This window comes from Ictalurus furcatus, chromosome 18 (assembly GCF_023375685.1).
Source record: "Ictalurus furcatus strain D&B chromosome 18, Billie_1.0, whole genome shotgun sequence".
In the NCBI taxonomy this organism is placed as follows: domain Eukaryota; kingdom Metazoa; phylum Chordata; class Actinopteri; order Siluriformes; family Ictaluridae; genus Ictalurus; species Ictalurus furcatus.
The window spans coordinates 24,841,665-24,898,448 of NC_071272.1; the positions used below are offsets into that span (position 1 = coordinate 24,841,665).

Consider the following 56,784-nt stretch of genomic DNA (forward strand, 5'->3'; position numbering starts at 1 on the left):
GGGTTTTTATAGTGTTTTCCAGGGTTTCCGGGAGCAGAGAGGTAGCGTTCAATTTAAAGTCAAAACTAAACAAAACAACTAAGTCCAAAGCAGCAGAAATCTAAATACAGATATGGATATTTGGAAGAATAAAGAGATACAGATACAGATAGTACCACTGTATTATACACCCCTAGTGTGTACATTATATGTGCATTATGCGTACATTCTTAAGTATGAATTAGGAAAAATTTAAATAACACAGGAATGGAATAGGATTTATTGCATTTACATAATCAGCTGTTTCTTGACGCATCAACTCGGAAGTGAAACGTAATCCATAATGACATCATGTGACCTTGGTGTTATAAGCTTTAGATTGAATAGCAGGTAAAACCTTATAGTCTGCACTGGATGAGTCTATATTTCATGCTGAACAATGAGGGAAACACAACAGAGTGATCAAAATGTGCTCGGGTTTGGTATTACCCAATACTGTTCAGCAAGCATTTAATATGTTTACAAAAGAAAACTCTGACCGTTTGTGCTAGTGGAAAATGGAGCAAATGTTATCTCGCTGCTGCATGTCTTGAATATAACGTATAAAAATAAATAAAGAGAGTAGAACGCGGTGTAAGCACTTTCTTAATGTAAGCTTATTTCTACAGGGTTCAGATCTCATGTTCAACCAGGACACACTACATGTCATCTGTAAAGGCACCGGGTCAGGGCAACAGGAAACATGCTTTTATGCAACAGGTAAACACTCTTAGGAAATTAATTGGACAAATGTATTTTTTTCCCAGAATGCTCTCAGATCTGCAGATAATAGTTCTCTGTGTGTCTGCTTCATGGTCAGAAACGTGCTTTGCTGCAACTCTTGGAAAAGGAATAAGAGGAGAAATGACAAGCAGATAGATCACTTGTCCTCTTCACTCGAGCCTGGGCGGTTAATAGATAAACCCAGAGCCCATCTGATTAGAGGAACGTCCTGTCATTATATCATGGCTTATACAGAGAACTGCTGATTTGTTCTGTCCCTGTAACCCCTAATGAGGGAAGAACGACGGCCCGGCTGCAGGAACATAGCTAGAACAGCGATAAGAAAGCTGAACTTTGACTTTGAGTAAACGGAACTATGGATTAACACACTTGAGTAAACAGCAGGCGTGCTCGGTCTCGGTTTTACAAACATCCTCTGAGCCATACGTCGGCTTCCTGATTCCTTACACAACATATGAGATACGGCGAGATAACGTCTGAGGGACTGTCAAGTTCGGATACACTTCGAGCCGTGTCATTTTCAGTGGTATAAAGAGAAGAAAACACACTGATAGGAGTAAAAGTAAAAGGAGTGATCGGTATATCATCTGGTGAAAAACTACTTGAGTAATTACTTTATTAATTACTTATTATTTTTTAAATGTCTACGTCTGGAAATGTTCCATATCTGAGGGATAATTTTTGAACAATGATGTAAACTAACAGTGAGCTATACTGAAGTAAACACCTCCGTTATCAACAGTATGTAAAGAAATGTAGCTTACATCCGCTGGCTGTCGCAAATGCTGTTGCGGTTTCAGTAGCTTGCTAAAATTGTTAGCTAGCCAGCTAGCTCACATGTTTCTAGCTACATAGTTAGCTCTCTAGCAAAAAAACACCTCTTGCTCATTACCCTGAACGTTACCTACAGGCTGTAGCATCTCTTAGATATGTTTGACACAACAGACAGTCGCTACTGAACATGGAAGTGATATTTTAAGTTTAATACAGAGCCTTCATACTATAAAACATCTAAAGATCTGGCTAGCTAACTCGGCTAGCTCACTCAGCTAGCTAACCGTAAATGTAAATGTACTTGTAAATGTTTCCGCAGGTTGGATGTTAAGCTGTGATCTCCATTGCTGAGATCTCTACGGGTTTTGGCTCGTTTAATATGATTATCAGATGGTTATCATACTGAAGCTTTTAAAACTAAAGATATCTGATAAATTGGGTCAGGGATGCTCTTCACTGTGTCAGACATTGCTGCTGCTGAATTAACATTTGTTGTCTGATGTGTAGAAGTTTCTGCAGGTTTTATTTTGTATTTTTAAGTACAGTCTTCTGGGGTTAGATGCATTATTATTTTTACTTTGTAACAGTGATCAGAAACAAATGAAATAGTGAATTTTTTAAAAATTATTTTTAAACTCAGATAAAAGTTAAAATTATATGATTTACCTCTACTCACAGCTCGCACTGGAAGTTGTGGTGATGCGGAGACTTCTGAACTAGTGTGGTAAAAGTGGAGATAGTTTTTGGCACCTTGGCGTTAAGAGATATTTGTCATGCCACACTCCAGCTATAGATGACTGCCTAGAGTAGATCTGTTTGTGTGAGTTCCTTTGAGTTTGAATTTAGCCCGTCTGTATCGCTGAACATCTGAACATCTTCACAGTTCACACTAAAGACAGTTTATGTGAAAAACACAGCTTGGCTCTTACTCAAGCTTTTCAATGAAAAAGGCTTCATGGGTTTAGCAAGATGACTCCATGAACAAAACTTGCACTTAAGTACTAAAGACACTTTTCTTTCTTTCTTCTTCTTTTTTTTTTTGAAATAGAATTGAGTTCAAACGTGCAGTGATTTATTAATACAGAATACAAGGACCAATAAAGTTCACGAATTTCAATACAGACTATTGAACTTACACCAGCTGCAACTCAAACAGATGACTGAAAATAAACATTTGGCTGGAAGTAGTGACCTGGTTTAAATCCTGTCTGTTCTGGACGTTTCACTGTAAGGATGTGGAGGGTCACAGAGCTCTGCTTACAACAGGCATCACTCAACACTAACTCAGCCAGCCAGGAGCATCGGATATTGGATTAGAGTGTTAATCTCTCCCTCTCTCTTTTCTCACGTTTTTTTTTCTCTTCCTCCTCCTTCCCTCTGACCAGCTTTGTTCACCGGTCAAAGCTATAATTGTAATAAATAAATAAAATTAACCTGTTAAATGTACAATAAATTACTGGCAGCATACAGTAAATATTTACAGTAATATATTTCATGTCATTTTTATAATATGTTTATAAAAAAGTGAGACTTTTATCCGAAGTGCCTTACAGTCGAGGCAGGACACTCGAAGGCGCTGAGCAATCGAAGGTTAAAGGTCTCGAGGGCTCAAGGACCCAACCGTGGAAACCTGAAATCACAACCTTCCTGATTTGTAGCTCAAAGCCTTAACCACTAACCACTTCCCTGATCCGCTCCCATCCACCGCTCAATTAACTCGCACCAAAAGACGAATTTCAGTGTTTTACTAAACCGAAGATTTTACTAGCATATAAACTTAAACTCAAAGAGGATTTGTGTTAATGTTGCTATAGTAACGGCTCATTCACGGTGGACGCTTCACATAATCGAAGAGATATAATGAACAAAATTTTTAAAGTGTTGTTTTTTTGTTTGTTTGTTTGTTTTATATTTATGGAAGGAGTCTCCAGTGTCAGCGCTCAGTAACAGTCAGTAAGTTCCCACATGGAAAAAGCTTCAGGACAGAGACGTTTCTTGGTAACACGACAAGCTGCACCTTTTTGACATTAACTTCAAGTAAGAGAGAGGAAAAAGAGAGGATGGTGAGGGAACGGCACGGTGCTTTGTATGTTGCTGATTTTTGGTACGCTAAGGTTTCTTTATACATTATACGGTGTTAGTGGTAGTTGGGTAAAGAAGAACGGTCACGGGTCATTATATCAAAAACTTTAGAGTTGCTCGGGAGCCGAAAGAATCGTCTCTTATTGGTGAACTGAGCCAAATGAAAAGGGCCGGAATTCCCATCACTGGTATCTACCCTCCAACCCACTTACCCCTCAGGGGGGCAGGACACTAAAGTCTTCTGGAGCATGGAAAGGAAGAAGGGGGGTAGTTAGAAAGCACCTGCTAGGCAGTGGCAGCTACCAGACAAAGGCACCTCTGTCCACTGCAAGTAACAGTGGCTAGAGCCCTTTCCTCCAGCCATGCCAGGCCCACAGTAAGCCTTTCTTACAGTCTTTAGTCTTCATCTTGCTGCACAATGGCTGACTGTTATTCCCAGGGACCCCTGCAAGACGCTAACGCTAAATAATATGGCCCTACAGGACCAACATTTTATGGGCAAAATGGTCCACTATGGTGTTGCACTGTTCTAATTATATAATGGGAAAAGGGCGCTGCTACACTCATTACTGACCGCGCTGTCGTTCTCTCTTGTTTCGTCTAGACTAATCAGTTCCACAGAAAGCATGCAAGAAGCAGTTTGTGGAAGCCATCTTGGAGGCACCTATCCATAAAACCTGTGAAGGAATTTCAATTACCTTCAGATCCGACTCTTTCTTTACCTCATGTGTTTCTCCCCTCCCCAAACAAGTGCCTGCCTTTCATTATGTCAAACTGTTCTGAAATGCAAGTGCTGTCTTCAGACCATCATTACCTCTTTAAAAAGGAAATTTAACATCCTATCAAAACACACACACACACACACACACGGAGGAGAAAAGCATATCTCAGATAACTCTCTACTCTGGAGGAGTGTGTGTATGTGTGTGTGCCTCCCACCCCAGTGCATTAGTGAATCTACATTAATCTTGGCTGACACAGGCCAGGAAGGGCCTCTAAGGGAGCTGGGGCTGTACGCGCTCACACTGCCTGCTCAAATATTTATCCAGGATGTTTTTTTTCTCCGGTGAAGAAGAGGCAGGTCGTAGGTTAACTAGATCAAAATTAAAAACTCATTTAGCAAAAAGCAGAGACACACATTCTGCTCCGAGTAGAACATTTACAGCGTGGTACAAAAGTCTGAGACCACACTGAACATCTGGGAATTTGTTCTCATTTAAAACTGGACATAAACAGAAGGTTTTAGAATCTGGAAAATATTCAAGTTCTGGGTCACTGTGTAAACCGAAGCAAACGTTTGATAGTGATCATGCTCTTTGTACAAAAGGTCAGATTTTGCTCAAGTCTCATCTCTTCCATTGAAGCGCGTGTTCAGACGATGGATTGGATCTGACAAAGAGCATCAGGTTTTTGTACAGACTTGTGGAGTCGAGTGCACGCGGTCATTAAAGGAAAAGGAGGATGGAGACATTTAATACCGTTTCGTTTTGTTTTGTTGTTTTTTTAATTGTAAGAACTTATTTTAAAGGTGGACGCTGAGTTGTGGAAGTTCTCGGAATGCTATAAACTAACTTGACTAAAAAATTCACACAATTTTTTTTTTGTCTTTACAATCTGATTCCAGTCAGCCTCAACCGGCCACTACGACACTTCGCTGGCCTACAAACCACAGACCGAGCCAATTACACTCACCTACCTGGCAGGTACAAATGCTTCCAAAATAGCCCCCTTATATCTCTCTGCTCATCAGAAGAGCATTAGAAGTGCAGCTGCCCAGGAACAAGGCAGTGAAGAAACAACTTCCTATGACCAATTTATTTCCAAGAGCTTCTTCTCCTGACAGGAAGGAGAGTGGTGTGAAATTACTCAAGGGCACATCAAGGACTGACACTCACTTTGCCCTTCACTTCTGCACATTCGCCTCTTCTAGCATTCTTCATAGGAGCTGCAGTGTGCACCCTGTACTGAAAAATCACAATGGGAAGAAGTACAGACTGAGCTGTCATGCAGAGACTAAAACTTTACACTCCCCAAACAACGTTCATCAAGTGCTCAATCAAGTGCTACACTTAGGAAATCCTCCACATCATCATCTGAGGTGGGTTGGACTTCTTTAATCTTATGTTATTAAATATTTCCTGTTTCTAGTTACTGGTTCTCTTGGTCTCTCCTCCATACAGCAGGAACTCCGGAGCAGCAGGAAACTTCATGGCTAAGGATTTGGCAGTGCAGCTCAAATTATCTTCCATTCTTTTGAATCACATATTTCAGTGCATGCTCTACACGGCAGACCCGCTGGAGCCAGGCGTATCAAATGCACCATGTCAGCAGTAGCGTACTAGCCAGAACTATAGTTTCATGCAACAGTGAAAAAAATAACACACCACTTAGGTTTTGCTCATTTCTACCGTAAGTTCATCAGAAATGTTATGTGCAGTGCTGTGAAAAAGTATTTGCTCCCATGCTGATTTCTTCTGGTTTTGTATATATCTCATACTAAACAGTTTTAGATCTTCAAGCGAAATACAACATAAATCAAAGGCAACCTGAGTAAACACACTATACAGTTTTTATTTATTATTTTTTTTATGCAACACCTATCACCCGTGTGAAAAACTAATCGCCCCCTTTAAACTTAAAATCTGGTTGTGCCACCTTTAGCAGCAATAACTGCAACCAAACTCTTCCGATAACTGGAGATCAGTCTCTCACTCACTTCTAGGACCAGGACTTACTCCTACGCTTTGGATCGTCGTCTTGCTGCAGAATCCAGTTGTGCTTGAGTTTTAACTTACGGACTGAAGACCGGACATTCTCCTTTAGGATTTTCTGGTAGAGAGCAGAATTCATGCTTCCCTCAATTACTGCACGTTTCCCAGACCCTGACGCAGCAAAGCATCCCCACACCATCACACTGCCTCCACCATGCTTGACCGTAGGTATGATGTTCTTTTTGTGGAATTCTGTGTTTGGTTTACGCCAGATGTAACGGGACTCGTCTTCCAAACAGTTCCACTTTCAGCTCATCAGTCCACAGAGCATTCTCCCAAAAGGTTTGAGGGTCATCAAGGTGTGTCTTCTGGGTTAGCAGTGGTTTTCACCTCGCCACACTTCCATGGAGCCGTTTTCCCTCAGTGTCTCTCTGATAGTGGAGTCATGAACAGTGAGCTTTATTGATGCAAGAGAGGCCTGTAGTTCCTTCGATGTTCTCCTTGGCTCTTTTGTGACTTCCTGGATGAGTCGTCGCTGTGCTCTTGGAGGAATTTTGGAAGGTCGGATACTTCTGGGAAGGTTCACTACTGTGCTGAGTTTTTCCCTTTGGAGATGACGGTTCTCACTGTGGTTCTCTGGAGTCCCAGAGCCTTTGAAATAGCTTTGTAACCCTTCCCAAACGGATGTATTTCAATCACCTTCTTCCTCATCATTTCTGGAATCTCTTTCAGCTTTGCCAGTGTGTTACTGCGTAAGATCTTTTAACCAACTTCCTGCTGTTGAGAAAGTTCTATGTAAGTGTAGATGTGATGGAACAGGGTTTGCAGTAATCAGGTCTGGTTGTGTCTCGTCCAGCTGAACCCTGTTATCAATGCACTTTCATAGATTTGGGGAATTAGTAACTACGGGGGCAAATACATTTTCACACGGGACCAGTTAGTATTGGATAACGTTTTTGCTTTGAGAAATAACATTATCATTTAAAGACTGTATTTTGTGTTTACTCAGATCGCCTTTGTTTTAATTTCTGAACTATTTAGTATGAGATCTACACAAACACAGAAGAACTCAGGATGGGACAAATACATGCAGTCACATAAGGTTTTAAGCTCATGCAGTTGCCTTTACCACAGTGACCGGCTTGCTCTAAAACATGCTATCTAACTTCATTAAGTACTCTGTCTGCTGCAATTGTCTCCTTGAGGACATCATTACAGATCAATGTCCTGTGTCCAGAGTATTCTTGGAAAAACTCAGAATCACAGAATCACTTCCAGGATACTTCTCATTACTTTCCTTGCTTCACTTCCTTGTTTCTTAGCTCCACCCCCTGTGGAAGCAAGGAAAGGTAACAAATTGTGGACAGGTGTACCGTACTTACGAAATAAGACGTCCTTGCTCACTGAAGCTTCACTTTATGATGTTACTTTATTTAATTCACTTTGTTTTACAGTGATTAATTCAACACACCGGATTAACCGTAATTAAAATATTATTGCTCATCAGTGCATCATGATAAAATAAAAATAAAAAATCAAAGATGCACTCATCATGTGACTTCTCATATTGTAAATAATTTGCATCCAGTCATTTTATTTGTACACATTGGGGTTTTTTTTTTAACTGTCCGGTTTCATCGTGAGCATCACTATTTATTTACAGTTCTGTTCAGTTGGGCTCACGTTTAGCCATCATTTAATCACAATGTAGAAAAGGATGTACAGTGTAAATGGGATGCTGTAGAAGAAGAGGAAGCCTTTATCAGTCACATATACATTACAGTGAAATTCTATTCTTCACAAATCCCAGCATGTCAGGAAGTTGGGTTCAGAGCGCAGGGTCAGCCATGATACAGCGCCCCCTGGAGCAGAGAGGGTTAAGGGCCTTGCTCAAGGGCCCAACAGTGGCAGCTTGGCAGTTAAAGCTGGGGCTTGAACCAACAACCTCCTGCTCAGTAACCCAGAGCGTTAACCATTGAGCCACCTACGATGAAACACTGGCACATGGCACAGTGATGGAAGGCAGAATAACTAAACAGAGCTCAGAAATGCAAAGGCAAACAACAGCAGAACATTGCAATGTGAGTGTAATTAGAGCTTGTGTATATAGTCTTCCTAATGAGAGTCATAAATGAGCAACAGCTGAATAGTAATCTGGCGATTGGGAGCAAAGTGATAGATTTGTGTTTTGGGTGTAACGAGGCTCTGGATGTGACGGACGCACCGTCATGGCAAAGCATCCGAACTCTTTCATATGATGAATATGTGATGTATTTCAAGTTTTTTTTTAATTTCACATTATTTAGTACAGAAAAAGTACACAAGGAGAATAACCCATGTACTGTTTTTAATTTTTTTAAAAATATTTATCACAATCCATGGACTCGCAGGTTCAAAACCATTGGCTATTTATCGGTTTTACACAACTGTGTAAATATGTTGATTAAACACTTACAGTACCGAGCTGATAATTATAAACAGTTATCCGAGTAAAATTTGACATAAGTGGCAAAAAATCTTCTTTTTTTTCATTTACAGGGAGCAATGCACAAAAATTCTTTAGCTTTAAAAAGAATCTTAAAGAAGTGAGTATTTGTGACTGAGGCTTCTCACACTGTTAAGATCAGAGATAAAATAACATCACTAAATATTAAATAAAGCCAACAGATTCATAAAAATTTACCCATTTACCAAAAATGCAGGTTTGTAATACTAACTTCAATAAGATAAACAAGACATACTGTAGGATCTGAGTAAAACAGCTAGCTATTTTTGGTTTGTAGGTAAAGTTGCTTAGAAAATTGTAGCAGCCACTTGTTAACTCTACTGTACGTAATTTTCAGAAAGGTCCAGAACAAAGCAATTAACCGGATTAGGTAAACCAGGATTATATAACTGTATGATTCAGTTCCACTTAGCATCCAAACAGCCACATTAATCTCCGTAACTGGCAATTAAACTTACGGCTTATCTGCCAGATTTAGTCACGAAAGGAGTCCACCTCTTCCCATCAGCAGGGTTGCCAGGTCTCAGCTTTAACTGCATCTCAGAAAACAAACACACAAACCTGAAACTTTTGAAAGTTGGAAAAGAGAGATGAATTTTTTCCACCCCTTTTTGGAAATAACTTCAGCATAGTGTGCATGAACCTTTGATTTTCAGTATCTGGAAAAGAAAAAGAAAAAAACATGACCCTGGCAACTCTGTCCACCAGTTCCATACCATCTATTCAAATATCTCTCTTATATGCACATCCAAAGTGGAACGGTATCATGGGGTACAATCATTATCCACAAAGTCCCAATGTGTACAGGATATCGTTTCACACTTACACACCTGATTCCACAGTTAAACCCTTATCCATGCCATCCTGAACCTGTAGAAGTAGTTAGATATATAAGTGTAATCCTCATCCAAGCACATGAAACTCCATTAATGTTGTTCTTTTTTTATTTAGCTAACTAGATCATGTACATTATAATGTTTGCGAGGATAAGAAATTATACAAGTTACACTGGAACTTCCGAATTAAAACAAATGCAGCTCAAGCATTATTGTGTGCTGAACTCTCGGTGACATTTTAGAAAGTTTTTGAACTGGTTTCGGCCACAAACTATTCTACAAAAGATCAGTCAACTACAACTTAAATGACTTTAATTAGACGACTACTACTACTTTAAAAGTAATTGGTGGGTTTGTATTGCCAGCAATAATTACTCGTACAAGTCCCAGAGGAGTTTTGTTCAGAGTTTTAGTGATCTCTATCAGGATGTAAAAGCAGTTTATCTGAACTGTTCTTAAACATTTATTTAAGATGTTTTCGGTGAAACTAGTCGCATTCATATATTTCAGAGATTCACTGTAACACGAACAAAAACACAAAATGGATCGCTTGACAAACAGTTTGCATTAGTACTTGATAAACAGAGGGCTCCGTTTAGCTTTAGAGTCCTCCTCAAGCCCACAAGAATGTTGGGAACTTAACAGCTACAGAATAGTGAGCTCCAGGTAGCAGCTGGATTATATGAGACGATACTGAAGTGAGACACTGGATTATCCGTTTAGGGCTGGTATTATGTGACATTCTGAACTACCCTTCTGTTTTCATTTGTCAACTCCATATAAGCATTTAACCTAGTGATTCTTTTCAGTTTGCCCATTTTGGCCTGATTCTTTCCCCCCTTTCTTCTTCGAAAGTGAGGGAGGGTGAGTGAGCAAGGGGAAGGAGCTCAGCGGTTAAAGAACGTGATTGTGTTTATTTGTGGGCTGTGTGTGGGACACAGGAAGCCTCAGGGGCCTAGCCCCTCGCTGTTTGTTATGGAGTGAGGAGGAAGCTGTTAGCGGTCTTTGTCCTCTATAACTGCCAGGGATGCAGTCCTCATGGAGCCGGCTCTGCTTTTCCTTAAATTATTTTCTTTAAAAAAAAAAAAAAGAAGAAGAAGAAGACATCTGCCGTCTTTCAGACATGTGCATACGTACACAAGCCAATTGAGAGCTCCTCTTGACCTATTTGGCCTGTTCATAATGTATTACAGATGAGTAAACACCAATCTAATTGATTGAACTGAAGCTTTTAATTCATGACATTCCAGCAGAGCATCTCCATTCCTTCTATACACACTCCATTTTGAGGCACAGCTCAGAAAAGCATGTTATGAAACAAATATGGCTTTCCTTTTCTATTTCTTTTCCAGTTCACCCTGAGGTTTCCCCCTCCGTTTCCGTAATTTGACTTATTCACCACATCCAGTTGAGTTTCTAGCTGGTGTCTTGGCTTGCAGTGGCCAGGCTTTTTCTGGAACATTCTACCCCCTGCTAGCTCTCTCTTGTGTGGTTTTCCTCTAAAGCACATGGCTTGTGTCCCAGAGGAGGATAGAACGGCTTGTGGATTGGGGCAAACACGGTCAGGCCTCTCTCACATGGGCATAAACATCAACCCCGCTAAACAAGAGGCCAAGAGACTGCTTCATTGAGCAATTTGTTCTGTTTCCAAATCTTTTTTTTTTTTTTTTTTGCCTGTGCCTTTTATTGTAAAATGAAGGGAGAAGGAAGGAAAAAGAAAAGAAAAACTCTGTCACTGTTGACCAACCCTCCTTCCAGTGGAGGAAAAACACACATTTTAATGCTCTGCGAGTGACTAATGTCCCAAAGCCAGGACAAGAAATAGTATTTCTTTGTTAATGAATAATTTCCTCAGTCACATCCGGCCCTTGTAGATGTTATACTTTCGCCACAAAATGCTGTATGTGGACCCAGGCTTAAGGAAAATTATACTTTGAGCAGCACCGAAAATCGGAAACGGACTTTCAGCTGTAAGATTCAAAAATAGAAACAGAGGCTTGAAGTTAGTTTAGTTTTGAAGCCGAGTCTAAATTACAAAAAGGCTTGATTGTGGTCTATTTCTGTTGCAGGAAAATTGGTTATAAACCCACACAAAACTGAGGCATGCGTCGAAGAAAAATATTTTTGGCTTAAGAGAGAGACTTAAAATATAGGTCCTAATTTAGAGTGGCAGAGAAACCTACGAGCACAATTTCCCATTATATAAGACACAACACAGCGTTGTTGATTTCTCCTTTACATCAGCAGTATATAACGATCATTTTACCACCTTCACAATCAAACGCAGGACGTCAGCAGTTCAGTCTTTAGAGTGCGTTAAAATTAATACAAAATGTACCCACAAAATGATACACGCCGCAGAGCAATGCTTTCTAAGCCATTATGTTTCTATCATAAAATTTCTAACTTTCTGAACTTTTTAAAGGTTCTACTCTTTTCCTTACTCTTGGTACCAAGGCAGCAGGGGGTCTGGTTTAGTCGACAGCTCTTGCAGGGGAGCAGACAGCATTATTTAACACTTTATGGGTCATACCTCCTGTAAACATTTTTTGGCCCTGGCTGAGCGGTACTTGCCAACACCACCCAGCGATCACCGGTCGCCAGTGGAGGCTACCCTCTGCACCTCACTACTTCTTTATCAGACTTTTAGCACAAGGAATGATTGTAAATAAGTCACAGGTGACCCTTGCTCCCAGGCTGGAAGAGAGCGAGAGAGAGAGGCAAAATTAAGGAAAATAATTAACCTAATCCGGGACCCGGACGGCTAGTTTACGGTCACCTAATAAAGCCAGCGGGATGTCTGGCTCCAGAGTGGTGTAGAAGTGTATACTGCGATATTAGAGCTTATCTGTTTACTGCTGGTTTACGTGGGCATTTGGTTGTTCCCCCCTAGTTGTCTAGGTGATGTGGGTTTAGTGTGCGTTTGAGAAGCAACTCTCAGGTAACATGGCTGTTCCATTCCCTTTCGTTGTGTTTTTTTTTCCAGACTGAGAGTTAGTTACGATGAGTGAAGTGGTGAATGCTGTTTTCGAGGCCGGAAACAGTCCAGAAAATCAACACCAGGTCCTCTAGAAAATGGTGGTCTGGGGTTTCCTTCAACTGAACCGTGGTGCAGTCTGCATTGTGTGTGAAAGAGATCACTGAGCACTGGCAATGCATGCAGAGTAACGTGATTGCTTCACCTTTCACCTGTTTATATTTTTGTGATGCCGGGGAAAGGGTTGTTAGTGTTATTGATGAGAAGAAAAAAAAAATGAAACCAAAATAAATCATGTCAGAATGATTGATTTATCCACACTCAATGTGAAACTACAGCGCACAATAGCCTGGTTGCATAAGTACACATTATGCATTGTGGTATATTAAACATGAATTGGGTCACATTTCTGCAATGTGGGCTTCACTGAATCTTTTATCCTGGAGACAATCCTAACCCTGGAGACAATGCTTTTGCAATCAGTACCACGTCCCAGAAGACAAGGATCTGAGATCTCGCGTTCACAAGGGTAAAGAAAACATCCCGAGTGATATCAGGAGAATGGAAAATACTTACAATTACACCTGGTGGAAAAGTATCCACACTCAAATATGAAATTATTTAAAAGTAAAAAGTATATATTATTTTAACAGAAATAAGAAATAAGGGAACATTTTTTAAACATAATTCCATGCTGACAAATTCCTAACAGTTTGCATGTGTCCTTGCAGGAAGACTGTTCACTGTGTTATCCGTACAGTTGTATGGGTTTGAATGGATGTTTTAAATAAAGTTACATGAACAAAAATGCAGCTGATCTACATTCTTAGAATTATTCTTTGACTATAATCTTTGTAAGGACTAAAAAGTATTTTCATGGAAATGCAATTAATGTACAAATACAAATGCTCAATTGTACTCAGATCAATAAATGTAAATCTCTTAAATACTTGGGTGTAGTTGTATGTAGGACAATTACATAACTACTTTCCCACAAGGAATCATCTTTTCTCATAAACACCCTTTGACTGGCGGATAAAATCGTATGGAATCATAACGCCGTATGTCATCATGTGGATTTCTTCAGGAGAACGCAGCTTTAAAACCTACAAGGAAACATCTGGCTGTGGCCTGACCCGACCTGCAGGCTTTTGAATCAGCGGTACAGATCCACACTGGTATAGCAGAAGATTTCAGATGATTTCAAACAATGAGCAGGGCTGATTCTACCGCCTTATTTTCTAACCCATACGGCAGAAAGTCAGAATGATGGCAGCTTCATTTGCAAGAGAGAAATCCTCACTGACTTTAGAGTATAAGACCCTTCCTCCAGGATAAAGAAAATATCAGAGGAAAACCCTTTTAGCAAAGGTGAGGCTGCCATAATGCTCACTCCACCCATCAGACCTTACACCAACAAACCCTCTGTTTGTTTTCCTTTGCTTGACAGGATCGTTTCAGGATTAAGAAGTGCACACACTGAAAGCGTCCGGTGTACAAATGGCAGCACAGTCAGGCAACTGCTCTTACACACACACACACACACACACACACACACACACACACACACACACACAGACACACACACAGGCAGACCCTTCCTGGAACACTAACACAGCTCTGTATATGGTCACAGGTTTCCAATAATGCTCCAAGTATGTGTACCACTTCCCTTTGGCCTGGATTTTCACAGAGACGCAGTACCATTTTTCAAACCATGATTTACAATGCAAATTACATCGATCTAAATATCACTGTTATTCCAGGCTTCGGGCTCACCAGATTGTATAATACAACTACGGAGATTGTTAGGACTCAGAAGCAGGGTGAGGATCCATGTGCAGAAGGCAGTTATTAACAAAATCCAGGCATACAGGGCAAATAAACACAAATCCAAATCTCAAAGGAGTAGAGCAGACAGGGGTCAAACACAATAAGGCAGGCGTGATTCAACAAACTGGGAGAATAATCCAAAAGGACAGTCAAAAGAAACGGCTCTAAAGACATGGTAATAACAAGCAGAATATACACAGAACACACATCTGACCCGAGTGTAGCTGAGGATTAGAACCTTGGTCATCTCACTTCTTCTCCTCCACTCATTTATAGCAGAGATCTCAGGCAGTTCTCCAGACTAGGGGAATAGTGCGGGTAGAGACCCCAAAATACACTGGAAAGAATTCTTCTGATTTCCTGGTTCAAGTGTTCTACCTGAGCCTTTGATTGTAGGTGATATCCCACACTCTAAACATTGCTGGGTTTTTTTTTCTACCCAAATGCCGGGTTGAAACTTTTGGGTCATTTAATTGGGTTATTTTCTCAGTCTTGGGTAGTTTTTTGAGTAGTTTTGTGTAACCCAACCGCTGGATTAGTGACTGGGTCATTTTTACTGACAGGTTGAATCAATGCCCCCCTCCCCCACCCCGACGCATCAACCCAGCTCTTTGGGTCAAATCAACTCAGTTTGTATTCGCCGCAGGTGGAGGTAGCGGCTTTCACACGGACATAAAAGCATTACTGTACACTAGAAAAAGCTAAAATGTGCGATAACAGTCCAGTTTACATGACACTAAGCGCGCCGCTCTCTTCGTTAGCTTTGGCGAACTTGTTTGTGACGCCCCTAGATCATAAGTCGGTCACTCAGTTTTTTGGATGTTTAAAATGTCTCCTTTGATCAAAATCTGACGTTTCCGTCTCAAATATAGGACTTATTCGAGTCATTTACTTCAAAGTCTATATATAAACACCACTTTATCAGCTCCAGCAATACATTTCTCAACACCTTCTTATGCATAAATAAAGGAGACGCCATGGTGACGTATTTGTTTATCATGTGGTATATTTGACATTTCCCAACCCATTTATGAAATAAAATTAAGCCAGCGTTTTCTGTAAAAAATTAAACTATCTCGTGGGTTGAAAAACAACCCGTTTGCTGGGTTAAAGTGAACAACCCGACTGACCCGTTTGCTGGGTTAAAGTGAACAACCCGACTGAGAAGTGGCTCTAGAGAACATGTTCACATGTTTGCTCTGGACCAGTGGTGTCCAATCTTATCTGCAAACGGCCGGTGTGGGAGCAGGTTTTTATTCCAATCAAGCAGGAGCCGCATCTGATTCCACCTGTTTAATCAGTTGATCTTGGTTTTCAATAGGCTCAGGTGTGGCTTCTGCTTGAGAACGTATTGAATGAGCTGTTCTCATGTGGTTTGAGGGACAAATGTCTTGTCAGATGGATGCCCTGGAGCTGTGGGTTTGTCATTCTGAGTCCTAGTGATATTCATGATTTTCCAGAAACCTCTGCAGTTCTTTGACAGTTTGACACCTGGATTCTGTAGTAGTTTTGTGTGATCTTGGCATACATGATTCACATGCTCTTGTTCTGAAGAGAAGAAAAGAAGATCATCTGTATAAATAATTACAAAATGGTTCAAGAAGCAGAAGTCGTCCATACGACATGACCAGATATTCCTAATGCTTGGAAGTGGTAATAAAGGCTGTTTTGAATTCATCCTTCTCTCTGAGCTGTATGAGACTGTAGGTGCTATGGAAATCTAGGTTGGCAGGAGAGGAATGAATGTAACCCAAAGTTAATACCTCCTTTCCATATTCTTTCATCGCCTGTGTTGCTGGGACTGATGGATGGACTGTGATGCTGGGTGAGGTGTCAGGAAACCAGTCAGTGGCGCAGTCCTACAGGCCATGGAGATGTAGTTCTGATGCTTTTGTTTGAAAGAAAACCTCAGCAAGGTCCTGATAAGGTTCTGGTATCTGGACATTTTTGTTTCTTTCTAGGGTTTCCATCTGTGTTGTACAACATGGAATGTAAATACAGTCCCCTCCAAAAATATTGGAACAGCAAAGCCAATTCTTTTACTTTTGCTATACACTGAAGACGTTTCAGACCAAAAGATGTATATGAGACATTAGATCAGAATTTCAGCTTTCCAGTGAATCAGGTGGTCTAATGTCTCTGGTTCTTGGTCTGCAGCACAGATGGTAACATCTTCACCAAGCATTTATTCCGTTTGCGTGGCGTGGACACATTCAGGTCTGTGCTGAAACATCCTCTCTGAGATTTATTGAATTGACCCAGAATCCCTGTGTGGAGCTCCACGGAAAGTGTCACGAGTATACACTTCGGAAAGTTTATGAAAACCACAAAATACACAAATGCCGCTACTCAAAACCAGAGCACCTCTTATATACAGTAAAGTGAAAAAATAAGTACACCCCGTGTAAATTATTGGCTTTTTTTAAAAAACATATTTGGACGAGCAAACATTTGATCATCTTTGAAACAGCGCCTATTAATGAAGTTGATGTATTTGAACAAAACAACAAGGAAAATGAGCTTTTTCAATCATTTATTCCACAGAGAGATCAATAGATCAATAGATGTGATATTCTTCTGTGCAAAAAGTAAGTACACCCTTGGCCCCAGAAGCTAGTATTGCCACCTTTAGTGAAAATAAGTTCTTGTAGGTGTTTTGCATAATTGTCCACCAGGCTCGCTGGAATTCTTGACCACCCTTCCATGTAATATTCTTTCAGCTGCAAGATGTTTGAGGGTTTTCTTGCATGTTCTGCCTGTTTCACATCCCCCCACAACATCTCAATGGGATTCAAATCCGGGCTTTGACTCGGCCATTCCATAACCCTCCATTTCTTCTTTCTGAGCCGTTCCTTGGTGGATTTGCTCGTGTGTGTAGGATCATCATCCTGTTGAAAGGTCCACTTTCAGTTCAACTTCAACTTTCGGACAGATGGCCTCATGTTATCTTCAAGCACTCTTTGATATGATGCAGAATTCACAGATGAATCTGTGAGTACAAGCAGTCCGGTCCCCGAGGCAGCGAAGCAACCGCAAACCATAACATTTCCACCACCGTGCCTCACAGTTGGTATGAGGTGCTTCTCCTGAAAAGCTGTCTTTGGTCTGCACCAAACATGTCTGCTGTTACTGTGACCAAACAACTCTACCTCTGATTCGTCTGTCCAGAGCACATTTTTCCAAAAGGTCTGGTCTTTGCCTGTATTCTCATTGGAAAACTGTAGTCTTCCAAAGGCTTTTTCCTGACACGCCTCACATGCAGGTCAAATGTGTGCAATCTCTTTCTGATTGTAGAAGCATGCGCTTTCACACCAACAGCTGCAAGACTTACTGCAGATCCTGTGTAGCCCAACGGCTGTGTAAATATAGGACAGAACATATTTTGGTTTAAACTAACCCGTCAAGTCAGGTTGTTCATTTTAACCCAGCAAACGGGTTGTTTTTCAACCCACAGGATAGTTTCATTTTTACAGAAAACGCTGGGTTAATTTTATTTCATAAATGGGTTAATATTTTCAGGGTTATTTTTACCCTTGGGAAATGTCAAATATACTACATGATAAACAAATACGTCACCATGGCGTCTCCTTTATTTATACACAAGAAGGTGTTGAGAAATGTATTGCTAGAGTTGATAAAGTGGTGTTTATATATAGACTTTGAAGTAAATGACTCAAATAAGTCCTATATTTAAACAGGAAACGTCAGATTTTGATCAAACTGAGAAACCAACTTCGCCTACTAACGAAGACAGCGGTGCGTTTAGTGTCATGTAAACTGGACTGTTATCGCACATTTTTGCTTTTTCTAGTGTACAGTAATGCTTTTATGGATAAATATATTGAAACGCACCTCGTTTCTCCAAATAAATCGAACAGTCTGTCTGTGTGAAAACCGCTACCTCCATCCGAGGCGAATTCAAACAGTCGCGCTGAGTTGATTTGACCCAAGGAGCTGGGTTGATGCGTCGGGATGGGGGAGGGGTGCACTGATTCAACCGTCAGTAAAAATGACAGCGGTTGGGTTACACAAAACTACCCAAAAAACTACCCAAGACTGAGATAAAATAACCCAATTAAATGACCCAAAAGGCTCAACCCAGCATTTGGGTAGAAAAAAAAAACCAGCATTTTTTAGAGTGTGTAAAGTCCATATCTGACAATATATTGCATTTTAAAGAAGAAGCCATGTTTAGGGTCACTGAAAGACTGTACAAGGAGAAGACTTTTGTCCTCTACCTCCAACCTAGTGGAATAGAAATGTGCTAGAGGATAGATTTTGAACAACGACAGAATTGTGACCCACTAAAAGGACGACAATCAGTCACCTGGTCGTTTTCACGCCATGTCAGTACAGGGAGAAGAAAGAAAAGACAGAGAGAGGAAGTTTATACAGCCAACTTTGGAGGACTGCTGCAAGAGTATGGCTATTTATAAAACTAGCAATCCTTTGCTAAAATTAATAAATATGCACAATTGAAGGCATCCTGTTATTTTGTGGCCAGGACTGAGGAAGTTATTTTGTGGTACACTGATAATTTTGGTTAGAACACCAAGCTATAAATACTGTCAGCACTGCTACTGCTCCCTCCCAAGTACCAAATGAAAATCCGGTGTTTGGGAAAACAACTGCGAGGGGTGGGGGTACAGCCGGACTTTTTTCACAATCTCAGCAAGATTGTGTATCGTTCCGTCAGAGTCATTGTCGCAAACTGTGAGTAGAACTGTGAGTAAAAAAAACACAGTGGTCACTGAGCAAATACTGCCAGGAAATAGTTTCAAAAGAGCATTAATATTCCAGATGCTTCCACATATAAACAACTTGGGAACAGCTCTGTGGAAATTCGATTTGCTATGTGGCGCAACACCGTAATATATCTATTGCTTAAACATATCTCTGTCTGCCACCTGGAGCATGAACTGGAATTGGTTGGTGTGACTCCAAACTACAGTCCTGCAGTGTCCTGGAAGAACGTAGCCGGGGGAGAGGTCAGGGAAGTTAGTGTTGGTTAATCTGAGCGCACACTATACGACCGCTCACAGATCAGCTCACAGATCAGCTCACAGATCATCTCATAGATGAGATTACGGATCAGCTCACAGATCAGCTCACACACAGCGTTCACTACACAAGCCGTCACTGTGGAAGCCACAAAATGAGTTGGCAACAAGGAAATCGGGTCTAAAATCATGTAGTGTGCACTAAGCTTTAGGTAGGAGAAACTTCAGATCAAACTCTAATCAGCTGCACACCCCCAGCCTTCCTCACATCCTCCTCCACTGGCCGTCTGTCTCCAGACAGCCAGAAAAGCATGCTGCTGCCCTTCTCAGAGTTCATGTGTTCCCAAGGGAAACTCAAGTGGCATTTCCTACTGGGGGCAGTACCATTACACACAGGCAAAGGGTAGAAAGCTAGAAATGGCTTTTATGGCTTAATGGAAATTGTTTTACAATCACCTCCGCCAAAAAGCCTGCATGTCTCATGACGAGATCCGCATCTTAACAGTAGCACATCTGTGCACGTTATTATTTATATCACTGTTTTAATATGAACAACATTATCAAAATGCATAAAATGTATTACTAGTAAATTTACACTATAACATGACGATCAAAAGTAAGAAATAATGGCACCCTTCCAATCTTTTCTTCAGTACAAATGCACATGACTTCTCATCAATCAAATAAAATCAAAAAGCAAATCACTAATCCCTGTACCAGTTTGCATTCGAGTTTGCATTCAAATCCTTGGCATTCCATTTGATGGCTAAACATAAACCGAGCCCTAATCAATTCCGGTGGGTTCTTCCATGTCGTCACCATGTCCAGGCCTCCAGCGGAGCTAGCCGGCAGCAGAGGCCACCGTGACCCTGGCCCGTTGCCGTGGGATATGAGCTGGAGCCAGCTTGGCTTGTTTAAGCCTTGTTTATGGCCTCTGAAAGGCAGGAAGTGCCGCTAGGGATTCCTGTTGGACTTGTCTTGTAGTTAATTTTACAGCCACATTTTATTTACTGATGCTTATGTCAGGGCCCTTGTCATTCACAAGCAAACAAGCGAGGTCTGAGCTCGTTATTGCCGCCCCCTCCCCTCTTTGCATTCCTTGAAACCCCTTGTCCTCTAGTTTTCTGTCGACAGCAAGAGCAGAGACCCCCGTTCCTGTACAATGCTATCTCTGCACTCTGCACTCAGGTAGTGAGTGGTCTTTGGTCTGAAGAAGCATTTTGTTTATTCCTCTCATAATGTAATTCTGCGGAGGTCTGGTTTTGATTGGAGCTTGGAAAGGAGAGGATCTAAGTTGCCCTGAAATCCTTATGATCCAGCTGAAACAAGTTGTGTGGTACATGCTCCTCGTTAAGTATTCCACAATCAGTGATATCTTTATTTCATTGGCTGTTGATGGTGTGGTACACTGTTACCCATCAGGCAGTATTAATGAGAACCATGTATTCACATCCAGCAAATATGAACTTTATTTTAACTTTATGTAGCTTATTATGTGAGTCTTTTTTTTTCCAGTGGAGGGACAATGCAGCTCCATTCATGTGGCAGCTGGCTCTATCCCAGGGCGATGTTTATGTGGCTGCACAGCCCTCATGTGACAGATAAAGGCAAGCAGAGCAAACAGGAGCTGAGATAGCACACTGATAGAGTGTTCCTGGGCTTCCGGTACTGCATATTTGCCATCTGAACAAGTGGGTTATAAGTGGTGTGGGTAGCTGACGGTGGGAGGGAGAGATTTTGTATATGCATGGGTCCCGAGAAACCTTGCAGGCTGTGGCTGGGGCCTGCCCTAACCTGAAGTAAAAATATTGTTGAATACACATCAAAGAGCATGCCAAGAGTCAAACTGTGACATTCGTGCCCTCCCTTTTTCTACTTTTCTAGAGGCAACACAATTTCCACATCTAGTGTGACCATCAATCAGCACTATGACCACTGATCCTGGATCTGCTGCCCACCCATCACACAGGAAAAGTTAATTAAGTTCCTTGGGTTGAACTGTGGGCTAAAATGCTGGGCCTCCATTGAATAAGCATTAGGGAACACATTTAAAGGAGTATATGTAGAGGAAAGAGAGGGGGGGGGAGAGGGAGGGGGAGGGGGAGAGAGAGGGGGGGGGGAGACAGAGAGAGAGAGAGGGGGGGAGACAGAGAGAGAGAGAGGGAGAGGGAGGGAGGGAGAGAGAGAGGGAGAGGGAGAGAGGGAGAGAGAGGGAGAGAGAGAGGGAGAGAGAGGGGGAGAGAGAGAGAGAGAGGGAGAGAGAGAGGGAGAGAGAGAGAGAGAGAGAGAGAGGGAGAGAGAGAGAGAGAGAGAGAGAGAGAGGGAGAGAGAGAGAGGGAGAGGGAGAGAGAGAGAGAGAGAGAGAGGGAGAGAGAGAGAGAGAGAGAGAGAGAGAGGGAGAGAGAGAGAGGGAGAGGGAGAGAGAGGGAGAGAGAGAGAGGGAGAGAGAGAGAGAGAGAGAGAGGGAGAGAGAGAGGGAGAGAGAGAGGGAGAGAGAGAGGGAGAGAGAGAGAGAGAGGGAGAGAGAGGGAGAGAGAGAGGGAGAGAGATAGAGATAGAGAGGGAGAGAGAGAGAGAGAGAGAGAGAGATGGACAGTCACAGACAGAGGCCTCATTCAAGGATTGAGTTACCTCACTCAAGGGAGGAAGCTGTCCTCTATCTATCCAAAATTCCACATTAGTCATTCACTTTACACCTTGTGGATTGGAAAAGGATGATAATGACAGCCTCTATTTAGTACGGTCCCTTACTTCAACATCTCTCAAACACTTCTGAAAAATCTGCTACAGTTAAACTTACCTTTACCTTTTCTACCTTTACCTTTTCCCGTAATTCTCTGCAGAGCGAAAGCCATGTTGGTTATCATGAATAAGAATTTCCAGCTTCATGTTCAATACAATGACATTATCGAACTCTCAGATCAACTGCTGAACTAGCAACACTGAAACGGAGACAGGAATAGCTTTTTGCGCACAGCTCTAAAATAAAAGGGACAGAGAGGGGTTCTTCACAAAGAACCACCAGCACCTCCATCATCATAGCTTTCCATTCTTCCACATTCCATCCATCCTCACCGGTGCGTGACGACCAAGGCATGACAAAGAGGCACAAAGCAATAACAACACGACTGGTTTCACAGCAGAGAGAAGCCGAGAGAAGCATTTGTCTCCCACTGCAATGAGACCGCTCTGTTCTGTTCTGTAAAACCTTTAAACTTCAGAGAACTTGATGGACCTTGATGGAACATGGAGATTTTGGAGATGCATTAGTAGTTAGCTTAATAGCAAACAGGAATGGTTTAGCCTGTTGGACATGTTTATTGTGTTTCACTTAAGGTTCAAGGCAAACTTCTCAATGTATTATTCTAATACTGATTTCTTTCTCCTCATCTTCCTTAGGTCCTAAAAAGATTTCAGGAGCCCACAAAGGCGCTTTTTTTAAAGTGGATAAAACTGGAAGGACTAGGAGAAACCAAGACAAATATGTATTTATTCCTCTTTCCACCACACGTGTGCTTTTTAGGCTGCAACACTAATACAGTGTGTCTGTGAAAGAGCCATGAGATCTTGTCCGGAGCTGAGACGAGTCCAACGGAAAGGTCTCATTTGAGTGTGGGAAATTGGGAATGTTCTGCATGCCAGATTAGAGGAAATCTCCTTCCCCCTCCAATGAACTGTGTAATTTTTCTCAAGAATGAAACAATGGACTCTGCAAGAGCAAGCTGCAGACCATTTAGAAGAACGTTTGTAAGGAATTACAGCAATATAAAATGTATCTGTCCTTTTGAGGTGCACAGCTTCTTACAATAAGAGGTCTTGCAGCCTGTAATGAGATTAGCCCAAATATCATTACCTCATGTTAATGCCTAATTGTTTAACTGGATGTTTTTTTTTTTTTAATTGTCAATATCCACTACAGGAATGATGTTTTTTTTAAGGATGAAGATCTTCAATATGGCAACCTGAACGTCAGCGAGTCAGCAGAGATGACTGACAACACTGCTGAAGGGGTTAAATCCATTATTCATTCTTTCATTTAAAAAAAAAAAAAAGGCAGGGTAGATGGAAGGAGGGGGAGACAAAGAAGTAGGCACAGCTCAGCCACCTGCCACATTCTCCGACAAGGATCGAGTCAGCGGAAGGAGCCATTTCTGCAGGAAGCCACGCCGGCTCAGGAGACTCTCTTAGTCCTTGTTGTGCCTGCTTCTCTGTCTCGTAAACCCATTACAGGCGTGAGAGCCAGCACGCTTGACTAGAGCGTTTCAAAGCAGGAAGGAGATTCAGCCTTGCCCATTCAGGAGAGGGGGATAAAGAGAGAGAGAAAGCCAGAGAGAGAGAGAGAGAGAGAGAGAGAGAGAGAGAGCGAGAGAGAGAGAGAGAGGGAGAGAGAGAGAGAGAGAGAGAGAGAGAGGGAGAGAGAGAGAGTTGAATGGATTAAATAACAGGCATTACCACCAGCAGCATGCTTCCTTACACCTGACTTCACCGAAAGATAGGAGTCAGAGCTTAGAATGGAAGCCATTCACTGGCAGAGAGAGAGAGAGAAAGAGAAACAGAGGCAGTTAAATGTTAGCAGAAAGCATAGCCAGAATGTTAAAACTGGAAATGGCTTTCATAATCAAAATGGCTTCAGCGTTATGCATTTAACAGTCTATTACTCTGTTCCAAACACATTCTGCACCATTTACGTGCCATTCAGGCGTGCGTTTTGCACGTTGAGGAATTGCATTCATTAAGCTACGCTGAAAGGGAGCAACTACTTTATGATGTGTATCCAGCTGAGGCCCTCACACTCAGACTCGTCAAGAACGTCAATCTCCAGGATCACATCTCAGGGGCCCACTCGCAGTGCCGGCCTAAAGTAAGATACGGAGGCCAAACATCTCAAAAATCAACACAAGCAAAGGGAAGTGGCTGAACTTTCCAAGAATGCTGTAAAAACACACCGCTCTATCCAGATCGAGAGACCCTCTTTTCCTCCGTCTGTTGTCCTCACTACCAGTCGTTCAAACGGAGCGTACACTACACCCCTTTCGAAATCTCAGCATCGCTGACCCATTTACACTGTACCGCTTTACCCGGTTGTGATCAGTTGTTTTGTGGATCGCTGACAGACGAGACTCACACACTACACTACACATCTTTCAACTGGAGAGAAGCGTGGCTGATCCCCAAGTCCTGCTTTCTCAAAAAATAATTGCAAGTGCGCTGTCTTTCATATCGCTATTTTGTTCAGGAAATAAGAGAAAAATGTGGAGGAAGTGTGTATGTGGAGGTGTGAGCAGAGAGGACTGTCTGTTCTGCAAAGAGAACTGGAGGTATAGTGAAAAGAAACATAGCTGGTTTTATACTTTGTGTTTACATTTTGTCCTTGGCCTCCGACACAAATAAATGGGTGATGAACCGGATTCAGGGATCTGCTGCGCATGACAGGACATGAATTTAATTTCCTCTCAGTCTCTCAATGGCCGTCTCTCAGCAGTTATACTCGTCACAGAGGGGTTCACACGACATGATTCATCACTGAGAAAAGCAAACATCCTTGAAAATATCGGAGGCTCTGTGACCTTGAAAATCATGTTGCTGAACTGTTCATACTACACGAGTACACGCTGTGGGAGCTCACGGAGAGTAGCAGTATGAGTAATATGAGTTGGTGAAATCAGGGTTAAAATCACGTAATGTGCACTCAGCTTACCGAAAAACTCATGCTTAAACGCTCCCGTTTGTTGAATCCTTCCATCAGGAGGGGTTGTAGGAAAGACTTGCTATCCTCCCTCCCTACAATTCTTTTCCATAGTACAAGGGAACAATAATAATCCCTCTGCTTCATACTGAGGGCATTGCCAATTAAGGCCCAGTCTTTAGTCAGTGTGCACCCACAACTCGCTAAAAGCTTTAAGAATGTCAAAGGAAACAAAAGACCCAACTCCTGCTAAGACTCTGACCCAGGTGTTTTGCACCCGCACAGGCGGAGCTAAAACCTCTAACTCGTTTCTCTTCTCCACTACTTCATTCCCCTGCTCCGCCTCTAGCACCTGCATCCCTCCGGAGGGGGACGTTCCGGAGAGGAAGCCCTGCAGGTATCTTCCAGATGGTTTGCAAATTGCACCTTCACTGCAATTGCAGCTTCCTCCACAGGATGCCACACCTCATGCTGATAGAAGGAACCGGCGCTGCCTCGCTGTACTTGTTAGCCCACAGTGACAGTCCTACCAGCAGTGCTGAGTTGTGCTGTAGACTGACAGGCCAGTAGGTCCTGGCATGTATCTGTCAATCAATCACTTCTGAGAAATCATACTTACGTGAAAGTACAGATAATGTGTCAGTATCTTACTCAATTAAAAGTGACAGTAGCCAACAAAAATTTACTTAAAAATGCTGCTGCTTTTAAATGTACTCAAGTAATAGAAATGCCAAAGTAAATGTTTTTAACTGATGTTTTCAAAGCAACTACACCTTTTTACCTGGAAACGTTGCTCTACATCTGCTGCTCATATACATGACTAATGCTACGTAGTTTGCTATAGATTTCATCAGCTCGAGTTTGACTTGCCGTCGAGCCGATAACGTTAGCACCTGGAGTTCATGCATTAGCAAAGAAATCAGGCTAAATGAGTTATTATATATAGCCTAACATTAGCACATTAACAGATTCGTGAACCTTGCCTCAACATGTTTTTTCATGCCTTCGAGGACATTAGGTAAGAGTTTTCAGTAAAATTATTCAGGTTCAAAAATACTACACAAGTAACGTATCGTAACAAAGAATTTTTACGGGAGTATTTGCCAGCCCTGTCTGAATCTGCTGTGCATTTAGAAGCAATGAAGATGGAATATTCAAGATGGTCATCTTTCATGGAGTTTTCCCGTTCATATCCATATCTCTGGGTCATGTGCAAAACTCTAGAGCAGTCATTGAAAATTTAAGTCAAAGTGATTATGATTATTCATGCCAACAGACATAACTCATTAGCCAGCAGCTGACATGCTTGTGTAATTGTTCATATAATAGGGTTGTGCCTTCCAATGAGAATATTCTGCCCTTTGCCATGAGCTGTCACTGCGTATTAGACCAACTAGCAAGTCTTTTTTAAAACAGCTTTACAAAGAGCCTGCTAGTGACTGCTGTAAGAGGAGAGATCCTCGGGTTTCGTCAGTAAGGGTTAGGGTTGGGGACGATCCAGTCCCACGTCAGCATGATGCGATTGCGAAGGAAGACGGAAAATAAAACTTCTATATAAGATTCTATATGAAGTTTCAGTTGCTTATAATGTCGATCTCTTGATAGCGGAATTATCGACTGGGTTTCACACGTGGAGATATAGTGCACCACACCACACTATTCATACACACGCATCTATTAGGTCATAGGAGCTATCGATTTCATGTCGCACTTAAAAATAACCTTCAGTGCTAGTTATAGCTGATGCACAGTAGGACACGGTCATTAGGATATTACTTCTACGAAGCTAAACCATATATCTATAAAGTTTATAGCCTAACCTACCATGCATAAATCTTCCTATGTCCTGTTTCTTTACCAGCCACAGCCGGCTGCTGCAGATTCATATTCTAAACATGTCTTGCTTATTAAACGGTGTACTTGATCGTATATAATGTTTGATGCACACCAGCGCCCCGTCCCAACAGTGACAACAGCAGAACGGGAATCCGAGGTGGGAAGAAAAGACGAGCGCGCATGATTGGAATTTGAAGAGAGATCCTGCAGCTGGTACGGACGGTCTGTGGAGGGAGGGGAGTATGAGTCATTGGCCGTCCCAGAGACGTCAGTGGTTCTGTACAACACCTGAGTCTGAAAAACGTTGAGCTTGCATGCGATACAAACTGTAAAGATGAATATTATATACGAGCGATGTACATGCATCCGAGTTACTGATAGCGCAGAAGGTATAAGATCATTCACATAAAACACTGATAAAATGATGTATTTAAGCATGCTTTCATCATATACCAACACTGAGATTCCACAGTAGAGATCCTCAGCAGTATATCTAGTCTTCTGTGCATTAACTGTGCAGACGGCTAATTAAAGGTCACACTATTGATGTGGCAGGATGTAGGCTAGTGTGTGTGTGTGTGTGAGAGAGAGAGAGAGAGAGAGAGAGAGAGAGAGAGAGAGAGAGATCATGCTTGTAAGAACATTTAGCAGGGCTTGCAGCCGGGGACAGAACCTTGGCTCCTCCCACCAAGTACTGCAGCACTGAGTCATTCAGGATCAAGGCAGAGCTAGCCAAGGTTTGCACACGCAAACACATTCCTCCAGCCTAGCACCGACGCTCACACACACACACACACACACACACACACACACTGTACTTAGAGACATGTAATACACAACGGCAAATCATTCATGATGAAAAGCTCTCAGTTCATGCATATGCAAACAGAAGGCCTCACACACACACACACACACACACACACACGACTTCCCATAGCACTACACTGACACATATATAGCTTCTTATTCAGCCCCACTTGCTCATTCATGACTAAACTGGTTCACACACATTGTTATCCATTGCAACCCTTCTTCTCTTGAAAGGAAGGACCAACACACACACACACACACTCAAGAGTGATAAACAAACACTGCCTACGTGTGTGACTTAGAGTGAGATCAGCTGCCAAGGGAGCAGTAGATGTTGCTCTTGCTTTTCCTCAATGAGCAAGTGACGTATCTCTGACCCACACCAAGGAGAGACTCCCTCTCTCCGCTCTATCCCCCCCTCCTCTCTCTTTTCTATAGGGAACAGTGCAGTCCATTCATAGGTTTGGTCAGCCAATCAGGTGAAAGTGGGAGAGCGGGGGTGAGCCGTGACGAATAAGCTACCTGTATTACATCACTGAATTTGGGGGGGGGGGGGGTTGAAGACCAGGTCCTCTCCCCCCCCCCACTTCCCATCTTTCCTTCCCCCCCTCTCTCGCTTTCTCTTTGTCTAGTATGAGTCAGAGGCAGCCTGATTCCCTTGATGCACTGCGGAAACGTAGCATGACGTCTCTCTGCTCTTGCCTGGTGTGTGTGTGTGTGTGTGGTGAGTTCTCAGCAGCCAATCCTGAACCAGACTAACCACCATTCATGATGCTCATCACCCATTCATGAAAAGATGAATGAGAACTGAGATGAGAATCTTTTATTGTTATTATTATTATTCCTTCCTTCTACTCTCTCATATGTGGCAAAAACACATCCGATTCATTCCTCGATACCTAGACCACACGGCTCTGTGTGCAAAAGATGGACTAAAGATGCCGACGAGACTAAACTGAGCGTTAAAAAACAGAACGAGGGACAGAATAAAACGGAAGGTTGAATGAAAGATGAAAGAAAGGAGTGCAAAAGCGCTGGTTTCTGAGTGTCCTCCATCACATCACCATCATCAGCAGCCGCAACAGCATTCTGAGGATGAGTCACCGGGCGCTCGTCACTGGATACGGCCCGCCCTCGCCACGGTAACCATCCAGCCAGAATCCTCCCACCGTTCAACTGACCTTATCAGAAAAGAGTCAGCGTCAAACCCCCCCCCTGAGTACAGACACACGGAAACCTTCAAGGACAGGGGAAGGAAAAAGAGAAGCTGTATGAGTCATACGACTGGAAGTGTCACCCATACTCCCCCCTTCCTCGAGTCAGCCACACACACACACACACACACACACTCAAACTTCTCACCTTCCCCATCCTCACTTCCTTTATCGCACCCATTCAAATGCCAGGATTTTCTTCATATTGACTCACAGGAGTCTGGAGAATTCTTTGGCTTGTGCTGAGAGTGTGTTTCTTTGGGGTTCAGGAGCCGTGGGTGTGTGCGCTGTTAATAAATGTTAAGTGCTTTAACACAGAAAGACAACAGGAAAGGAAGTGACGGCTGCCGATCTCTCAGCTCAAGGAGTCCGAGCTGAAAATCTGTGACGCACTCCACAGTGAAGGAGACTCTGTGAACGGGTGTGAGCCATCACACCTTCACAGGCATTAATAACACTACTCCATGTGATGTGCTTAAGCTTCGGGCTGCTCGAGGGCTGTACTAAAGACACAGTAATCCTGATTCCATCCCTAAATGCATGGCCACTCCGTACCCCATGAGGAATCAGGTCAGACGGGTCCTTTTGCTTGAATGACAGGAAGAGAGAAACGTTATAAACAAGGTCTTGCATAACAGGAAGGAAACAAAGCTCAGATTTAGTCCTCGAGCAGCAGAAATTGGAATAAATCGACAGAACAAAGTGGAATAGACATCCTGTACGTGTTAACGAATATGCTGTAGAATACTGCTGTGTAACGAGCATTACTGTACATTACATAAAAAGGATGAGGGAAATCTCTTAGCAACTGAATACACTCTCTAGTTTTAATACACACAACTAAAGCCCCAGTTAAAATCCTTCTCATGATTACAGAGTACACTTCCAGTCTAAGGTTATTGACCACCTCGAGAGTTTGTGTGTTTTATTAGTTTAATCAGTATTATTACTACAAACCAAGCAGAATTATAACTACAAATAAAGCAATCAAAATCTTTAAGGAACTTATTAACTGGTCACTCTCAGGTCCCAATACTACTTTCATCCTCTTATTAGATCAGATCAGATTAGATTAGATCTAAATTATTCTTTAAAAAAAAAAAAAACATAATTCAGTGATATAATATTTATTGATGCCTTGGTTAGATTTTCAAATTGTAGAGTATTTAAAATGACTTCATGGAATAAAGACAGTGTAGATCAAGCTACATTTCGCTTTTTTTTTTATTCACCCCTCTACAGTGAGCTCTTCATCCTGTTCAGGATGAATCCGGAGACGATCCTGGGAACGCTGAGCGCAAAGGAGGGATACACCCTGGATGGGATAGCAGCATGACATCTCTCTCCCCCCCACACACACACAGGCAATTTACAGTGGTCAGTCCACGTACCGGCATTATTTTGGACAGCAGGAGGAAACCAGAATACCGAGATGAAACCCACAGGGGCAGTACCTGGACCCGAGGACTGAACCCAGGACACAGGAGCGGTGAGGCATTTTACCTGCCTGTTTCTGCCCTATTTAACTTTTAGCTCACTTTAAATGCCAATATTATCTACTTACCTAGATTTGGGAACACTCCAGTTCAACACCAAACTTTAGTGTCTAGAATAAAATGATGTCTAAAATACACTAAACTAAAATAATAATAATAATAATAATAATAATAATAATAGCAGTTTGTTGCCGTCCACAGTACGACTCATCACTACATCACAGACATATAGGACAGAATTCCCAGTTCTCCTGCAGGTATATTTCAGTAGCCCTGATGGCTCCATCACAAATCCGGCTGTGAAAACACACGTTTTGTCTAGTGGTTGCAACAACCAGAGACTTTAATACCAAGCAATGTCTTATTTACAGGCATATACACGTGTGCATCCATCTGCATTCCAAGGCTGTCCACAAAACTGGTTGGGAAAACAAAGAGTACAAAAGAGAGCCACTTCCTGCTCCATGGATGATACCCTCAGCAACAAGAGCAGACAAGTCACAGCACAACAAAAAAGGGAAGAGGGGGGAAAAAAACACGCATAATTAAACCACAAGAGATGAAACAGACCCCTAGCATGGCTGGGTCCTGAATGGGGGTGTATTCACCTAATCAAAGGAGGACTCGATTACCCAGGAAAGAATAATCGCACGGAACGAGACGGCTGGGGCTCCTCCGACTGCAAAGCCAGGACCTACAGGGTTCGCTTCAGTGCAGACAAAAATGGACTTGCACTCGCCGACTTTAAGGTGCGTTAGTTCATCTTATCATATTTATAAGAAAAAATAAATAAATAAATAAATAAAAAGGAACAGAAGGCCATACATGTCCTGTAAAACAGGGGCATTACTGAAAATGAGCTTTGAAGAGGTTTATTTATTTCATTATTTGATGAATGACAACATGGGCAAAACATAAAGGGATAAATATTTATTTCAGGCTATAGTTTAATTCCACATGGCGTGCGTGACGTACAAAACACTCCATAATTGCACTCCGACTTTTACTTTATGGGACTTCCCATGTTTAAAATAAATACAGACAATAAAAGCATACTGCCTGACCACATCACATGTAACGACTCTAATAAAAAATATTTTCAAAAGGGAGAGAGAGAAATTTTTATTTCATGTCATGTAGAGAGAGAGAGAGAGGGAGAGAGGGAGAGAGAGAGGGAGGGAGAGAGAGAGAGAGAGAGAGAGAGAGAGGGAGAGAGAGAGAGAGAGAGAGAGAGAGAGAGAGAGAGAAAGTGAAAAGTGCTGCTTTAAATTCAATTCCCCCAACACTGCCATTCACAGAAAGGTAAAGATATTTGTGAATGGTGACCAACAGCTACTGGCTGCTTCTATGTCCAACGTCATTACAAGGGGGAAAAAAAAAAAGAGGAAAAAAACTAAAGAAAAATAACAAGACTGCCCCCTATGGGTACCACTGCATGCCGTTACTACATAGCGGATTATCACATGGCATTCATTTACAAATCCAAGAATGCAAAAAGCGCTTATCCTTAAATCACTAATGATTTCTGCAGTTACAGAGACATCAGCATCCACAAGTTTACATCTACAAACATAGAAAGTGTATCACGCCATCCATCAAGCGGCGTTTATCAAAACAGGAGGAAAAAAACTATAATAATAGATCACTCCTCATCCATCGTTCTGAAAGCAACACCTGAATTTCTTTCAGTATATTATACACGGAGCGCGTTTCAATTTTCTTTTTTCTTTAAACGTGAGGTGATCCCTCGGCTCCGTGGAGGCCAGAAATTCTGTATCGGTTTCCAACAAGCTGCTGCAGGAGGACGAAAATCAGAATCATCATGAACAATGAACTTACACGCTTTAGTATTTACAATTAAACATGATTACACGTACAGAAGCTTAAGAACATGAAGCTTTAATAGATGAAGAGGACTCTGGTTCTTGGGAGAGTGGAGAAAGAGTCGGCCATTTTGCGGATCTTGGCGTAGTTGATGAAGCCTCGGAGGAAGAGCAGAAAACCTGGAACACGCGAGAACTTGTTACGGCACCTGTACTACACACTCGGGTCCGCTTCACGCCGCCCGGATCACAGCACCCCGAAGCCCGTTATGTTCCTATTACAGCACGTCCCATCGTCTTTCACTCGTCTGATACCACAACCACCCGCCAGCGATTACTTTTATTTCTTTATTTGTTCTTAAGTTACAGCTTCAGATCCTGAAAACATCACCCTAAGAACGTTTTCACACATGTGTAGTGCTTTTATTTGGAGAGAGTCTGCCATACACGTCCATAACGCGAATGAACTGTTACTATGGAAACGATAACGTGTTAGAATGAGTGCGTTAGTAATAAACCTCAGAGCCGGTACTACTGTCAGAGCTGCTGTTATAGCAGCATATACACAAAAGGAAAGCATGTATGAAATTCATTTATTGCGCACGTCAAACAACAAAAGATGAGAAGATTAGCGTACTCACCGAGCACCAGGAACACCCACCACAGCCAATACTGCCCATCAAAATAGCCAGGGAAATAGGTCGAAAACTGAAGATACACAAACCACAAAACAGGTTTTTGAAGGACAGACATCAGAGTAAATGTTGAAAAGATATGATGAAGAGGAGGATGATGAAGATATATTCGCAGGAAGACATACTCTCACGATCAGGATCCACTTAATAAGGGACAAGCCGAAGCCGGAGATGGCGCCATAACGACCCGCCGCCGAGGTGGTCAGGCAGAAAGACAGGAAGAAACCGATCCAGTTGAAGAGGAATGCCACTGAGAGGGGGGAAAGAAAGAAAAAAAAAATCAGACCTAAATCACCTCCACAACTCATAAAACATTCCAAAAATATCATGTGATGTTAGTGCACTTCACGTTTATATCGCAAGTTTATATCATACGTGCTGAAGAGCTGAACATCTCAGACAATAAGAGCCACGGCCTCGAGGCTATACGTTTTCACAGCAGGTACCGAGTACAACAAAGTACAAGTGAGTGGAGATCAGGTTTATGTTAATTACACGGAGATGAATCACGTTGGCATCATCTCAAACGCCATTAGCTATTTTTCTTCCCCAGCTGCAGTCTCGCTTATTTCATTGCTGTTTGGTTTTAAGACAGCGATCCAGTTCACGTCGGTGTCAAATGAAACTTCGCATAATGTGAATGGTATTCGAGTCAGTGTTCTCCTTTCTAGCTAGGTATTCTTCATTTCTAATGCCATTTTGTTGAGTACAACAGAGTTATTAATCATTAACTCACCAGCCAGCCCAATTCTAAATCCGTCTCGAGCGGCATAATAAATACGCTTTATTCCTTTTATATAACAATAACTTGCCAATGAGGATATATTTTCTGTTTATTAAAGAACAGCATGATGTGGATGTCTGAAATGTTCATTTGTCATTCATTCCTCTTCAGTAACAGCTCGAGGGTTAGTGTTAGGTCCTGGTCAGAGTCACGCCGGATCCAGAGTCTAATCCCAGGAACGCTGGGCGCGAGGCGGCACGATTCACCCCGGACGCGACGCCAGTCTTTAAGCCGTGTGGGTAAAGAGCACCGACGTTCACAGAACACTTACTAAAGAAAGTCAGCATGAAAATGCCGTCGTTGCCGATTCGCAGCTGGTCCGCATCCTCAAAATCATCTCTGGCCACAAAGTCCTCATCCTGCAAAAAGCATTAGAAATTAGAGATGGTGGGATAAAAAAATTTTAAATTTAGACGAATTAAAAAAATCTCTGTCCATCTTTTCCCACACAAAAACAGAAAGTCAACATGGCAGTAACGCAGGTGTCAGATCTCTCCTGATGGCCTGGGCCTGTTTACTCCACACAGAACACAAACACTCTAGTTGTGTTTAATAAAAAGGCAATTCAGAAGGGAGAGAAAAAAAAACTCCAAATATCAAAAGAAAGACTTTGTAAGAAGAACCCCGTCATTTATATGTCACTTAAATCTAAGAGGATGTGTACCAGATTTACTTCCAAAAGGGAATAAAGTCTAAGTGATCGGACTGTGGCATGGATGCTGATCTCCTGAGATTTTCACACACACACACACACACACACACACGTCCCGAGTTTACACACAGAATGGTGCGAAAAACAAAAACCACTCAGCGAGCGTCAGTTCTGCGGACGGAAACGCCGTGTTGAGAGAGGATCAGAGGATAACGACTAGCGCCAACTCAAATAATCACTCTGTACAACCACGGTGAGAAGAAAAGCATCTCATCTCCATCTCATTTCACATCAAACCTTGACATGGAGGGACAACAACAGCAGAAGACCACATCGGGTTCCTCTCCCATCAGACAGGAACCGGAATCTGAGTGGACAGTGGAGACCGACTCACCAGACTGGACAAATGGAGACTGGATAAAGATCCAACAGAACTGATGCTCAGACCCTGAAAATCACAGGAGATCAGCAGATTCTGAAATACTCGAACCAACAACCGTGTCACTGTCAAAGCCACGGAGATCACCTAGACTCTGCCACATGATTGGCTGATTGGATAACTGCATGAATGAGCAGGTGTACCTGTAGAAGACAGAAACCTGAACATTAACCTGCTTTATTTAGAGAAGGTTTTACGTAGCAACATGCTGTTACAGTGGGTTCCAATGCTGGTGTAGAAGGTGTAAGAGAAATTTTGGACTATAAAAGCCCTCCAAGACGGGCACCACGGGTACAGCTCAACACACCAACACTGTTACTGTACCTCCAGTGCTCGAGTTACATCATCAAACGTGTCCAGACGTTCCCTGTGCTGCGCGAGAGCAATGTGTGGCAAAGAAACAACAAGAACTGTGAGCAAATGAGGGAAGAAGGAAAAAATAAGAAGAAGAAGAAGATAGTCATGGGAAGAAAAAAACAAACAAAAAAAACTGTTTGCTGAAACAGGCAAAGCTACATGTCAGGGTCGGGGGTGGACTATACGGCGAAAAATATCACGCATTATCTACCGATGGTATTTCTATGACGCATCTATGAGCCGCATCACAATATTCCAGTTAAGTTGCTAAGAAACACCAAGCCAAAGAGTCGTGCTGGAATATTAAATAACTGAACAACTGAGTTTGATATTTTTATCTACAAAAATGAAATTAACACTGAAAAGGGAGAACAAATAAATTTACATCAACTCTGCTGCCTCCAATCAGTTTCTAATGGGTTTTTTCCATTAAAGAAGTAGAACTCAACTCTAATAAGGTCCTTGAAACATGCATCAAACAGGAAGGAAGCTATAATAATAATAATAATAATAATAATAATAATAATAATAATCTTTTATATATACCAACTTTAAAATTAACTTCTCAGGGTGCTTTATATAAAAAAACACAATGTATTAATACAAATTTAAAAGTGCGTATGAGCTTATTCAGCAATCAAGTAAAGCTGTTGAAGGAAAACTATCAGACGTTTGACGCTGATGAGAAACGAATCCTACAAACGCTCGACCGCTCACCCGTCAGGGGTCGCATTAACGAGGATCTCACACGGACGCACGGAAACGTTACGCCAGCACCACCTAGTACTGACAGGTCGTGTATCGTGGTTTTGATGACGTTACGGCGTCATATCACCCAGCTGTAGGGGGTGAGGGGGTGAGAGGGGTGTGGTGGGTGGGGGGATGTTTTGGAGCAGAGATGTGTGATACTCACTCGTCCTGCCACCAGAGGAACAAAAGTTTCCGCCTTGCTTCTCTCAGCCTCATCGTACGACGGCAGCGACGTGGCTACGTTATAAGATGGAGGTTTGGGGAATGCAGAGTCTTCTTTGTAATCAAAATACGCTTCAAAAAAAAAAAAAGTAAAAGAAGAAAAGAGACTTTGAAAGAACAGCCTATAATCACTAACCATATTTATGACTGGTGAAATGAACAAAGTACAATATTTTGTTAATAAGTTTCCTTTATTAAATAGATACGGGTTACAGCTCATGTACAGCGAGGTCCAGATCTCTGAAACTGCGGATTGTTTTTCATTTAAAACTGGAAATAAAAAGGTTCGGGATTTTGAAAAATTTAAAACAACGAACGGAAACGTTCAATAATATTCAACACAGCAGAAGCAGGACGAGCCGAATACTATGAAATTCAAACTTTTACATAAATAAGTCCATGATTCTACTTTTCACTCAAGTTGTTGTTGTTGATAATTAAATCTGTAATGAAAATGTTTGTATTAAATTAGAAAATAATGCAAAACAAAAATATTTCCAGTTGAAAATGCCTGTCAGACTTTTAGACTTCACTGTACGTCATGAATTTAGAAACTAAAAACTTTTTAAACTAAAATCTGTATCGTTAAAAGAATTCCATGTAAATGATTCCGTACCTGCATTGTCTGCTGCAATGCTGCTGTAAGGGGGCGGAGCATCAGAGCTCACCTGAGGCCCCTCCTCTGCTTCCTCCTCACTGGGTAACTGACGAGACAGAAACAGACTCACGTTGGTCCTCGGATCATTCGGGCTTCCTAAAATCTCATCTTTTGGATTTTTATTTATTTTTTATATCTTGATTTTAATTTATTGTGTGAGGTTTGTTCACTACAAACAAATGAACAGAATATGAGTGATCAAGTGCAAAAGTTTGAACGTCCAGAGGATGAAGAAGTATATAAATTACATTTATAGTAACACATTTAGTGTTTAAGCTTTCTTTGTTATAAGTAATAAATAATAAAATATGTAGAGAGGTGTAAACTTCAGGCTTCCAGGTGATGCCAGGGTTTCTCCTCGGGTTACATCAGTCTGCGCTGGTACCCATGTTTACAAATCAGTTTAAAATCAATTTCCTTATTCAGTATTAATCAGTTATAATTGTTAATTGATTTATGCTTGCTTCCTCAATTAATTTCAAAATTTGTTCAAAACGGTCTGATTGTTACACCCCAGAAACAGTCTATAAAAAGAATATCACCTGTTCATACATCCCTTATTAAATGTGATATAAACATTCCCTAATAACTCTCATGTCCACTGCTTGCTTTTCCTCTTTTGCATCTGGGCTGTTTTTTTCTAGATATTTCTGTTATATCTTGGTCAGATATAATTATTATTTGTAAATAACTTGTTCTTTTCCTGTAGACTTCATTTACACAATGCTCTCTAAACGAGACTGCACTCAATCAACTGTGGAGTCTGTACTGAATTTTATGATATAAACTCCAACACTGACACTGTAAAAGAGTCACGAGAGAAAATAAGAGACTTAAAGCCAACGGAATAATATTAAGTGTAATATAAAGGCCATGGAAAAAAGCCAGTCTACTGCGACAGTCTTTCAGCCTCGTGTCACAATCATGTGACTTCCTACTGTTCCATGACACACACACACTTCAGTTGTCAGCCTAGTCAATCAGATAGAAAATGTAATACAGCAATCAGAGGGGGTTTCCCAAAAATGTCATGAATCGACATAAAACAACCCACAATACTGAATGTGTGACAAATCTTTATAGTTTTCGATATTATTTACAGTTTAAAAGCTAAAAGAAAAACATTAAGTTAGTTCTTTTATTTTTCAATATAGTAAAATACATTATTTGTAAGTGCAAGCTCTTAAAAATTAAGCTGTTTTCTTATTTGGAAAGTTATTAAACAATAAGGCAAATTTTAATCCACTCTAGAAAATAAGGCACCATTTTGCTGTTTGTTTTTTAATGTGATTATTTATTTATTTGTTTTGTTTTTCCCAGTTGTTTGTATTGTATTACACTATTCCCTGATTCCACAATGCAGTGAGTGATGGATGCTGGAGTTAAATGTAATCTGCTAATAAAGCTACTTTTAATACTAATAATACTACTCCTACTACTAATAATAATACAGAAACTTATCATTTCAGCTTGCTAATAAAATGATGTTTGTGGCTCTTTTCCGCCCCCTAGTGGAATAACAGAGCACTTTTCCCCCCTCCCAAATCATACAATTGAGTTCCGGTCCACAAAATGAATTTTATTTAGAACTTGTATTGGGCCAGACCAGAACCTTTACCGAACCGGTCCCGTCCTGTCCCACAGGCTGTGTTTAAAACCCCGGGTTTGTGGGTTTGTATGTGTAATTGATTATAATACGCTAAACAGCGCCATCTACAGGCGGGAGAACTGAACTGCTGGAGCTTTTAAGGTGGAACGGAAAATCCGAATAAAAAAAGCCAACTCCAGTCTCGGATAATGAGCGGTGTACTACAAACACACAATATACACAGTGAATATGTAGCAGGTTAACGTAATATATATGGGGTGTGTTCGTTTGTTTATTTATTTATTTATTTATTTATTTAAAGGTAAAAATCTGGGCTGAAGTGTGTTTTTTGCCGTAAACATTAGCGTTAGTCTTTAGTCAAATGTTTAAACGGCCATCATGCAAACCATGTAAAAACAATGAGATTTAAGGTGGCACGGAGCCTCACCAGCGTCTCATGGAAACACTCACGTCACTGTGTCACTGTCCCGGGGGAAACGTTTTTATTAAACCTACGTCCAAAACAGCAAGCTAGAATACTAAATACTACACCAAAACATGACTTTTCCACGATGGTGGACATTTCTACTACACAGGTTAGTACATTAGTGTGGTATTTTGGACGAATTAGAATGCTAAGCTATCCGGAGAGACAGTGACGTTGACTCACCTGCTGATATCTCCCGCTTGGTTCCACCATCCTCAGAAATCTCGAGAAGATCCAGAGGAATGTTGAACACTGAGCAATTTAACCAACAAAGTGCTGTGTGGAAATTATGTAAGTTTGTGTTTCTTGCCCACGTCTGCCCCTTGGCCTGTTTTCATTTCCGGTGATGTCAGAGGAACACCGGCGCCACCCATAGGTCATGTTAGTGCATTACAGGTCTTAATCGCTGCCTGATCTGCGCATGCGCACAATGTCTGTTATCGTGAGCAGTATGGATCGTAGTGTTCAAAACTTCCTCCACTTTGCTTTGCCCTGGAGAACCGCATGTCCTTTATGTTTAGGTGTTTTTCCTGCTCTATCACACCCACTTCAATTCAGGAAGGGCTGTTAATTAGCTGATTAGTTGAATCAGGTGTTTCAGGAGTGATGAGAACACTAAGGAGGGTCTCCAGGACCAGGGTTGTGAATCTGTTCTGTAGTGGGTGCATGCTCTCCAATCTTTTTAATTATAACAAATCACAATTACTAATTAATCTCTCCAAACAAATGATTTTCTACCTGATCTATAATCGTAATTTTAGTTGAATAACCAAGATAATTGATATAAAAATGAGAAACAATTAAACTTCCTTTCAGTAGGCCTAGGAGTTTAATATGTAAATATATTACAGCTGTAGCAGAACTCGTAAGGTAGATGTAGATTTATTTCCCAAAGGCTAAATGTTTGAGCTGTAATACAGTAAAACACAGGATTGTTGGTGCTATAGGTTAATAAAAGTGATTAGTTCAACAATACCTGTATTATGTTAATAAACATTTAAAACCCAAATCATGGTTTATTCTTACAGACTGATTACAGACTGAAAATCCTGTTTAGTTGCACAGCAGTAGTCTTACATCAATCTGTGGCACAGACGTGATTTGGGACTCGTAACACCGGGATGTTGATGTCCTCAAACTGATCATAAAGATTCCGGAGAATGCACAGAAGACCTCAGTGTGAGGGTAAAATGTAGTTTTGAATTCACATTATAAAATGATGTTTTAAACATTTGACAGAATCTAATCACCGTCCATAGACGAGTCTCAAGTTGATGAATTTCCTGTTCTTTCACGTGTCAAAATAACTTATATTCTACATATATATATATATATATATATATATATTCTACAGTAGTTGCAGTCAATATTAATTAGTTTGAAAAAATGCTAAAGTATTCTGTTAACTCTGTTAAAGTCTAATCTTTCAGCTCAGTCGAATTGTTCCCAGTCAATAGTAAAGTCCATGTGAATAAAATAGGGATGAATGAGTGAGTGATGTACTAAATAATTAATAACATGATGAGATGACATATCTAGAACAATAAAAAGCAGGAATATAAATAATTCTGCAATGTTTCTTGTTTTATTTTCATTGCAGATTAAAATATAAAAGCAGAGGTCATAACCCATAGCTATAAACCCCTGAGGCCCTTCCTGCTCACTGTACATCCTGGTATCTGATGAGGACAGGGTAAGTTGTTCCTATGTGCTTCTGGTTGTAGTGATGGCACACAATCTCCACGTCGTAAAGACTGAAAGACACTTTGACGCGCTCGTTAGGAGAGGTGATGAAACACAGGGTGTACAGGGCGAACTCAAACTCCGGGCTCACACCAATGAAGATGCTCCCTTTGGGCTTGATCCCGTTCTTCCAGCTAAACTGAAGAGCTAAGAGGTGCTTGTTCTCGTCAGGCTGTGGAGCACATTGGATACGAAACATTAGAGTGTTAATCACTGTACAGAACCACTGCATCACCATTCACTTTTTTTATTGATTAAATTAGTACAACACAACTCACGCAAGAAATAAAACACAAACATTATCCACAACACGGTGGTGTGATCCATTACCACTCTGAATTTGATCACTTTCCTATAACAGCACTTCCTGAAGTGTTTTATTTCTTCTTATTCCACAGCAACTTGCCCGCGAGTACAATCTTAAATTCATTAATGAACTCCACGTCGCACATTTTAACTGTTTATATCTACGTTTAATGTTGTGGAACATCGGTGAAATCATCTAGTTCCACTTCTCACGTTATAGCAGCTACAAACATTCGTTCTCTCACCAGTCTACTCTTAATCTCCCTCTTGAAGTTAACAAGGCAAAAAAATGCGGCTTGTCGTGTTACCGAGAAACTGCACGGGAGCGTAAACTCCTCTGTCCTGAAGAGTCGGAAAACTTCAAGTTACAAAGCGCTGACACTGGAGACTCCTTCCATAAATAAACGTCTCCTAACAGAACACGTCATGATATATATGAGTGATTTTACAGTTTCCTTTATTAAACACAACACGTCCCTGTGAATGAACTGTTACTACAAACAATAAGGATATTAGAACGAGTGCATTAATATAAATCTGTGATTGGAATTACAGTCGATATTACTGTCAGAGCTGCTGTTAGAGAAAATCAATCAACCCCTCCTGACCAATCAAACCGATTTTAAACAGATTCCGTATACTTACTTTAGTTTCTTTTAGCATTTGATTAAGGGAAGTGCTTTTAGATGTATTATTCCATCAAACACTCTTTACAATATCAGAAACGTACTTCTGGGGAATTCGCTTCCACGCTGTAGCCTTTGTAGTCGATGTGGCCGAGCTTCTCCTGCAGGTACAACTGAATCCAGTTGTGGAACCCGATAACAGTATGCCCACCTCTAGTTTCACCTACGAAGACATGCTCGAACCCTGACGAGTCTGGTCTTGGAGAGAAAGGAATAAATAGGAAGAAAGAAATACACTTTAATTACAGTAGATCCTATTACTGGAGTTCTCAGACTGCAGTTCCACAGAACTACACAGTGGATGTAAAGGTATTGCTCAGTACTTGCTGGATCCTCTCCTGGCGTACAGCTCGAACCAGATGCGGTGCAGCTGCTCTTTAAACGCTGAAGTGTCGAGTGGAGAGAGATTCTTCTCTACAAGATACTTATGGACAATCTGAGGAAAAATGACAAAACAAGTCGCGGATTTTGAGGTTAGAAAACAAAGGTCGTGTTTGCTGTAGTCCAGATCTGAGTAAGACTATTACATGGCTCTAACCAATATAACGTTTCTACTCCACATTTCTGTCAACACAATCAGTGAATTGTTGATTGAATTTTATTAATAAGATATGAACTATGGACCAGAGAGCTACGGTACTGACAGGAAAGCAGATAATCTGAGGAGTGAAGGATATCTGAATTATATTTCAAAGCATATTTAATTCATATGGCTCTGCTTAAAGATTTCTAAAACAGCCGACTTTTTAAACATTAATCATACAGTAGCACATCAAAATCCAAGAAAACTATACATTTGTACATTCTTTTTGTTTTTTGCAGTTTCCCTAAACAAATATTTTCCTGCTTGCATTTGTGCTGATTTCAATTCTTCATACAGTGATGCACTGGAAACCGAGATGTGTTTCACAGCTGTAATTCTTTCATTCCTTTCATACCTTTCCATCCCTGTAACGTTTTACTTGTGCTTTTCCTCTAACAGTTGAATGATGAACTAGTTTTCTGCTTCAGTCAGTAACGTTAGCTCAGGTGTTACCTTCATTACAGGAGTCTTCATTATGGAGTCCAGAAACCTGTGATTCTCCACCTCCTCCTCCGGGGTCACGACCTCTGGTACACCAGTATCACTCTCATAATTATCAAGAAGTGAAATAAAAGCTGAAAAACAGCAGCAAGACCTGAATATCTGAACAAAACCCTATTACTATTAATAAAACTATTACTATTAGGAAACTTCCCCTTTAGTCTAGGTGTTATTATTCACTTTTTCCAATTTCTTACCCAAGAACGTTTCTTTTTTAAAAATGCTTTCATCCACATACGTGAACAAAGGAGATCCAGCTGCTTCCTGCCCATCGTTGAGGTTTGACAGATTAGCTGCTTTACTCTGCAGGAGACAATACATTTTTAAAAGTCCTCAGATATCCTGTACGTGGAATGAACTTTATTTATGACATAATATATACTGTTATATAAGAAATAACACACTCCAGAGCATGCATTTTAACAGTTTATAGTTAGATTTAATGTTCTGGAATGTCTTAGAGATGAGTTAGTTCCTGTTCTCACTTACATTATAGCAGCTATAAACATTCTCTCTCTCACTCGCTCGCTCTCTCGCTCTCCCTCTCAAAAAACCCCACAGCGTTTTATTTTACAGAGAAACCAGAACGCGTGAACTTCTCTGTCCTGAGCACTTTGCAAAGCACCATCACTGTTATAAATCCCTGGCACTGGAGACTCCTTCCATAAACGTTAAATAAACATCTCCTAACAAAAAAGTTTTTATCTGTATATGAGCTGTTATTATAGAAACGATAGAACAAGCGCATTAATATAAGAAAGTTGTTCATCTTACAGCCAGAACTGTAACTGTACCGTCCAAGCCGTGCTGTTGTACAGAAATAATTCACACCTTCTGACCAATCAGATTTGAGAATTTAGCTACGCTGTAGTATAAAGCATAATATATCATACAGCTATTTCTGCTCTGTGTCAGATCATCTCGTTTCTTACCTCCAGTTAGGACTAATGGCGTCTGCGAGAGCCGGATGAGCGATTAGACGATAGCACTAACAAGAACTGTTGTTATTTTCTTCTCTAAATACCTGCAGAGAAACGACGGGCACGTCCGTCGCTAAACAGGCCACAGTTAAATGATCTCAGTGTCAGTAAATATAAAATCAGGTGAATAAACAGGAAAACTAGCAGATTCTACAACACATATAAGGTCTACAGGTAAAGCAGTATTTTCACCTCGTCTCTATCCACCTCATGATCTATATAAACAATGACCTCTGACAAGAAGAGAAGAACAGAAACGTCCTGATCACGGAGCTGTGAGGGCCTTCATGGGGGTTTCTGTGAATCGTATTTTTGTAGAATACTTTCATGAACTCTTCAAAGTGGGACGATTTCTCCGGTGTTGGAAAGAAGGATGAAACGTTCTCTCGTTGAACCCTTGACTGTTAAAGTTTTTCTGATATAACAGTTATAGTTATGAATGTATGTTTACATATTTTATCTGTTTATGGACAGAAACCAGCAGCTGCCCTAAGACGTCCATTATTATAACGTTTCAAGTCAACTTTTCTTTTCTATATCTGTCAGTACATAATAATTAAACACACCTACACTAGAGATAAAACACAGACGTTCTCTTTTAACTTCAGGCTGCAGTCTTGGGGAGATTGTTATTATTATTATTATTATTATTATTACTTGCAGAGATATGCGGTAGTCTGTCCCAGGTCTCAGGCGATTGATATCGTTGTCCCACACTTCCTGCACTACAGCTCTCAGGTCTGGGTCATGTTCAGTCATGGTGTATCCAAACAGGGCTGTGTACACATAGGCTCAGGTTCACTTACCTCACTACAGATTTTATGTCAACTTTAGAAACATTTGCATTGAAATTCACATCAACAGTCTAGAGAAACTAAACCCACCTCGACACACAGTTTAGACCGGCTGTAAATCCCACAGTGATCGGTGTGTGTTCAGTACCGTTCTGAGTGTGTAGCGTGGACAGGACAGAAGGGGATGTATATCATACTACAGCACGAGGCAGAGCGAGAGAGAGAGAGAGAGAGAGAGAGAGAGAGAGAGAGAGAGAGAGAGAGAGAGAGAACTCATTGGAGGGAGGGAGCACATGTCAGCAACTCTTGCCAAAAGGATTAGAAGCGGCTTGTGGTGCTTTTGAATGTCCCACTACAATGAGGACTGAGGGTCTTTGTACCCATTTTTGTTTGTGTGTATTGTGTATTAAATTTTAGCGAATTATTTCTTTACCAAGTCCCCGAGAACAGCTTCAAAAGCTTGCCGAGGCTTGAGAAAAGACGAGTGTGAGAACCTGAGGGTGACTAACCTGATGATTGACATAATTATAAAATAAAGCAGACATCACTGTATAACTGTAAAGGTTTCTAAGCAATAAATAGTGGATTGGCTATTTATTATGATGTCATTTTTTCACACATCTCTTTAGAACCTGTGAATGCTGGAAAAACAGCTTTAGAGGAAAAACATTCCTTATTCATTTTAATGACCGGCTGAACTTCTGTATCCATCAAGTATGAAAATTAGCAGAATAAAACAAGTCCTTTAATTAAATATAAATAATTTTACAAGAACCTCTGTCCCTTCATTCCAGGTCATCAGTTAGTGTTAGCTATTTTAAGTTGCGGATAAGTGCTTCCAGGGTCAAAGTTCAGCAGGATGACGGCCATTTTAACCAGCAGCAGGTGGGTTTCCCTCCATACAAAGTTATTCATTTACGTGTAAATTCTTTGTAATGTAAATGTAAATTTAGATATGTAAGTAGAGATACACCTTTCAATCTTCCTGTAAAGTAATTTTTTAAAGTAAAAGGGGTTAAAAAAGATTGAAGTTTATTGATGCTGCGTCTTTAACGATGTGCGCTTTGAGACGCCATCTTAGAAAAATGCATCTTTAATCATACATCTTCAATATTCTTTAATGTGGTGCCATTACTTTAAGTCACCGGTGTTACTGTCGCTGGTGTAAAGGCCTGTGCTTCTCTGGTGGTATTGAGCGAGTTAAACCGTGATAAAATCGCTGATCAGTGATTCGTGCAATTAATCTTGTATGTATTAAATGTAAATAAAAGGCAGGGTTCATGTGTGTTTATTGTGTCAAGCTGTGTACATGATTACATCTATATACATGTATTCATGTTTTCAATAAATCTTTACCAAAGAAAAAAGAACAGACTTAATAAGAAAACAATTACTTCCATAATAGCACATTTATGCTAATATTGTAATAATAGTCTTCACTGTGACAGTCAAAGTCTCTACCGTGTAAACAGAACATGAACAGAATAAACTGCTTTAGTGTTCTTCCATGTTACTCGACTCGGAACACGACGAACATCAACAGAGAGAAGTGTGAAGAATGTTTTTGTGAAGAACGGTTTGCGCTCGTGAAATTACAGGAAGGCCTCCGACGGCTTCTTTTCAAACAAATAACAAGCTCCATTTTGCTCGTTAGCGTTTCTGAATCCCCTTCACCGAGCTGATCACTCATCAGATTCTGAAACGACTGCAAAAATAAATTAAATAAAACATGGCTGTAAAGTGAGGGGATGCACAGAGCAGGTAGCAGGTATTAGTGCACTGGTACATTCGTGCAGCTCCAGATGGTGGGACGCAACTCATTTTCATTCGTCTTCATCACTCCACAACTCATCTTCTGCTTCTACACCCTGGAACAATCTAGAAAGAGAACGAAAATGTTTTAGAAAAGAAGAGAAGACACCATACACCTTTAATACAGGGTGAGGGATGGAGGTGAGGGTGGACGAGATCAGTGTAGAGGTGGAGGTGAGGGTGGAGGAGATGGGTGTAGAGGTGGAGGTGAGGGTGGAGGAGATGGGTGTAGAGGTGGAGGTGAGGGTGGAGGAGATGGGTGTAGAGGTGGAGGTGAGGGTGGAGGAGATGGGTGTAGAGGAGGAGGTGAGGGTGGAGGAGATCGGTGTAGAGGAGGAGGTGAGGGTGGAGGAGATGGGTGTAGAGGTGGAGGTGAGGGTGGAGGAGATGGGTGTAGAGGAGGAGGTGAGGGTGGAGGAGATCGGTGTAGAGGTGGAGGTGAGGGTGGAGGAGATGGGTGTAGAGGAGGAGGTGAGGGTGGAGGAGATCGGTGTAGAGGAGGAGGTGAGGGTGGAGGAGATGGGTGTAGAGGAGGAGGTGAGGGTGGAGGAATCATACTGGTTGAAGCAGGGTATGTTGGGATTGGTGAAGTGGCTGTAGGGATTCACTTTAGACAGAGGAACCAGGCAGAGCCAGCAGAAGTTCTTGTGACAGAAGGAGCAGGTCATTTTGTTGCAGCCTTCCATCTTCTGCAGAACCAAGAGGAGAAACGTCACCTGAAATATCTTCCACCTTTCATTCAGTTTATATTCAAACATTAAGTTATACAGAGTGATGAGATGTACAGAGCACACAGCTGGATCCTTACACTCACATTACACCTAATCCTGTCCAGAGTTATACGGAAGTGTGGAGCGAGGATTATTCATCAGCGTGTTTAACAACACGAGCAGCACGATTAGAGTGTTTTACTTTACTCATCACCGTAACGGATCTATAACCGCTTTACTCGTCACCGTAACGGATCTATAACCGCTTTACTCGTCACCGTAACGGATCTATAACCGCTTTACTCGTCACCGTGACGGATCTATAACCGCTTTACTCGTCACCGTGACGGATCTATAACCGCTTTACTCGTCACCGTAACGGATCTATAACCGCTTTACTCGTCACCGTGACGGATCTATAACCGCTTTACTCGTCACCGTGACGGATCTATAACCGCTTTACTCGTCACCGTGACGGATCTATAACCGCTTTACTCGTCACCGTGACGGATCTATAACCGCTTTACTCGTCACCGTAACGGATCTATAACCGCTTTACTCGTCACCGTAACGGATCTATAACCGCTTTACTCGTCACCGTAACGGATCTATAACCGCTTTACTCGTCACCGTGACGGATCTATAACCGCTTTACTCGTCACCGTGACGGATCTATAACCGCTTTACTCGTCACCGTGACGGATCTATAACCGCTTTACTCGTCACCGTGACGGATCTATAACCGCTTTACTCGTCACCGTGACGGATCTATAACCGCTTTACTCGTCACCGTGACGGATCTATAACCGCTTTACTCGTCACCGTGACGGATCTATAACCGCTTTACTCGTCACCGTGACGGATCTATAACCGCTTTACTCGTCACCGTGACGGATCTATAACCGCTTTACTCGTCACCGTGACGGATCTATAACCGCTTTACTCGTCACCGTGACGGATCTATAACCGCTTTACTCGTCACCGTGACGGATCTATAACCGCTTTACTCGTCACCGTGACGGATCTATAACCGCTTTACTCGTCACCGTAACGGATCTATAACCGCTTTACTCGTCACCGTAACGGATCTATAACCGCTTTACTCGTCACCGTAACGGATCTATAACCGCTTTACTCGTCACCGTGACGGATCTATAACCGCTTTACTCGTCACCGTGACGGATCTATAACCGCTTTACTCGTCACCGTAACGGATCTATAACCGCTTTACTCGTCACCGTAACGGATCTATAACCGCTTTACTCGTCACCGTGACGGATCTATAACCGCTTTACTCGTCACCGTAACGGATCTATAACCGCTTTACTCGTCACCGTAACGGATCTATAACCGCTTTACTCGTCACCGTAACGGATCTATAACCGCTTTACTCGTCACCGTGACGGATCTATAACCGCTTTACTCGTCACCGTAACGGATCTATAACCGCTTTACTCGTCACCGTAACGGATCTATAACCGCTTTACTCGTCACCGTAACGGATCTATAACCGCTTTACTCGTCACCGTAACGGATCTATAACCGCTTTACTCGTCACCGTAACGGATCTATAACCGCTTTACTCGTCACCGTGACGGATCTATAACCGCTTTACTCGTCACCGTAACGGATCTATAACCGCTTTACTCGTCACCGTAACGGATCTATAACCGCTTTACTCGTCACCGTGACGGATCTATAACCGCTTTACTCGTCACCGTAACGGATCTATAACCGCTTTACTCGTCACCGTGACGGATCTATAACCGCTTTACTCGTCACCGTAACGGATCTATAACCGCTTTACTCGTCACCGTAACGGATCTATAACCGCTTTACTCGTCACCGTGACGGATCTATAACCGCTTTACTCGTCACCGTAACGGATCTATAACCGCTTTACTCGTCACCGTAACGGATCTATAACCGCTTTACTCGTCACCGTAACGGATCTATAACCGCTTTACTCGTCACCGTAACGGATCTATAACCGCTTTACTCGTCACCGTGACGGATCTATAACCGCTTTACTCGTCACCGTGACGGATCTATAACCGCTTTACTCGTCACCGTGACGGATCTATAACCGCTTTACTCGTCACCGTGACGGATCTATAACCGCTTTACTCGTCACCGTGACGGATCTATAACCGCTTTACTCGTCACCGTAACGGATCTATAACCGCTTTACTCGTCACCGTAACGGATCTATAACCGCTTTACTCGTCACCGTAACGGATCTATAACCGCTTTACTCGTCACCGTGACGGATCTATAACCGCTTTACTCGTCACCGTGACGGATCTATAACCGCTTTACTCGTCACCGTAACGGATCTATAACCGCTTTACTCGTCACCGTGACGGATCTATAACCGCTTTACTCGTCACCGTGACGGATCTATAACCGCTTTACTCGTCACCGTAACGGATCTATAACCGCTTTACTCGTCACCGTAACGGATCTATAACCGCTTTACTCGTCACCGTGACGGATCTATAACCGCTTTACTCGTCACCGTGACGGATCTATAACCGCTTTACTCGTCACCGTGACGGATCTATAACCGCTTTACTCGTCACCGTGACGGATCTATAACCGCTTTACTCGTCACCGTGACGGATCTATAACCGCTTTACTCGTCACCGTAACGGATCTATAACCGCTTTACTCGTCACCGTGACGGATCTATAACCGCTTTACTCGTCACCGTGACGGATCTATAACCGCTTTACTCGTCACCGTGACGGATCTATAACCGCTTTACTCGTCACCGTGACGGATCTATAACCGCTTTACTCGTCACCGTAACGGATCTATAACCGCTTTACTCGTCACCGTAACGGATCTATAACCGCTTTACTCGTCACGGATTACTTCTTAATGATATTAAAAGGCGTTTTATGAAAAAAAGAAAAGGATGTATGTCCTGTATCCTGATTGAACTTCACCGAGGTCCTGCATCTGCCTCAGGATGTCAGTGTGACGCTCGTCACGCCTCAATATTATTTTAAACTTAGAGATTAAACTCTCCAACGGGAGCTGTGTTTGCTTACACGACTGTTCTACTGCACCAGGGGCGCATAGTGACTCAAACACACACACACACACACACACACACACACACACACGTGCTCAGAACTCACACTCTGATTCTGATAGCGAAGGTAATCAGACACTATTCTATTTCCTCAGGTCTTTAAGTGGAAGTCGTTTCGTGTGTTAGTGTACCTGAACAGGTAAACAGTTTACTTTGTATCTAAAGCGACTGAACAGGTCATGGTTTTAAGATGCAGCAGTGGAGCTGACCTGAATGTGAGTGCCACATCGAGGGCAATTTTTAGAGTTCTCTTCCAACCAGTCCCTGCTGAAGGACTCCTCTATAGCACGCTGGATCACCTGCTTCCCAAAACGCTGCTCCAAGAACTTTTTCTCCTCCTCAGAGCTCCCCTGGTACATCTCCTGCAGGTCATGAAGCTCCTCTATAAATAAATAAATAAACAAACAAACAAACCAATAAATAAATGGACTGCTGAGAAGCATGGCTGCAGAACATATTCTTCTCAATACATTTCTCTGCTCTTATATCCGCTCATTCTTCTCAGGAGTGATTAATGAGATTAACATCTCTCAAAATAGAACTGCTAAAAAAGTTAAAACACGAAACACTAAGGTTTTAAGTCCTCATCACATTTCTTTGTTTACAGTCACACCTGTGCGCTCGCACTTTATACCGCTAGATATTAATTTGCTTGTTTATTCTGTACGTTATTGAAGCAGTCGTACCCTTATTACGAGTATATAAGTTATAATCAGTAAAAGTGACGGCTTACTGATGGTGGGTGGGCAGTGCGAGAGGCCGTGATAGGCGCGCTTGCACAACGTACAGAAGGCGTAGCGGCAGGATGGACACAGGCCCATGGTGGTGTTGGGCTCCAGCATCACAGCCATGCAACAGGAAGCGCGAGGACAGTACACAACGTCCGCCATCAGGTCCAGGCTGTACTGCAGCAACAAGCGATCGTAGCGCGCGAACTCGTCCTCCCCAACCAGCAGTTTCACCTGTGAATGACGCATGAGCACGTCACGCTCGGACACCTTAACGTCCCGATGGCATCATTCAAATCTCACTTCACGTTATTACACTTTTAGACAATATGGACCCCGTAACCACACTCGCAGCAAAATAAATACAATCAAGTGCCATTCTGCTCGCACTTTTCAAGTGTTGTGGCTGTTAGTCTTATATGTTGGCCTTAAGGTTATCTATAAGCTCGTGCGCTCCAAAACAACCTCTCTCTAGCGCAGATACGGCTCGACCGCTGTGATGACATCATTCTGCACTTCAGCTTCTCGTCGGATTTTCTGTCCAATCAAATGCTTTCTGTGTCCCGCCCCCAACGTTATAAAAATCACGTTGCCGTTGCTGAGCGAGAGAGATTATATCAGCACACATGGGTCATAAATGTGTTAATAATAATAATAATAATAATAATAATAATAATATTATAATTCCTGGTTCAGTGGAAGTTAGGTCAACACATCGAAGGCACTTCACAGGGACTTTAACCGTTTAATGTTTTTGGATTTCTTTCTATCAGAATTAATTTCACAATTGAAATACTATTCTAATTTAATATTTTTAGATTTACATATTTGAAGGCAAATCGAATGTTTTTATTTTTATTTAAACTTATTGTATAAATGAACCTTTTTGCTTGATGTTGAAAAAGGATCAGAATAAATCCGTGCTTTATGTTTGGGTTTAAATTTTCTAATTCTTTATAAAAACCATGTTTGTTTTAAGGGCTGGTGTTCGTGAAATCGCTTTATACAGTGAACAGGAAGCGTTTAGGGATTTCAGCGCTGCGAGGCTGAGAGAAGACAAACGGCGGATTTTCAGAAAATCAAACTACATATCAGAGAAAAGAAAACAATAATTAGTGTATATAACGTTTATGTCAGGCTAATGTTATAGGCATTTTATTATTTAAATATGTCACCTGATTTTCAGTCATCCAGGTGATTTAAATAATTTATTTTCTTAATATATTTATATTCGCTAAATGAGCTTGAAACGATGCTCCAGATACGCACAGGTGTAAGAGGATACCTGGGAAGGCGTGGCTACAGAAGTACACTTCGGCTCGGGGCACGTAAGGCACTGGACTTTGCCGTCTCGGATCTGGATCTGGAAGTACTCCGTGACGCAGGCCTTGCAGTAAACGTGCTGACACTCTTTAAAGAGCACACAGCTGGAGCCCAGCTTCTCGGAGAAGCAGATCCCGCAGCAGAAGACCTTACTGTCGAAAACCTTCTGCCGCCGGGCTTCGTCGAAGTCCAGGAGCTGACGCAGCAGGTCGGCGTGCGGCTCGGCCTCCAGAACCGCGCGAGGGTCCAGCTCTGACGGCTTCTTCTTCTCCTTACCTGCATTTTCGAGTCGCTTGGCGGCTCCGTCGGTTCTGCAGCGTTCCAGTGGAGAATGTTTGCTGCTGCTGATACTGTGGATATCCAGAGGAGACTGCAGACCCAGGAAGTCCAAAGCCTCCTCCTTGAGGAACTGGATCCAGGTGAAGAGCACCACGCTTCCCTGATTCTCCTGCCACAGGTTGTCCAGACATTTACACAGAGACGTCAGCTGATAAATGGAGAAGGTGGAGAGAAGGGAAGGTGGAGGGAGAATGAAACACTTTAAACTTTTCTTATGCCCCTCCCAGCCAGTTTTATTCCCTTCACTCCCAGCCATGCTACTAACACACGTACACTCCAAACACAGTATGTGTTTTTTTTTTGTTATATTAAACACCTGAATTTTAACACCTGTATACCTTTCTTTCAAAAACGATGGAATCCTGTTTGAGAAATATAATTGTGTTTCCATAACTGATCAATTAAAGTCTCGTACAATAAACCAAACAGTTTTAACATGTTTTGCTGTGGCCATGATGAAGAATGTACCAAGTGAGAATCTAAAAACAATTCCTGCACATAACAGCACGGCACCGAGCTCTCTGAGCCGTACTCACAACAATCTGTTCCTCACCTGGAGTCTGGAGAGCCATTTGGAGCTGAGGGTAAACACCGGCGCTGATGAGGAAGGATAATCGACAGGAAGCTCGAAACTCAGGAGCAGAGGAGGCAGAAACGATACGTCGTACTCCACGCATTTCTCCCCTGTCCAGGCAAAAGTCACACAAGCGCAGGTGAGAAGCAGGAGGAGAAATCAGAGTCTGGTTTAAACACTAGACTGAATCTAGCATCGCCTCACCTCTGACCTGCAACCTGAAGTCGGGGGGCAGCTTGAGGCACAGATGGATTTCTCCTTCCCGGCCTGATTCGGCTCGGCGAAACTCTTCTTCATCATAAATACTCGCTAGAGCCAACAGCTCATCATCCTGTGCTTCCTGATCCTCAGACATTTGAACATTCCTGATGGAACAGAAGACCGGATATTCGTTTAAATATCACACACTTTGAGCCACACCACACGGACTCGAATTTAACTCTGAACACGAAGATAAATAGAAGTATAACAGAAGTAACTAAACGTTGTGCAAGAATTACGACAATACTAAACCGGGCGTGTCCGATCTTATCCGCTGACGGCCTGCGTGGATGCGAGTATTCGTTCCAGACAATCAGGAGCCACAGCTGCTAATCGACGGCTGTTTCTCAATTCTAATAATACAAAGAACGGACTTGTGTTCCGGTGAAGACCGGTCATGCCAGGTGACCTTGGAAGAACGAACTCAGAAGGACATGAGGACACAGAACGCATCTTTGTGAGAATTGAGATGCGAGCTTCCTGTTGCGTAATGGACATCCCAGAACATTTCTAGTAGTGCGACAGGACCATCGTCTCTTCAGTGCTCTGTGTTTCAGCTGGTTAATAGATTTACTGTAAACTGGCTGATTTAAACACGTATAAATGTTTAATTAACTTTAACTAATGAGTTTACCGTTACCTCAGAATGGAAGCTAGTGTAATTTAATTAAAATACTTCTGAGGGATAAATCTGACTTTTCAACTACCTCATATATATCTCAATATAAATCGTATATAAAAATCATCCTTTTTAGATTACTGTCATTAAAAAGATGTTAGTTAGTTATGGATCGGGTTTCAGTCATCCGCTATCGTTTTGCCGCAATGACTTCTGGGACTTCAAGCGGGTTCGGTGCGCTCAGGTCTGCATCCGATGCGTCCTCTGTTTCATGAACACATCCGGGTAATTTCACGCGTCCTGGGGACTATAGTCTAGTAGTACTTGTATTGGAATTGAACTTCGGTGGTAGATGAGGACGTAGAACGAGTTCACAAGGATGCAAGATCGCAGATGGAGAAACGGCCGATTAAAGGCGAAGATCAACTGATACGTATAGTAGTGGTTCAGCTTCAGAGCGCTCTCATTATTCTATCCTGCTTTATTCTCTCCTGTATTAACCATCTTTCTGTAATAAACCTTTTTACCTTCAGAGGACGAGTCTGCGAGTGTTGTCTAATTTCCACATCAGAGCGTAAAAATAAAGACCATCACTGACTAATTTGACTAGTTTGACATTGACTAGTTTTTTGATTCATTTTGGACGTCCCTATTTTTATTTATTTGGAGCATTACTTTTTGGTTCAGTTTGTATATCTTTTGCTTACTTTAATATTTTTTAAAATATTTATTCCATGGTACAGTCAGTACTGTTTATTTTTGTAATAAAGTTCAGCAATATTTTACTTGGAATGTTATGATGTCGTTCAAAAACGATCGGCTGATTAATCGGCAGGTACTGCTCAATTTAGTTATCGATATCGGTAAAAAAGTTATCGGTATCGATAAAATCCACGACCTCGGTCGACCACTAATATTAACATGAAAGGAAAATATTAAACAACTTGCTTTCTCAAACAGGATCACATCATAACCTGCTCTTCTACCCATAACCCAACTGTTCTTACACTGTTCATGTTGGAAATTTAATAAAACGAGTCATTTTACGCCACATATTATGATACGTTTGATGGTGGAGAAGAATTTGGGCGAGCGTGCAGACAAGCAGTCCTAACTTTAGGAAACCACATCTTCAGACTCTCTCGCTCGTGCTCTCTCTCTCTCTCTTGCTCTCTCGCTCTCTCTTGCTCTCTCACGTCCCCATTCTAACGATCTGTCCTGTATTATTATTAAACTCTGATTGTAGGGCAGATTTATAAGATTTACTTTGTACAACAATTAAAAGACAGTACAGCTCTTCCACGTCAAACAGAAATCTTATTTGCGATGCCGGTGTCATAAATTACACACAGCAGTGTGTTGTGTTGTGTTGTGTATCATCATCATCATCATTTATATTGTATATTGTCTGTAAACACTTTTGTGAACTCTATGCATGCTGTGTTGAATTGTGTCCTGTGTTATAAAGTATACCTCATGTATATTGTAAACTTGTTATTGGTGTACAGTGTTAGAGTTTGTATTGTTCTGAATTGCTTACACTTTTCTTTTTCTTTCTTTCTGTGTTTCATTGTTGAATGAAGCCCATTAGGCACATCGCAATAAACTTTTACTTACTAAAAAGGATTTTGTGACTTTATCAAAAAAAAAAAAACACTACTACAGTTGTTCTGATAAGATCTTATGATCATAAAATATAAATATGCAGAAGCATGGTGAAATGGTGGGCGTGTAAAAGTGCAGTGCGCATGCGCAGAATCCCAATCATCACCGTTTGACCTGCCGGATGTCTGCGTTGTTTACTTTTGAACAGAAATGTACAGTAATCACCTCACACTTCACACACAGGTGAGATCTCAAACTGGAAGCGTCTCACATTACAACTTATCTGCCTTCATCTATTTAACTGGCATCAAATTGAAACTACTGAATTTTCAAAGCAATCTCTAGACTATCTCTAATCTCTAACCCCTCTAACCCTAACCCTAGTTAACTAGTTATCGAAGCTAATAGCTAGCTAACCTGAGCAGATGTTAGAGGAGCTTAGCTGTTGCTAGCAAACATAACTAGCTGTCACATAGCACCCAGACCAACTGTTTAAAAACAACACTTCCGTTCCGGCATAAGTTAACAAATAAACAATATTACCTAGATAAATGAATGACTAACTTACCTACAGAGTAGACCGATAAATAAATAAAACCAGAAGCAGAAGAACTACTTCATGTTATCATGCATTGTCGCCCAGATTCTGACAAAGGTCGGTCCCGCCCCTGCAGCGCGCGGATTGGCTAGCTTGTCCAATCACATCTCCTGTTGCTGTTGATTGACGCAGCTGAGTCAGTGGGGGGGAGGGGGGGGGTTTCTTAATACCGGAAGTATCGTTAGGCTAAGCAGGTTTTTCCCCCCCCTAGACCGTATTAGTGCTGAGTCACTGCGAACTTAACTTTAGTATATTTATTTTAGAATTAATTATCTTTCATGAATTCTTATGTAAAATAAAACATTTTTAATTGTAAATAATTTTTGGAAGGATTGTTTACTTCTGCGCACGAGCCAAGAACGTCACACGTTACAATTAATTAGGATTAATTAAAAAAATTATCATTTTTGTCTCGCCCTTACTTAATACGGAACATTATTTACAATTTTGTATTCTCTAAAATAAATCTATTTTTCAAAACTGGCTTAATAACAAATTATTTTATTTATATATTAGAGAGAATAAATCTGGAATGTGGAGATAT

The 56,784-nt window shown here is 41.7% G+C and overlaps 3 protein-coding genes across 5 annotated transcripts; all 3 read right to left on the reverse strand.

Moving 5' to 3' along the window:
* Window positions 1-31,438: 31,438 nt before the first annotated feature.
* LOC128622320 (NEDD4 family-interacting protein 1-like) lies at window positions 31,439-39,316 on the reverse strand. Of its 2 annotated transcripts, XM_053648738.1 has the most exons (8): window positions 39,162-39,316; window positions 36,862-36,949; window positions 36,187-36,317; window positions 34,097-34,184; window positions 33,167-33,291; window positions 32,988-33,054; window positions 32,401-32,526; window positions 31,439-32,317 (listed from the first exon to the last, which is right to left on the reverse strand). In XM_053648738.1, exons 1-7 carry the CDS (start codon window positions 39,189-39,191, stop codon window positions 32,423-32,425), a joined length of 633 nt encoding a protein of 210 aa, XP_053504713.1. In that variant the 5' UTR covers window positions 39,192-39,316; the 3' UTR covers window positions 31,439-32,317; window positions 32,401-32,422. The 2 variants fall into 2 exon arrangements, with proteins under 2 accessions (XP_053504713.1, XP_053504712.1); XM_053648737.1 differs by having other exon boundaries at window positions 31,439-32,526.
* Window positions 39,317-40,146: 830 nt separating this feature from the next.
* On the reverse strand, window positions 40,147-44,822 carry endou2 (endonuclease, polyU-specific 2). Its single transcript, XM_053648736.1, has 7 exons — window positions 44,662-44,822; window positions 44,435-44,553; window positions 42,995-43,100; window positions 42,750-42,871; window positions 42,037-42,149; window positions 41,758-41,911; window positions 40,147-40,893 (listed from the first exon to the last, which is right to left on the reverse strand). The coding sequence occupies exons 2-7, from the start codon at window positions 44,534-44,536 to the stop codon at window positions 40,639-40,641; spliced, it is 852 nt and encodes a 283-aa protein (XP_053504711.1). The 5' UTR covers window positions 44,537-44,553; window positions 44,662-44,822; the 3' UTR covers window positions 40,147-40,638.
* A 1,021-nt stretch (window positions 44,823-45,843) lies between these two features.
* rnf14 (ring finger protein 14) lies at window positions 45,844-56,311 on the reverse strand. 2 transcript variants are annotated; one of them, XM_053648735.1, is made up of 8 exons: window positions 56,211-56,311; window positions 53,362-53,522; window positions 53,137-53,267; window positions 52,207-52,731; window positions 50,927-51,155; window positions 50,403-50,575; window positions 46,992-47,072; window positions 45,844-46,449 (listed from the first exon to the last, which is right to left on the reverse strand). In XM_053648735.1, the coding sequence occupies exons 2-8, from the start codon at window positions 53,510-53,512 to the stop codon at window positions 46,420-46,422; spliced, it is 1,320 nt and encodes a 439-aa protein (XP_053504710.1). In that variant the 5' UTR covers window positions 53,513-53,522; window positions 56,211-56,311; the 3' UTR covers window positions 45,844-46,419. The 2 variants fall into 2 exon arrangements, with proteins under 2 accessions (XP_053504710.1, XP_053504709.1); XM_053648734.1 differs by having other exon boundaries at window positions 46,942-47,072.
* Between the last annotated feature and the right edge of the window lie 473 nt (window positions 56,312-56,784).

Coding starts and splice junctions, on each gene's coding strand:
- LOC128622320 (XM_053648738.1), bottom strand. CDS start 39,191: ATGGTGGAACCAAGCGGGAGATATCAGCAG. Junction 36,950..39,161: donor CAAGCGGGAGATATCAGCAG/GTGAGTCAACGT, acceptor CTGTCTCGTCAG/TTACCCAGTGAGGAGGAAGC. Junction 33,292..34,096: donor TTTCATGCTGACTTTCTTTA/GTAAGTGTTCTG, acceptor CCCCCCTCTCAG/TGGCATTCCTCTTCAACTGG.
- endou2 (XM_053648736.1), bottom strand. CDS start 44,536: ATGACTGAACATGACCCAGACCTGAGAGCTGTAGTGCAGGAAGTGTGG. Junction 42,150..42,749: donor TGAAGACTCCTGTAATGAAG/GTAACACCTGAG, acceptor ATTTTTCCTCAG/ATTGTCCATAAGTATCTTGT. Junction 41,912..42,036: donor GCCAGGAGAGGATCCAGCAA/GTACTGAGCAAT, acceptor TTTCTCTCCAAG/ACCAGACTCGTCAGGGTTCG.
- rnf14 (XM_053648734.1), bottom strand. CDS start 53,512: ATGTCTGAGGATCAGGAAGCACAGGATGATGAGCTGTTGGCTCTAGCG. Junction 52,732..53,136: donor AATGGCTCTCCAGACTCCAG/GTGAGGAACAGA, acceptor TCCATTTATCAG/CTGACGTCTCTGTGTAAATG. Junction 46,450..46,941: donor AACATACCCTGCTTCAACCA/GTATGATTCCTC, acceptor TTCTCTTTCTAG/ATTGTTCCAGGGTGTAGAAG.